This window comes from Coregonus lavaretus (assembly GCF_964263955.1).
Source record: "Coregonus lavaretus genome assembly, chromosome: 33".
Lineage (NCBI taxonomy): Eukaryota > Metazoa > Chordata > Actinopteri > Salmoniformes > Salmonidae > Coregonus > Coregonus lavaretus.
In genome coordinates, this window is record NC_140020.1 from 31,318,162 (window position 1) to 31,379,109 (window position 60,948).

Below are 60,948 nucleotides of genomic sequence, written 5' to 3' on the forward strand. Positions count from 1 at the left end.
TGGAAATTTAGCGTTTCTATTGGTCGAGAGGAACTATGAATCTGTTACCAGGTAAGATGACACGAGGATGGTGTAGTATGAATACCAAGACTCTCTCTAACTGTTAGACCTTTCTTTACAACTATGACAAATGAAATGTAAAACATAAGGTAAATATGACATTTATGAGTTTTAAAACTTGGACATACTCTACAATGTAAGAATATTGCTGAATTCTGATCCTGGATCAAAACCTCGTCCCCAGGCTCGAATTGCTGGCGCGTAGAGGCTGGTAACGCCATGCCTCAAAGTGGGACTTGAAAGGGGTGTGGTTAAAATCGAGGCGGGAGAGGGAGCAAGCCTGCTATACAGCTGAATTAGATGGGACTTTGAAAAATTGCGAAAATCGCTAATTAAAATAAATGTTCTATCACAGCGATCATATTGTTTTTGGAAAGCCCAATTGATTTTGAATTCGGGCATATCAAGTTTATTTGTGAAAACTATTTCTTAGATGCATACCTTCCAATTTCCCAAACTCACTTCCTTATTTAGTCCATTACTTGCGATGCTCGCTCGTTGAAATCCACATAGAGAGGGAGGTGCTAGATAGTGATGGACTGAGAGATCAGCCAATTAAAACCGCTGGCTGTTTTCGCCGCGCCTGCCATAGACTGCAATTCAAGTCCCATTCTGAGGCGCTCTGAAACTAAACATCTCGACAGAGAGAGAGAGCCCGCTGGTGGGTGAGATTACTACAGTGAACAAAAATATAAACGCAACATGTAAAGTGTTGGTCCTATATTTCATGAGCTGAAATAAAAGATCCCAGAAATGTTTCATACGCACAAAAAGCTTATTTCTCTCAAATCTTTGCACAATTTTGTTTATATCCCTGTTAGTGAGCATTTCTCCTTTGCCAAGATAATCCATCCACCTGACTGGTGTGGCATATCAAGAAGCTGACTAAACAGCATGATCATTACACAGGTGCACCTTGTGATGGGGACAGTAAAAGGCCACTCTAAAATGTACAGTTTTGACACACATGCTGACTACATGAATGTCCACCAGAGCTGTTGCCAGAGAATTGAATGTTAATTTCTCTACCATAAGCCGCCTCCAACGTTGTTTTAGAGAATTTGGCAGTACGTCCAACCGTCCTCACAACCGCAGACCACGTGTATGGCGTCGTGTGGGCGAGCGGTTTGCTGATGTCAACATGCCCCATGATGGTGGTGGGGTTATGGTATGGACAGGCATAAGCTACGGACAACGAACACAATTGTATTTTATCAATGTCAATTTGAATGCACAAAAATACCTTGATGAGATCCTGAGGCCCATTATGAGGCCCATTTTTTTCAAAGTATCTGTGACCAACAGATGCTTATCTGTATTCCCAGTCATGTGGAATCCATATATTAGGGCCTAATGAATTTATTTCAATTGATTGATTTCCTCATATGAACTGTAACTCAGTCAAATCAATGAAATTGTTGCATGTTGCGTTTATATTTTGGTTCAGTATACATTTGTAATGCCTTCGTTGTGCCTAAATAGAGACTGCGGCTCTGTTTTTTGTTCGATTTGAATTTCTGTAAAAATCACACAAATGACGTAAATGTAAATGTAAATACATGTGCATATTTGTGCTATATATGTGCATTGTGTATAGCTAAGTTAATTCTCTGTGCCCTAGATCCCAAATGATTACATTTACATTTTAGTCATTTAGCAGACGCTCTTATCCAGAGCGACTTACAGTTAGTGAGTGCATACATTTTTCATACAATAAATTCTAATGCAAATTTCAATGAATTCATCTTATCTAAACCAAGATAACTTAGGATGCATATCAAACACATACAACTTGAATAGAAAGGACAGTTCACGACATGAACACACACATTGTGAGAATATAACATGCAGTGAGTTTTCCAATGTGTTTTCCAATGTGTTTTCCAATCTTATAAAACATTTTTGAAAAAAGCTCAGTGTAGTTATCCTTGCAAGGGGAGGGTGTTGGATACAGGGCATCCAATAATTTTGACTCCCATCTTTTTGAGATTTTTTATTAAGTGTTAAACAAAAGCCTTTTCCTCATTGGCTGAGTGCCAGTACCACCTCTACTGATTGGCCGAAAGGTGTCTGACATTTTGTGTTTTCTGGTCGGTGCCAGTATTCCTTTTTCTCTTACAATCAGGCCTGGGAAGCCTTAGGACCTGCAAAATCTGTTTCTCTGAGCAACTGTATAAGTATATATTTTGCATACGATATACACTACTGGTCAAAAGTTTTAGAACACCTACTCATTCAAAGGTTTTTCTTTATTTTTACTATTTTCTACATTGTAACTACATCAAAACTATGAAATAACACATATGGAATCATGTAGTAATCAAAGAAGTGTTAAACAAATCAAAATATATTTGAGATTTGAGATTCTTCAAATAGCCACCCATTGCCTTGATGACAGCTTTGCACACTTTTGGAATTCTCTCAACCAGCTTCATGAGGTAGTCACATGGAATGCATTTCAATTAACAGGTGTGCCTTCTTAAAAGTTAATTTGTGGAATTTATTTCCTTCTTAATGCGTTTGAGACAATCAGTTGTGTTGTGACAAGGTAGGGGGGTTATACAGAATATAGCCCTATTTGGTAAAAGACCAAGTCCATATTATGGCAAGAACAGCTAAAATAAGCAAAGCGAAACGACAGTCCATCATTACTTTAAGACATGAAGGTCAGTCAATACGGAAAATGTCAAGAATTGTGAAAGTTTCTTCAAGTGCTGTCGCAAAAACAATCAAGCGCTATGATGAAACTGGCTCTCATGAGGACCGCCACAGGAATGGAAGACCCAGAATTACCTCTGCTGCAGAGGATAAGTTCATTAGAGTTACCAGCCTCAGAAATTGCAGGCCAAATAAATGCTTCACAGAGTTCAAGTCACAGATACATCTCAACATCAACTGTTCAGAGGAGACTGTGTGAATCAGGCCTTCATGGTCGAATTGCTGCAAAGAAAACACTAATAAAGGACACCAATAAGAAGAAGAGACTTGCTTGGGCCTGGTTCCAACCACCGTGGCTTTGTGATACGCGGTGTGGGTGAACGGATGATCTCTGCATGTGTATTTCCCACCATAAAGCATGGAGAAGGAGGTGTTATGGTGTGGGGGTGCTTTGCTGGTGACACTGTCAGTGATTTATTTAGAATTCAAGGCACACTTAACCAGCATGGCTACCACAGCATTCTGCAGCGATACGCCATCCCATCTGGTTTGGACTTAGTGGGACTATCATTTGTTTTTCAACAGGACAATGACCCAACACACCTCCAGGCTGTGTAAGGGCTATTTTACGAAGAAGGAGAGTGATGGAGTGCTGCATCAGATGACCTGGCCTCCACAATCCCCCAACCTCAATCAAATTGAGATGGTTTGGGATGAGTCGGACCGCAGAGTGAAGGAAAAGCAGCCAACAAGTGCTCAGCATATGTGGGAACTGTTTCAAGACTGTTGGAAAAGCATTCCAGGTGAAGCTGGTTGAGAGAATGCCAAGAGTGTGCAAAGCTGTCATCAAGGCAAAGGGTGGCTATTTGAAGAATCTCAAATATATTTTGATTTGTTTAACACTTTTTTGGTTACTACGTGATTCCATATGTGTTATTTCATCGTTTTGATGTCTTCACTATTATTCTACAATGTAGAAAATAGTAAAAATAAAGAAAAACCCTTGAATGAGTAGGTATTCTAAAACGTTTGACCGGTAGTGTACGTAGATCAGTATTTGTATAATTTATTTTCAACAGCCTTTTTTACTCATCTTTATCAAGGGATCCAATCATTCCAGACCCCACTGTACATGCTTGCTCCTACACGCAGAGACACACACACACACATGCAAAAGTGTGTGTGTGTGTTGTGGCTGGGTTTTGGGTGCAGGGAAAACGCCTGCCGTGGTTCAGATGGCGACAGATGGCTAGAGACAAATCCGCCTGGGAGTCAGGAACCCTGCCCCTCTTACTCTGTGTGGAGGGCTCTCTGCCATGTTGGGGAATGTGTGTGTGTGTGTGTGTTGGTGTGTGTGCATGTGCGTGGGGGTAACATTTGAACATTGGTGTTGTATATGTTTGTGTGGGGTGGCACTTACGTTGAACTGGGTTATGCAAGACCCTCATAACGCCTTTTTACCAGTTCTGGTGAGAAACATGACTAAGATACGACCACGACTTAACTGTGGAGCAGAGCTCACTTTTACAGGGAGTCCTGCACTCTCAACGACTCCTGCAATTCAGGTTTATGAGGGTGAGTACACACATACACACACACATACACACTTGTGTTTGCAGTACCTATGCATTGTTTAGGAACAATTACATGTACTCTATCCCCCACAGTTACCATGATAACATTTAATTGTCTTGGCATTAACCAGGCTCCTGTTTCTCATCCAGTGACATTGGACCTCTTTGCTGCAATAACCTTATTCTCCATGAAGTGCTTTATAATCTGCTCATAAATTATAGCTCAGTAGTTGCTGGTCTGGCTGCCAAGACAACCTGTGCATTACGTAGTTCCATTAGGTTTTCCCATACAGGGAAATTCCTCAGAGGGCTCCTCGCTTAAATACAGTTCACTCCAAATGATGCACTGCACAGCTACTTCATCTACTGTTAGTATGCAAGCTAGCCATGCACAGTGAATGCCATTCCCTTTTTAAAAGCCTGCGAAATGAGTGTGCGTGTGTGTGCGCGTGCTTGTGTGTGTGTGGCCTAGACGAGCAGTCCAGCGGTCTGTGCCAGTATTCCTTTTTCTCTTACAATCAGGCCTGGGAAGCCTTAGGCCCTGCTATCCTCTGTAATCCCATTCCCAAATCACACACACACACACACACACACAAACAAACAAACACTGCCCCTTGGCTCGCGTCTCTCTCTGCCTGCTCCTAATCCTGATGCAATCCCCCTAAATGTGCTGCTGGGGTTGAGGTTCTCTGTCTGTGTGTAGCATCAGTCTTCTCCAGCCCTGGTCCTGAATGGAAACTCAAAGAGTGTGCAGGCTTTTGTTCTAGTTTAGCACCAACATGTGATTCAATTAATCATCAAACCCTTGATTAGATAAATAAGGTGTGTCAGTGCTGGGCTGGAGCAAACGCCTGCACACCCTTCTGGACCCACCCCCCCAGTATAGTTAGGGCAGCTAGCCAGTGTTTGTCCCTGATATCCAGAGATAGTGTTTCTCTTTCAGTGTGTTTTATTTTTCCGCTTGTTGAGGTAATTCACTCGGCTCTATTTTTAGTAGATGTAATGTTTTCTATCAGTAGAGTGGATGAATGCTGCCGTTTCACTTTCCAAAGGACACACTGGTGGTTATGGATAAGAATAGCAAAATGTCAGACACCTTCGGCCAATCAGTAGAGGTGGTACTGGCACTCAGCCAATGAGGAAAAGGCTTGTTGACAGGTCCGCAGTGCGTAAGGAGATGATTGGCAGGTCAAATATGGATAAGGGGAAGAGGGAGATGGAGTCAGAGAATGCAGGAATGTGCATGTTAGCTGGTTATTTTGGGGAAGACGTGAAAGGCATGCTAGTTATGCGTGTGTGTGTGTCACTGCCACTCCATCGCCTCCCTTCCTCCCTCCATCTCCCTCCCTTCCTCCCTCGCTCCTCTGGTGTTGGGGAAGCTACTCTGGTTTACCAAGCTACCAATTACTTCCCACTGGAAGAAGTTAAGCTAGTGTAACAACTCCGTAGGTGGAGGAGAGTGTCACATGCGTGGTGGTGCAAAACCAAGAGCAGACAATTCTGTTCTCAAATAGGGATTTATTTAACTCTAAATGTTTGACAAGTAGGGGAATCTTCAGGTCCCTAAAGAATGTTCTCACTCAAAAATGTCAAACCTTCAAAATCAACTACTGGCCCTTTTACAGCAATAACTAAACTTAAATAACTAGCTCTCTCTCCCCCCTTCTTCGGTATTATGGCAGTCCCCAAACAAAATAGGTGCATGCCGCCACCTACTGTATTGGCTGTGTATCAGCCTACTATTCTGTAGTATGAATTCATTACACTTTGTGAAACAATTGCCCTACCAACTAACCCTGCACCCATTAAAACCTATTCCACTACTTTGGCCCTATCAGATCCTACTCCAGACCAGCAGCCTGGGAGGACGGGACACTATCGTTCAAAACATCTTGTAACTCTTCTGCAGTAAAATCCTGTACACCCAAGTACACTATATATACAAAAGTATGTGGACACCCCTTCAAATTAGTGGATTCGGCTATTTCAACCACACCCGTTGCTGACAGGTGTATAAAATTGAGCACACTGCCATGCACTCTCCATAGACAGACATTGGCAGGAGAATGGCCTTACTGAAGAGCTCAGTGACTTTCAACGTGGCTCCGTCATAGGATGCCACCTTTCCAACAAGTCAGTTCGTCAAATTTCTGCCCTGCTAGAGCTGACCCGGTCAACTGTAAGTGCTGTTACTGTGAAGTGGAAACGGCTAGGAGCAACAATGGCTCAGCTGCAAAGTGGTAGGCCACACAAGCTCACAAGCGCGTAAAAATGTATCTTTCCTCGGTTGCAACACCCAATACCAAGTTCCAAACTGCCTCTGGAAGCAACGTCAGAACAATAACTGTTTGTCGGGAGCTTCATGAAATGGGTTTCTATGGCCGAGCAGCCGCACACAAGCCTAAGATCACCATGCACAATGCCAAGCGTCGGCTGGAACGATGTAAAGCTCACCGCCATTGGACTCTGGAGCATTGTAAACGCATTCTCTGGAGTGATGAATCACGCTTCACCATCTGGCAGTCCGATGGACGAATCTGGGTTTGGCGGATGCCAGGAGAACGCTACCTGCCCCAATGCATAGTGCCAATTGTAAAGTTTGGTGGAGGAGGAATAATGGGTCGGGCTAGGCCCCATAGTTCCATTGAAGGGAAATCTTAACACTACAGCATACAATTACATTCTAGACGATTCTATGCTTCCAACTTTGTGGCAACAGTTTGGGGAAGGCCCTTTCCTTTTTCAGCATGACAATGCCCCCGTGCACAATGCGAGGTCCATACAGAAATGGTTTGTCGAGATCGCTTCACTGCACCTGCCACCACAGTTAATTCATCCTCACTCTCGTCACTTTATAATAATAATATGATATACCATTTAGCAGACGCTTTTATCCAAAGCGACATACAGTCATATGTGCATACATTTTTACGTATGGGTGGTCCCGGGGATCGAACCCACTACCCTGGCATTACAAGCGCCATGCTCTACCAATTGAGCTACAGAGGACCACTTTCAATTTCCTTCTGTAGCTCTTCTAAAACGTTCTGTGTGATCCACAACTCCATATTTACTTATAATATGCTCCACTTTTTCCCCTTTTCTTCCTGTCCGCCTTCTTACCCCCACCTCATGGCCACCCACAATCAGCCACGCACTGGCCTCATTGACCTCTCTCCCCCTTGTGCATGCCACTGCATGGTCTATGAGCTGCTGCTGCAGCCCTAATTGCAGCCAGGTGTCTAAGGTGTGCAGCTGCAGTCAATTAAGTCTCTGTGGATATTTGCCACAACTTGTACCGAGTCATTTAGCCACCAGTTGGGGCCAAAAGCTGGCCTTTCCCAGCGTTACGCCCCTCGGGTGCTCACTAAAGCAAAAAATATTGTTTACTTAACATTTTAGTCATTTAGCAGACACTCTTATCCAGAGCGACTTACAGTTAGTGAGTGCATACTGGCCCCCTGTGGGAAACGAACCCACAACCCTGGTGTTGCAAGCGCCATGCTCTACCAACTGAACTACAGGGGTAACAAAAGTTACTTTAAAAATGTAGTTCACTACATCCAATCTACTTTGTGAAATTCTTTTTAATTTTTTAAGTCATCTTTCATTGACAAGCTATAAGTTAATTATTGATGACTTGAGATGGAAATACATCAGATGGCTTCCACAACATGTGAACAATATCAGAAAGAAATATGGGATTGATTGACCTAACAACTAGAAATGGGCAGATGTTTTAGTAAGGGGTGTCAGGTGTGGTCATGGGACGTTTCCAAGACTCTGAGCCAGGTAGCAATAGTTCGCATTACGCATAAAAGGTTCTAGGCCTTGCTTTGTCCCACCCAGGTCAACTGCATATCCCTGGAAAGCTTATCTCATTGGCTACAAAACTGACAAGGTGCCATAATAGCCAATCCCCTGTGTAATGGATGCCTACAGTGCGTAAGCAGGCAACGTCATATTTTTGATGTGGCGGCAGGTAGCTTAGTGGTTAAGAGCGTTGTGCCAGTACCCGAAAGGTCACTGGTTCTAATCCCCGAGCCGACTAGGTGAAAAATCTGTCGATGTGCCCTTGAGCAAGGCACTTAACCCTAATTGCTCCTGTAAGTCGCTCTGGATAAGAGTGTCTGCTAAATGACTAAAATGTAAATGATGTGCAAAGATATAGTCACTCGGTGGACATTCAATGTTGCCATTAAGTCATACATCATCAGATAACATTGGCAATAGGCTAGATTTGTCCATCCAAACTAAGGATTAATTTGATACCCCCCATGTAGCTATAGCTCAAACACAGACCAAATCGAAGCTTACCATGTAAGATGTTTGCTGTTTAGTGAAAACGTTGTGTAAAATAAACATTTTGACTCTCTGGGCTGGTGATCAATAACGGTAGGTATTTCGGTGTGTATCAACGTATTCCGTGTTTATTTCGTTTATGCTTCACAACGCTAACCGGAATGTAGGTAGCAGCCATCTTGAAATGAGGTAATCGGCTCGGCCTCGCCTTATAAATTCATATGCCCATATATGGTAGTAAGTCACACCAAAGATTTGAAGGCACCGATCAATAGCCAACATACTCATCTTTCCGCAGACAACCTGCTTTTGCAGATAGGGGCTACCGTTCTCATACCAGACTGAATTGAATAAAAAAAATCTAATAGGGTCCCCAAATATGGGGACTTTACATTTAGGAGGTTTAAACAGAATGTGTAATTTAGCCTATTCTCATGTGAGAATTAGGCTGAAAAAAGAAAGCAAATTATTGCCTACTTCACCCATATTTTATTTTATTTTTGCAAAAAAGTAGTGTTTAGTTCCAGTAGTTAGCTGCACCACAACATGACAAAAAAGTAATTAACTGACAACACTTCCTACATTTGAATTTAGTTGAACTACCACCAAGCCACTGAAAAATGTAGTTAAATAAATAGTTAAACTACATGTAGTTCACTACTCCCCAACACTGCCCTCCTCTCATCACTCCATCTCTTTCCCCTCCTGACCACACCACCCTCCTCCCTCCCTTTCTTCTCATCTCCTCCCTCCTTTCCTTTCCTCTTCCCTCCCTCCCTAAATCAGTCTGATGTCTTTCCTGAGGGAGTGTAAGCAAATTGAATGAGAAAGACTCATTCTATCAGCTCTAGTCTGGCACTATCACTGGCCAGAGCTACTTTATTGGGGTCTTTGCATGGGCTCATGGGGCTGCTCCTCAGGTGCTCAGAGTCATATAGATCCTTCTATTTACTTAGACAGGGCTTCTTTGAATGCACGAACACAAACTCACTAGCCTATTCCTCTCCTTAGCTTGTCTCTCTAACCATCTGTCCCTCTGTCCACTCACCGTGGCTACTACAGCTGGCCTGGCAGGGCTGGTGTGTGTGTGTGTTGCTGGATCTGGCTGGCACGGCGGAGGTCCGGACTGGTGATACAGACAGACAGAGAAAACATTTGTTTCCACTAGAAGACAATGTTCATACAGGGGAGAGAGACGGGAAGGCAGGGATACAATAAGGTCCTTTCAGACCAAACCAACAGAGTGATGACAACATGATGGATGACAACATGGTGGATCTATCTATCTGTGTGTGTGTGTGTGTGCGTGGAGACCTATCCTCTTACACAACCTGTTACCAAAGATTACGTTGATTTGGAGAAATAAATGATTGCGTGATTCAAATAGTTTGCCCATCAAAGTGCCAGTGAATCATAAGTAGTGTTAAACTATTAAAGTCTCTTGCTCCATTTCTGCTCAAACCACGAAGCCCATCAACATTAATAGTATTATGAAACAGGCTTTGGGACAGCAAATCTTCATCTCGCAGCTGAATCAAGTTGACAAGTTTTCAACACCGTAGTAGTTTGTATAAACAGCAGAGCATCAAAAAATGACATGCCAACTAATCTTCTCTTAATTGGTATGTGAAGTGTGTGTGTGCATGAGTGCTCTCATACAGTGTGTGTGTGGATAATTGAGGACATTTTATTGTACTGCATAAACTAGACTATAGCACTGATTCTCTCTCCCACATGCACTTAACCTGTTTCTCCAGCTAGTTACCTCACTGCATACTGCATAAAGGAACATGAAGTAAAGGTCAATGATGCTATAAGTGTTGAAGTGGGAGATATCTTGACTAGCCTTTGTCCCAATAACATACGTGTAACTGGCAAAATAAAGGAGTAACACTTGAGTAAATGAGGGATACAAAGCATATTGAAAGGAGGTGCTTCCACACAGGTGTGGATCCTGAGTTAATTAAGCAATTAACATCCCATCATGCTTAGGGTCATGTATAAAAATGCCCAGTTGCCCATTATTTTGGCCACCATGGCTAGAAGAAGAGATCTCAATGACTTTGAAAGAGGGGTCTCAAAGGAGCATAGGGTGTGTGTGTGTGTGTGTGTGTGTGTGTGTGTGTGTGTGTGTGTGTGTGTGTGTGTGTGTGTGTGTGTGTGTGTGTGTGTGTGTGTGTGTGTGTGTGTGTGTGTGTGTGTGTGTGTGTGTGTGTGTGTGTGTGTGTGTGTGTGTGTGTGTGTGTGTGTGTGTGTGTGTGTGTGTGTGTGTGTGTGTGTGTGTGTGTGTGTGAGAGAGAGAGAGAGAGTCAGTCACCAAATCTCAACCCAATTTAACCCTAATGGGAGATGCTGGAGCAGCGCCTGAGACAGCGTTTTCCACCACAGTCAACCAAATGATGGAATTTCTCGTGGAATAATGGTGTCGAATCCCTCCAATAGAGTTCCAGACAAGGCGTATTGAAGCTGTTCTGGTTGCTCGTGGTGGCCCAATGCCCTATTAAGACACTTTACTGTATGCTGGTGTTTCCTTTATTTTGGCAGTTACCTGTATATTGACTTCATAATGTATGTATTCATCGAATACAGTTCTCTCAAATAGTGTGTTTGGACCGCTATGTCTGTCTATTGTGACTTCCTAGTTTTTTCTAAAATCTCTTGCTGTTTTTTCCAGGTTTGTCCGGGTTTTCCAGCATGTTTGGGAAAAAGAAGAAGAGGCTAGAGATTTCGGCTCCGTCTAACTTTGAGCACCGGGTCCACACGGGTTTCGATGAGCGGGAGCAGAAGTTCACGGGTCTGCCCCAGCAATGGCAGAGTCTCCTGGCAGACACAGCCAACAGACCCAAGCCCATGGTAGACCCCTCCTATATCACACCCATACAGCTGGCTCCTATGAAGGTAAAGTACCGGAAGGACAAACGGTGCTACTCAGTCTGCCTGTATTCTCAGATTCATGCCTTTCTTTCTTTCTTTCTTTCTTTCTTTCTTTCTTTCTTTCTTTCTTTCTTTCTTTCTTTCTTTCTTTCTTTCTTTCTCTGGGATTCTCTCTCTACCTCTCCATTTGATTCTCTGTCTGTCTGTCTGTCTGTCTGTCTGTCTGTCTGTCTGTCTGTGTGTCTACTGTACCTATCTATACACACTCAGTGTCATTGAGCACCAGTCTGGCTCCATTCACCTCTTATGAGCTGTTATGTTGTCTTTATATGGAGGGAAGATGGGCAATTCTTCCACGACATGAGTACACACTTCCTCAAGGCTCTAAGAAGCCATAGACCTTGTAAGAAGAGATAGACATTGAACTTCTGATAGTACCTGAGCTATCCAGGAATACTAATATATTAACCGATTGACTGTTATATCCTTCAGCTTTCCATTATTGATCCTGGGAGTGTCTATTACTTCCAGTCACTTACATACACTTACAACACTGAAAGACAAAGTTATCTTTGGCCAAGCTTGTTGCCAAACGTGAAGATAACAAAAGTGCTGCCATCCAAGCTAACAACAAACGTTCCCACAACTTTAGAGAACGTTCCCTTAAGAGTCTCATTAGGTCATTAACTAACTTTTTCATAGGAATGTTCCTGTGATTTGCAAGGAATGTTTTCAAGAGACCAATCCCTTTCAGTCAAATAAAACATACCCAGAACGTCGTTACTATGTTCTCAGAACTTAAGATATTAATGTTCTAGACACGTTAAATGAGAGCGTTGCAAGAACATTTATGTGTCCTGTTTTCTGTGGGTTAGGAGAATATTCCATCAACATCCCACCAAACATACACAGAACATGGTTGTCAAGTTCTCAGAACATAAGATATTCATGTTCTAGACACGTCAAATTTGAACATTCATGTGTCCAGTTTTCTGTGGATTAGGAGAATATTCCATCAACGTCCCACCAATCATGGTTGCCATGTTCCCGGAATATAAATTATTAGGAGGATATTTCATCAATGTCCCACCAAACATCACGTCTTGTTACTGAGCCAATCAAGCCCTGATTGGTGAACCACTGATCCATTCATAGCGCTTTGTCTGTTGTCAAGGATACTCACACACAGTGCCTTTAACATACAGTGTTTTCAACATACAGTACATGTTCATTTATACAGTCATTATTATTCAACATGTCCTCACCTGGGATTTTAACTCACAACCTCTTGGTCCACGGTACTCCAATCTTCCTGCTACGCCACCATGTCCGTGTCATGTATCAGTTAATCTGATTATTCTCATCATTGACTTTTTTAACTTACTGAAGGGCTTTCTGTATAGTTGTCTAATGTTGGAGGGACATATTAACCTGCGTTAATGATACACTTGAATCACTACGATCAATCAAATATTTTCTTGAATGTACTTTTAACAGAGCTGCGATTTACTTCAAAGTGCATTCACCCTTTTGCTTACACCTATCAAGTTGTTTCAGATCTACACATGTGCCTAGGGAGGAGGGGTTAGGGTTTCATCTGGACAGGGCCTAACTATACTGACCCAATAAGCACATGGTGTAGCGATATCCCTTATTGGGACAGTGGTTAGGGTGTTTGTCATTGGTGCTGGTGGCCTGGGTTCGAGACCCACTAGGGGAGTCATCGTACTCTCATGTTCATGTCATCATTTCCGTTTTGAAATTGAAATGCATTTATCAAACATTCCGATTGTTTATATGGATATTTCGTTAGAGCACTTGGAAATATAATTTTTGCATATTTGTTTATTATCATAATGTTTATAGATTTCTCCTCTTTCACGCATCTCTGGAACTGGCTACCAGCTTTGTGCCTTTGTGCACAACCTCCAGATGTTTTTTTAGGTTTGATGTGGTGTTTCTGGATAAAGAGATCAACGCTGCCTTTGCAGAGTTTGCATTTGACTAAAATGTTGTTCTCTTTCTCCTCGAATAACTCAAAATAATGGGAGCATTTCCACAAGGAAAAGGTTAAGCAGGGTAACAACACAGCTGCCATCTTTCTTCGAGTTTCGGCTTTACGATAGCCTATTGGAAACGGGTAAACCTATAGAATGAATTCCGTTAGCATGAGACAAGGCATTAAAAAATATATATAACATGCCGGTAGAGATATGCTTCTGAAAGTAATATACAGGTTACTAGAAAAAGTAACTAATAATATTACAATATTTGAAGACAGTAACTTGTTATATTACTCTGCTACTCATAAAAGTAACTAAGTAATTATTACACCAACACTGGTCCAAAGTGATTCTGTTGCAATTTGTCTATTTTTCCACATTAAAACTTGGAGATGGAACTCTGCGTTGTGTATTGTTTTGGTATAACTGGCATCATCATTGCTTAAATGGCAAACATGAGAAAGTATGTAAGAAAGTACAGACATGCTACTGTAAATATACACATTTCTGATATTCTGAGAATATGGCGACCATGTTCTGGGTATGTTTCTATCAGAAGCAACACTACCACCTGGGCCATGTTCAGGCTGATGTGATTCCTAATCAGAAACACATGTTTGTTCTACATGGTATATGTGGTGTGGATTTAAAAAAGATAGAGTTCTGTTTGAGAGGCTCAGCTATCTAGAATGCTACCAATTCCCATCTTTCAATGAGAAACTAATTTGAATTAGATCAGATAGGTGTGTTGTAACTGTTGCCAAATAATGACATTAACATATAATGCCAAGAAAGTGAGAGTAGGGGGACTCCCCAAGCAGGTCTCGAACCCAGGCCATCAGCACCAATGACAAACACCCTAACCACTGTCCCAATAAGGGATATCTCTACACCATGTGCTTATTGGGTCAGTATAGTTAGGCCCTGTCCAGATGAAACCCTAACCCCTCCTCCCTAGGCACTTGTGTAGATCTGAAACAACTTGATAGGTGTAAGCAATAGGGTGAATGCACTTTGAAGTAAACCTCAGCTGTTAAAAGTACACAATACACTTTTATTGATCATAGTGATTCAGGAGTATCATTAAAACAGGTTAATATTCCCCACCAACATTAGACAACTATACAGAAAGCCCTTAAATTGTCTAAATAAGTAAATCAAATCAATGATGAGAGAATAGTCAAATAAACTGATAACTGATAGAGACATGGTGGTGTAGCAGGAAAATGTGAATGCTGTGAACCAAGAGGTTGCGAGAACATGGCAACTATGTTCTGTGTATGTTTGATGTGACGTTGTAATATTCTTCTAACCCTCAGAAAACTGGACACAGGAATGTTCTTGCAATGTCCCATGAAACGTTTCTAGAACATTAATGTTGAATATTCTGAGAACATTGTAACCACGTTCTAGATAAGTTCTACTTGACATTAAGGGGAATGTTTTAATAACTTTAACACCAAACATGCAAAAAAGGTTATCCGAATGTTTTTGCTAACATAGCTAGAATGTTCCCCTAACTAACGGAAAGCTGGACACAAACATTAGGGGAACATTATGGTTAACATTACAAAAACGTTCTCTCTCCCTAGAATTGTTAGCTGGGGTAACTAGTAATGGTTCAGAGAAATTCGATATCCTATCATTCTGCTTGACAAAACAATACAATCTCTTTGCAGATGACATTGTGAAGTGAATTGCCCATGTTTCCTCCACCTCTGTGACTGTGTTCCTCCTTGTCCCTGCCTCTTCTGAGTGTCTCCCATGCTGTGTTGTTGTTCAATGATTATTTATATGTTCGTTTTTTCGATAGGGGCAGATACAATTAATAACATGGACACATTGAATCTTCAACAGTCAGACGCATCGCACCATCATGCTATAGCCTGTGCTTGTTTATGGAGAAGCAGTCTTTGAAGCTGTAGTGCTTGCTTAAACCACTCTACTCCTTTAGGAAGCATCAGAGTGGCTTCTGAAGGGATTCTATCCATTAGGTCCAGGCTGTTAGCTGTTGTTGTACCTAGGGGTCCCAAACAGTGGGAGTGTCAGTCCTACTCCCTGTCTGTGGTGTCCCCTTATACTGCACGTGAGGCTCTCGGCCCTCTGCCCTCACACCCTGTGCCCTGTGTGTCACTACACCTGCTTGCACTTTTATTTACTGTTATTATACGCTGTACAATAAACTGACACAAGCCAACGACACACGACACGGACATACACTTTATCGTTTCAGCAACTGTTTTGATATTTAACAGTCAAACTGAATAGCTGCTACTGATAAAATGACAAAACAAATGAATCGTCATTGATTGTCAACAACAGTGCAAATAATCCTTAAAGAGAAGCACTTAGTTAGAAGAGCCATGTCACATCAGGCTTAACGATGAGCTGGCACGTCACAAACAGAGATATTCAAGAAAGTTTCATCTAAATATTCTTATAGCAGTAGACCATCATCTTAGATAAAGAAATAAGCAGCAGCTTGCTTAGTTAGCTGTACTAGTTCTCAACTGACCAGTCTTGAAATAGTCCCTATTTAGCAGTGGTAGCTTGTTTAAAGCAATGGGACATTATCTTTAACATTAGCCGCTAAGCTAGGCTAGTCTATGAGGAGCCACGGGCATTCGGGAGAATAGGAGCGAGAGGACATGACATCACAGGATATGACATCAGATATATATTTAAATACTTCCTGTCTAACCTCTAACCTCAATTTACCTTCTACCACTAACTTAATAAAGGTTTTACACAGTGGTAGCAAGTACACAAAAACGTTTCTTGTGAAACTTGATCTTTCTAGAACAGCACTGTTGCCATTGGAGATATCTCTGAAGAGGGGAAAACAAGACTTTAATTCTCTTACTCTCTTCACAGATATCTCCCAAGAAAATCCGGTCGGCCGAATCACCCTTGCGAAAAGTATGACTTCTACTACCCTTCAATTCCCTTTTCTTTTCTGTTCTTTTCTCTTCCTTTTTCGGTCACACACTGTCACAACCACAAACCGCAGTTTTTATTTTACTACATCTTTCCGACACTACCTGGCCACATGCACTCAGTCGGAGGTAGTGTGTTGAGGTGGTGGGAGGGGAGGGGCATAGTACATATTACATATTTTTGCTAGTTCTTATTTTCAATCATACGCATGACCCCGAAAAGTCACTATTCTGTAACCATAGCAGAATGTTGTTTTCTTTTTCTTTTTATATAGTATTTATTTCCGAGATGTGCTAGCGTTGATGTGCTGATATGGATGTGAAGTGTGTGCTCCCATGGCCTGCTATACAGAGCTGACATGGGTTCAAATACTATTTGAAATAATTTTTAAATACTGCAGCTGCGCTTGATTGAGCTTGACTGTTGCCATGGAACCAATAGAAAAGCCTTGAAAGTGTAAACCCCACCCACCTGGCCTTCCAAACAGGCTAAAGCAAGTGGTAAAAGTATTTGAAAGATTTCAAATAGTATTTGAACCCAGGTTTGATACAGAGCCAGAAGGGAAACAGTTCATAAGGGTTTTGCATGTTTTTCAGAACCCTCCCTGCTCAGCCAACAACTAACTAACCGACTGGCCTGAGCCAGTCCCATTACTCAGTTCCAGCTCGCATACACACAAACACGCACATGCACACACACACGCACATGCACACACACACTGCAGGTCCTCTCATCCGGTAACTCATCAATGTTTCTCTCCACATAAATGAATGACATATGATGTGCAGTCTCTGGGTCGTGAAGGGACAATACGGCATAATTATGTTTTCCAATTTCAAGATGAACAGTAGGTTCTCTTAATGTTTTATAAATGGCTTATAAATAGCTAATAAGTGGTATATAAATGATGGATTCCATGAGTTGAATCTTGTTTATCTGTTTTTGAGAGCAAAGGTGAAGGTGTCAGCGATTGTAGCGTCAACTCAATACCACAATATTGTTGTTTTTACCTTTGCTGTACTTTCCTCTTCCTCCTCTCCTTCCTCCTCTTTCTCATCTCTCCTGTCTTTGTTGGTCTCATTAGAGGCATGTGCATGCATATGTGTGTGTGTGTGCGCGTGTGTGTATGGCTGAGTCACAGGGTGGACTGTGCTATATTTATCCTCTCTGTGTTGGTCTGATGTCCCTCTCCCCTTGTTGTAATGACACATGAGTGATGCTAGTCTACCTCTGGCTGGCAGCCCCCCCCCAGCACTGTGTCTAGCTGTGTGTGTGTGTGTGTGTGTGTGTGTGTGTGTGTGTGTGTGTGTGTGTGTGTGTGTGTGTGTGTTCCTCTGCCTGGCAGTCTCCTAGCGTTCTCATTGGTACAGTAAAGGGGGACAGAGGAAAAGGTCAATGTGAAGTGTGTGTGTTTTGGTAGGGTTAGGGAGGTTGGTGCGTGTGTGTTTTGGTAGGGTTAGGGAGGTTGGTGCGTGTGTGTTTTGGTAGGGTTAGGGAGGTTGGTGCGTGTGTGTTTTGGTAGGGTTAGGGAGGTTGGTGCGTGTGTGTTTTGGTAGGGTTAGGGAGGTTGGTGCGTGTGTGTTTTGGTAGGGTTAGGGAGGTTGGTGCGTGTGTGTTTTGGTAGGGTTAGGGAGGTTGGTGCGTGTGTGTTTTGGTAGGGTTAGGGAGGTTGGTGCGTGTGTGTTTTGGTAGGGTTAGGGAGGTTGGTGCGTGTGTGTTTTGGTAGGGTTAGGGAGGTTGGTGCGTGTGTGTTTTGGTAGGGTTAGGGAGGTTGGTGTGTGTGTGTTTTGGTAGGGTTAGGGAGGTTGGTGCGTGTGTGTTTTGGTAGGGTTAGGGAGGTTGGTGTGTGTGTGTTTTGGTAGGGTTAGGGAGGTCGGTGCGGTCATTGTTGCTCAAATAACTCCCATCATCGCCCTCTGGCTGGCACTCATAGTTTATTCATCCTCTTCTCTTCCCTCTCCTCCTTCCCTTTCCCCCCTTCATTCTCTCCTCTCCTTTCTACCCTACTTCCCTTCTTCCCCTCTGCTCTCCCCTACCCCCTCCACACTCCTCCCCTCTGCTCTCCCCTACCTCCTCCACTCTCCTCCGCTCTGTTCTCCTCCGCTCCCTCCCCCCATACTTACTCTAGAAGGTTTGGGTCTGTATGCACTCTCTCCTCTCTCCTCTCTCCCAGATGGAAGTGCTCCATATCACTACCTTTATTCTTTATTCTTACCCCCCTCCTCATCCAACCCCCATTCCCCAGAAGTAGGCTAACGCTAAGCGCTAACAGCATTTCCATGTCTAAAACATCTCTGTGGCCTTGAGGGAGAGAGTGAGCTAGCTGGCTTTGGGTTAGAGAGAGCGAGCTAGTCATTGGGTTATCGGTGGTGGTGAGATGTTTTTTAGTCTTGAGCCCACCACCAACCCCCTTCTTCAGAGGACCGCTTTATTACCATGCTTCGTAATATTAAGGTCAGTAGGTTTTTTTGTATTATAAATATGATTAGATATGTTATTTAATGTTTGCCTATCGTCAATTTCTCCCATTTGACAACATAGTATACTCTGGCAGTGAGTGGGTTAATATTGGTGTGAGGTTCATGTAGCTCGTTAGCTTTACACCCTCATGGTGCCAGATCCTGTGAAGTACTGGGGATAATTGACCCTGAAGGGTAGTAACACAGGGACAGTGGTGTGTGTGTCTGTTTGCGTGTGTGTGTGTGCGTGCTTCCGTGCGTGTTTGTATGTTTATGGAGATGGGAGGGGAGGTTCTATTTCCTCAGCTGTGTCCCTGGATTACAGTAAGGCAGTGAGAAACTGTAGATATTACTGGGGCAGATAGACTGGGACAGGACAAGGTCTGTGTGACTATATGTGGCTGATGGTAGCATTCTGAGATTTACAACTGGGCTGGGATAGAGAGACTAGCATGGTATAGACTTAAAGTAGATCAGTCAAAAGGACTATGCTATAGACTTAGCAAGAGTAGAGCAGTAGGTCAGTGTGTGTGAGAGACTGGTACACTGAAAACAATAGGGTCCAGTGAAGGCGTTGTGCCAGTAACCGAAAGGTCGCTGGTTCTAATCCCCGAGCCGACTAGGTGAAAAATCTGTCGATGTGCCCTTGAGCAAGGCACTTAACCCTAATTGCTCCTGTAAGTCGCTCTGGATAAGAGCGTCTGCTAAATGAATAAAAATAAATAAATGAAATAAGGCATATAGCCCATTGAGAAGTGTGTGTACAGTAATAGTACTGTGAGAGATTGTGGTGAGTGTGTTGGGTTGGCTACTGGAAATGGCAGTGGCTCAGTGACAACAGGACGTCACTGCACCTTGCCAATCCCCTGGCATGTGACGGGGGGAAACAGATCTGGATAGGGGCTGTGTGTGTGTGTGTGTGTTTGTGTGTGCTGGCATGTGAGAGTGTAGGGCGTGCTGGGTTCCTGGAGTTGCAGCTGGGCAGAGTGAGTTATGGTGGGGGTGGATTGGGGTGAATATAAGGAGGGTCTAGAGGCCCGGGCACAGACCACAGACGAGAGGGGAAAGCGTTGGCTGGGCCAGAGGAGAGGACAGGAAGAGAGACAGGGACTACCAGTGTCAGTGTGTGAGAGAGAGAGCTACAACACTGGAGTCCCACAGAGAAACGATTCATACACTCTCACAGGTGGAGTATTATGGCTGTTCAAGTTGTGTCAACAAGGCTGGGCCATTGATATGCTGGTAAAGGTTTTAGTATGTCATTTATTATAAGTCAGAGTTTAGGGTCTTCAAACGTGTTGTTTCATTTGCTGTGAGATGTGTGTGTATTTGTGTGCACACTATGCATTGTGTTGATGTGCTCTCTATTGAGGTCAGCTATTTGGAGGGTCGAGTATTCACGTGAATCCATGGTGTTTTATAGTGGTTAACTGTCACCTTACAGTGTCTGACTGAAATTGATGAATTAGAAGTGCTGTTTGGGAGAAGTGTGAAGTTTGGTACAAGTATGACAGAGTTATTTTGGTTCAGGAGCAGCGTTCAGGTGCTAGGATTTCTGCCTTAAACCGGATGGGACCGGGAGGGAGGGAGGGAGGGAGGGAGGGAGGGAGGGAGGGAGGAGAGAGAGAGAGAGAGAGAGAGAGAGAGAGAGAGAGAGAGAGAGAGAGAGAGAGAGAGAGAGAGAGAGAGAGAGAGAGAGAGAGAGAGAGAGAGAGAGAGAGAGAGAGAGAGAGAGAGAGAGAGAGAGAGAGAGAGAGAGAGAGAGAGAGAGAGAGTGTGTCAGGTGCTGAAATGACTATTTGAACAGGGTTAAAGAGTACCAAGACACAATTAATCTTAGCACTGGAGGTGTTAATGGGACTGGATTCTCTCCAAATCAACTTCTTCCACTGAGAATGAATAGTGCTCAGAGTGTTCAGTTGAAAGTACCCCAGACATCTTATGATCTATCTGTCAATGAACTGCATGACTGTATTATTTAGCTTCAATAATGAATGACTAATGAATAATAGTTTGCCCAGTGTTGGTTGTTGAAAGCTCACTTATTTCATTATATATGCTTTCCAGTATGTATTATCTGCATGTCAATTTGATTGTACTCCGAATTCGGTTTATCTTTGTATTTGCACACACACACACACACACACACACACACACAAACTCCTAGACAGAGAGAGCATCTGTATTTCTTGGCAGTCAGAGAGGCTGAAGTGGATGGCATTGATTTAAGCCTCTCTTTATCTTTCTCTACCATCATTCTCTCCTCCACCTCCTCGTTCTCTCGCTCTGTGTTCATCTCTCGTTCCTGTCTTTCACAGACACACTCTCTAAATCTCAGAGCCGTCGGAGTCACGGTCAGAGAGAGATTTGACACACTCACACATGCACGCACACATGCACACACACACACACACACACACATACACTTTCTGTCTACATCAGAGGTGGATCATTCTTTGGTCTCATTTTGACTGTGCACTCAGTTGACCTAATCAGCGGTGGGGGATTCATTGTACGGGTCTACTGCACCCCCTGGTGGTTCGTTTTAACCTGTCCCTGTAACTCCCCTGTAACGCCGTAGAAAATAAATTGAGGACCTACTGCATCTACAGTATGCTCACTGGCCCTAGTTAGGAGGACACCATGTGGAAAGTCAAAGTGATATGGTATCCATGGCGTTCTACTGTCAGTAGTCTGAACACCAATGAGACAAGGAGAGAAAGATAGGCAAGACACTGAGACAGAGCTGAAGCTTTCTGATATCACAAATTGACTATGTGGGTCTATTGTACTGTACTGTACTCACCTTCCATTCCTCCCTCCCATAACTTATCTTGACATATAGACATATAGATTTCAATATGCAGCAATATTAGACTAATCCCTACCCAGGTATAATTCATGTTTGTTCAATTGGTTTTGATATATTCTCCTATATCGTCTACAGTGACTGACTTTGAGAGACTGAAAGTCTCTGTGTGTGTGGGTGTGTGTGTGTGTGTGTGTGTGTGTGTGTGTGTGTGTGTGTGTGTGTGTGTGTGTGTGTGTGTGTGTGTGTGTGTGTGTGAAAGACAGAGAGAGAGACAGAGAGAGAGAGAGTTAAAGGAAGAATAAGTGAAGTTAACTTTCTGACAGGACTTGGACTTAGATTAATGACTGTCCGTGTGTAATTAAGGCATGGTGAGCGGCTATCTATCTGGCTGTGTGAGTGTACACGCGTGCATGTGTGTGTGTGTTTGTGTGTGTGTGTGAAATTAAACCAGAGTGAGCTCCTGTCTCTCTCAAAGCAGTGAGAAGAAGATAACACTGGGATGCTACCAGAGAGCCCTAATTGATCTCCTCGTCTCGGTGTGGAGGCCAGTGGATCAGGAAGTTTCAGTGACAGTGATTAACTCATTGAAAAACTCCAGGAGAACCTCCTCGAGACAGAGAGATTTTGGTTTTATTTACAACATCACTATTGATTCATTGTGGGGGGCCTCTTCCATCCATGGCTGTTCATAGCCAAACATCAGTGTTTGCCAGGTTACAAGGTCTGCATTTTGCACTTAAGGGATTCAGCCGTATGTTTGTCTTTGATGTGATCTGTAATGCAGTTTGAACACCCACTAGCATCTATGTGGTGAGTATCTAATGTAGGCCTAGCATGACTCATGGGTCCTGGGGCTGGTAGTAGAGCATTTCCCCAGAGAGGTCAGGGGTAACGGGTCAGAGTGGTCTCAGCTGTGGCCTGGATCACATCACATCAGAGGAACACAGGAAACACACACACAGCACCGCTAGGCCTGGGGTCTTCTCTGGGCTGCCCTAGTCTCCCGGGGGGAGATGACACATCCTACATCTAACAAACAGAAAACATTTCACAACAGGCAGCCATTTTGAAAAAGATAAATGGTATGTGTTTGTTTGTTGTTGTGACGTTGCAATAGTTACAAGAGTTGGCTAAAGCACAGATGAGTCCAGGCTAATATCTTGCTCTAGGGCCAGGGGCCTCATTTATAACCGTTGCGTAAATTTCACACTAAATATCTGCGTGCGCCATTTCTGTAAAGAATACGTAAGTAGAAAAATATTGTGATTTATTAACTTGGCGCACGCCATACATATGCATGTTTCTAGCAACGTGCATGCCCTGCCCACCTGAGATGTGTATTTTTCAGCCATCTATTTCTTGTGTTTGAGGGGTGCAAAATCCAGTTGTCACTTAAATCTCGCTGTATTGATTGCTTTCCTTTTACTTCTGCGACTCTTGCTTGTGCCTGACGTTTTTTCCCGTTAACGTTACGACCGTTTAAATGTTTGTAATGACCTGTCAAATACACCCCAGTAATGGCTGAAATGGGCTCAATGGAATACATTGTCCTCCCGTTGAATCTATAACAACGCTAAAGCTTCGTGAGGGATTTAACGTCTCAACACTTATATTACAAGAAAGAGAAGAAAGGTAACTTTATTTTGATTGGTGTTTAAAAAAGGTATAATTTAATAATATGTGATAAACAGAGTTGTAACAGCATATATGAAGATTGTATATGAGTGGGTATGTGTGTATGTAGAGTCAGTATAAATGTATGTGCATATTATGTGTGTGTGTGAGTTAATGATGGAGTGAGTGTTTGTCTGTGTGTTGGAGTGTCAGTGTGTGTGAGTGGGGCCCTGTGAGTGTGCATAGAGAAAGTGCAAAAATAAAATACATGGGTCAACTCAGTTTAATTTAGTTTCCCGCCAAACTCAGTGTTAATCCAGGGCTTTTGATTAGGGAAGCAGCGAACCTTCACTGTGGGGACAACATCGCCGATGCATTTCGTAATGAAGCCGGTGACAGAGGTGGTTAGCTCGTTGATGTTATCGGCAGGGTCTTCAAAACATATTCCAATCAGCGCTAGCAAAGCAGTCCTGTAGCATCATCTCTGATTCTGATGACCATTTCTCAATGGAGCGAGTCACGGGTACTTCCTGTTTGAGCTTCTGCTTGTAAACAGGAGACAGGACTATGGAGTAATGATCTGATTTGCCGAATGGAAGATGAGGGAGGGCCTTCTATGTTTGCTTGTGGGGAGAATAACAGCGGTCTAGCACTTTATCGCCCCTAGTGGCGAGGGAGACGTTTTGATCGAAGTTGGGCATCACGTGTCTTAATGACGCAGATTTAAAATCACAGCCTCCTTCTTGTTTATAGCCTCAGACAGTTTGTTAAGTGCCAGCTTGTTATTTTTCTTGTCCTGAGGTGGAATGTATACAACAGTCACGATAACAGCTGAAAACTCCCTTGGGAGGTAGAAGGGTCAGCATTTGACCATCAGATATTCCAAGACAGGTGTACAATGGGTCGACACTTCCACCGCGCTCGAGTCAGCACACCAGTTGTTGTTTATGAAGAGGCAAACCCCTCCCCCTTTCAATTTCCCTGACTCCACTGTCCTGTCCGCACGGTGAATGGAGAATCCATCAAGTTCGATAGCCATGGGGGATATCTTGTCCGAGATATCCCCCATACTTTAACCACTATAAATAGTACGTATGCATGGTTTGCGGAGAAGTAAAGTAAGCACATTCTCACGTCAACTTACGTTTTTATAAATGCCAACTTCCACACTCATGTTTTGGGGTATACTTTGTACGTACGCATATTTTGTATGTTCCTGACCACATGACCTGACCAGGGAAAACTCCTGTCCCTAGTCATCTCATACAGTAGTTCACAGTGGTATACCATTGATCTAATTTATGGTTGTAGGTAGGAGTCTGGAGGATCCTGGGTAGTTGTATTTGTGGTGGTAAAATCACACAGAGCCATTGAAGATATTGAATGACAAGATGGTGCCGTCAGACACGGTCGCCCTGTTTCTAGCTCCTAGCCAGCTTTGCAGTATTTTTAATTTATTTTGTTATTTCTTACATTATTTGCTCAGAACGTTTCTAGTATTATTACCTACAACCAAAAATAACTTTTGGACATTAGATCGGCGGTCACTCACCATTATTTTGCCGGTCAACCATCACATCCTTTGTTTGGACTTACCGAGGCAGCCCCATTCATCCCGGGTGCTACACCAAAACTTTGACGTCGGAGAAGAGGGAGGAGAAGTGTGGTTCTAGTCAGGCTCAGGCGGCGAGCAAACCATCCGAGTATATTACTCGCTAACGTTCTGTCCCTCCCTGGACAATAAAGTAGTTGAGTAGGCAGTAACGTACAGGAACACAAGTACTTTTGTTCTCCCGATCTGGAATACCTCACAATCAAATGCCGAATGCATTACCTCCCGAGACACTTTGTGCTAACTGGAAACCGCATATAAAGGAAATCTGAAGAAAATGCTCCCAAAATTCTATCAAAGCATCTCCTGTGCTACACGCTGAGAGAACATGCTTGAACGTTGTTACTCTCCCTTCCGGGACAGCTACAAAGCCCTCCTCTGCTCTCCCTTTGGTAAATCAGATCACGCCTCCATCCTGCTCCTCTCGCCTATAAGCAGAAACTTAAGCAGGAAGCACCCGTGGTAAGGACAGTTCAACGTTGGTCTGACCAATCGGAATCTATGCTTCAAGACTGTTTTGATCACACGGATTGGCAAATGTTCCGGAATGCTTCTGGGAATAGTATCGATGTATGCACTGACTCTGTGACTGGGTTATTCAGGAAGGGCATAGAGGATGTTGTTCCACTGTGACGATTTGAACTTATCCAAACCAAAAACCATGGATAGATGGCAACATTCATGCAAAACTGAAAGCGCGAACCACCACATTTAACCACAGCAAGGTGACTGGGAACATGGACGTGTATAAACAGACCAGCTATGACCTCCATAAGGCAATCAAAAAGGCAAAACAACAGTACAGGGACAAAGTTGAGTCGCAATCGAACGACTCAGACACGAGACGCATGTGGCAGGGACATGACCCCTTGCTTCCGGACAAGCTAAACACCTTCTTCGCTTACTTCGAGGAAAACAACACCAAGCCGCCAACGTGGGCCGCTGCCGCTTATGGGGACTGTGTGCTCCCAATATCCGTGGCTGACGTGAGTAAGACATTCAACCGAGTTAACCCTCGCAAGGCTGCCGGCCCAGATGGCATCAGAACATGTGCAGACAAGCTGGCTCTAATTTTACGGACATATTCAATCTCTCCCTATCCCAGTCTGTTGTCATCACTTGCTTCAAGATGTCCACCATTGTTCCCATACCCAAGAAAGAAGGTAACTGAACTAAATGACTATCACCGTGTAGCACTCACTTCTGTCATCATGAAGTGCTTTGAGAGTCTTGTTAAGGATCATATCACCTCCACCTTACCCGACACCCTAGCCCCACTACAATTTGCATACCGCCCCAACAGATCCACGGACGACGCAATTGCCATTGCACTGCACTCCGATTTATGAACATTATGTTTGGTGTTTGGGATTCTTTGTTTATATATTGATGGCTATTTTTCAATGTTACTTTTGATTTTGATATCACATGGATGAGCTTTTCTGCATAATCTTTAAAAAAAAATGTTTTACAATGTTACGAAGATGGAAAAAGACTGCTCTTGAAATATTTGGGATATGTTAGTCAAAACAGAGATCAGGGTCCAGAGTAACTCAGAGGCCCTTCACAGTTTTATTTGAGATAACTGTACAACCATCGAGATTCATTGTCAGATCCATCAGCAGATCTCTTTGTTTCTTGGGACCTAGAACTAGCATCTCCGTTTTGTCCGAGGTTAAAGGTAAAACATTTGCCGTCATCCACTTCATTATGTCTGAAACACAGGCTGCCAGGGTAGGCAATTCTGGGGCTTCAGAATTTCATCTAAATGTACAGCTGTGTGTCGTCTACATAGCAGTGAAAGTTTACATTGTGTTTCCGAATGACATCACAAAGAGGTAGCATATACAGTATAGTGAAAACAATAGTGGTCCTAGAACAGAACCTTTAGGAACACCGAAACATACCATTGATTTGTCAGAGGACAAACCATCCACAGAGATGAACTGATAAGATAAGATCTAAACCAGGCAAGAACTTGTCCGTGTAGACCAATTAGGGTTTCCAATCTCTCCAAAAGAATGTGGTGATCGATGGTGTCAAAAGCGGTACTAAGGCCTAGGAGCACGAGGACAGACGCAAAGACTTGGTCTTACGCCATTAAACGGTCATTTACCACCGTCACAAATGTGGTCTCAGTACTACGATGGAGTCGAAAAAACAAGACTGGAGCGTTTTGTATGCATTATATGTCTTCAGGAAGGCAGTGAGACAAAATTCACAAATTCTACAGCACAATGGCAGAGTCATGTCTTCAGTGTAAAACTAACAATGACTCAATAATCCATGCTTTCTGGGAATGCTATTAAGTCCAAAAGTTATGGACGGAGCAAGAAAGTTGGCTGTCAGAAGTATTACAATGTAAACTTACTTTTAATCCGTCTGTCTGCATATTTCAAGACATGGCATATGGGGGTGTAGTCTTGAAAAAAAATGTAACTAAAAATGTGGAAATCCATCAATCCACCATCATTAACATTTTGAGAGGAATGGGAGATTCAATATAGGCCGATTAGTTTGTAAAAAAATTTCAAGGTCAAGGTTTGGCTTTTTAAGGAGAGGCTTTATTACTGCCACTTTTAGTGAGTTTGGTACACATCCGAAGGATAGGGAGACGTTTGTTATGGAGGGCCAAGCACAGGAAGTAGCTCTTTCAGTAGTTTAGTTGGAATAGGGTCCAGTAGACAGCTGGAAGGTTTAGAGGCCATTACTATTTTCGTGAATATGTCGAGAGATACAGGATTAAAAAACTTGAGTGTCTCCATTGATCCAAGGTCCAGGCAGTTCTGTGCATACTCGGGACAAAAGATTTTTGAAGAAATATACAGATTCAAAGAGGAGTCCGTAATTTGTTTTATAATGATCATGATCTTTTCGGCTCCAAAAGCCTTTTGAAGTGGGTCTGTGGACCTCCATGTGAATATTGAAGTCACCAAAAATTCAAATATTTTCTGCCATGACTACGAGGTCCAATAGGAATTAAGGGAACTCAGTGGGGAACGCTGTATATGGCCCAGGAAGCCTGTAACAGTAACTTTAAAAAAGCGATTGAGTAGGCTGCATAGATTTCATGACTCTCAAAAAATGAAAACACCGTCATTTTCTTTCATAAATTGACATTTGCGATCATAAATGTTAGCAACAAATTCACCTTTATGTGATGCGCGGGGGAAATGGTCACTAGTTTAACCAGAAGGAGAGGCCTCATTTAACGCAGTACATTCATCAGGCCTTAAGCCATGTTTCAGTCAGGCCAATCACATCAAGTTTATGATCAGTGATTAGTTCATTGAATATGACTTCTTTGGAAGTGAGGGATCTAACATTAAGTAGTCCTATTTTGAGATGTAAGGTATTATCACAATCTCTTTCAAAAATTACGAATGGAGGAGGTTTTTATTCCAGTGAGATTGCTAAAGCGAACAACGCAATGTTTAGTTTTGCCCGATCTAGATCGAGGGACAGACATGGTCTTAATAGGGAAAACGGAGCTGACTACACTGACTGTGCTAGGGGCAGACTCCACTATGCTGGCAGGCTGACTAACAGCCTGCTGCCTGGCCTGCACCATATCTCATTGTGGAGCTGGAGGAGTTAGAGCCCTGTCTATTTGATAGATAAGATCAGAGCACCCCTCCAGCTAGGATGGAGTCCATCACTCCTAAGCAGGCCAGGCTTGGTCCTGTTTATGTGCGAGTCCCAGAGAGAGGGCCAATTATCTACAAATGCAATATTTTGGGAGGGGCAGCAAACAGTTTTCAACCAGCGATTGAGTTGTGGGAGTCTACTGTAGATCTCATCACTCCCCCTCACTGGGAGGGGGCCAAGGAGAATTACTTGATGTCGACACATCATTCTGGCTAAGTTACACCTGAAACTATGTTGCGCTTGGTGACCACTGACTGTTTCATCCTAACATTGTTGGTGCCGACATGGATAACAATATCCCTATACTCTCTACACTTGCCAGTTTTAGCTTCAGAAAGCACCATCTTCGGATTAGCCTTTACATTGGTAGCCCTGCCCCCTGGTAAACAGTGTATGATCGCTGGATGATTATTTTTAATTCTAATATTGCGGGTAATGGAGTCGCCAATGAGTAGGGATTTCAATTTATCCGAGCGGGTGGAGGAGAAACCCGAGAATGCTCGGGCTCAGACTCCGATTCGTTGCTTAGTGGGAAAAACCAATTGAACGTTTCTATCCGCTGAATGAGCGACACTGGTTGAGCATGCGGACAGCGTTTCTTTCCAGAAGCCGTGAGAAAATTGTGTGGGGGGATTAACACTACTACCTGTATTTACTGGTGGTACAGATGCTGTTTCATCCTGTCCTACACTTAAATTGCCCTTGCTTAATGATTGCGTCTGAAGCCAGGCTTGCAACTCGGCTATCCTCACCTTAAAGCGATAGTTATCCTGCATATTATGAGCGACTGCGATTAGAAAGCATAATGTTACTTAGCTTTTTCGGCTGGTGGAGGTCCTGCAGATCCATGTCCAGATAAAGTGTCCGGGGAGAAAAAATTGAATGAGGACAAAACTAAGATGTTGGTAAATGTGTTAAATACAGAGTTTGATTAAACGATTATTAAAAGTAAAAAGCGAAAAGTTTGGCAGGTAGCCAAGTAGCAACAAACAGCGCAGCATAGTAATTGAACATTGGTAACTTTAATGATGTTTACATACTGTTTTACCCACTTTATATGTAAGCCTATATACTGTATTCTAGTCATGGCTCATCCTATATAACTACTGCCAAACACAACTTTTCTATTACATACTGTCTATCTTGTCAATACACACCATTCACATACATATATATTCACATTCCGGACTGACATTGCTCGTTCTGATATTGCTCATTCTGATATGTCTTAATTTCGTGTTCTTTTTTTACAACTTTTGGATTATGTGTGTATTGTCATTGTATTGCTAGATATTGATGCACTGTTGGAGCTAGAAACATAAGCATTTCGCTGCATCTGCGATAACATCTGCAATACGGTGTACGTGACCAGTAAAGTTAGATTTGATTTGATTTTGATTTGAACATCACCTCACATACCTCTCTTATTCTCTCCCCCCCCCCTTCAACGCAAGTGATTTTAGTAGAATTCTGAGAAGAGTATTCTTCCAATATTTTGAGTTCTAATGGTGTTGCGTCTCACCACTATTCCATAAGAGCATGATGATGATGATGGTGGTGATTAGTTATTAGCTGCTTTAACCAAAAGCTCTTTTAATGAGGGGATTGGGGAATGTAAGATGAAGGTTATTAACTAACAGGCAGCACGCCCTGAGGAAAGAGGTCAGCCTCTGCCAACATTAATCATGGAGCTTTTCCAAAACCATGTCTCTAATAAACACATCATGTTCTCAGAAACTCAATCTTAACCACAATTTAATACTGTTTCAAGAGCCGCACAATGTACTTGTTGTGTCATTTTGTAAAAATGGAGTAGGATAAAGTTAACCCAAGACACTCATCTAAGGTCAGTTTGAGTTGTTTCCGGCTATGGATGAGGTTAGGATTTAGGGAGAGTTAGCTGATCCTAGATCTGTGCCTACCTGGAGTGGTTTTGTGTGCTGTGCCCTTTCATTCATGCAAAGATTACATGTAACAGTGGCTCCTCCCATTTCCCACTGTGTATACCATGTGTTTCCTGTTATACGCCCAAAAAACTTTAAACATGAATTTGAGCTGCATTACTGTTACAAACCAGTAGGGGGCATAATAACCTAGGCTAGGATCATGTACTGTATGCTACATCAACACTGGGACGCTGTGTCTGAGCAGGGTTTGAATTATATAGGACTCTGGTCAAAAATAGTACACTATATAGGGAATATGGTGCCATTTGGGATGCATCCTTAGTCTTACTGCGTTATGTGGCCCCTGGAATTAGTCTTACCCTTATGTGGCCCCTGGAGTTAGTCTTACCCTTATATGTGTCCCCTGATTTAATCTTGATGGCCGAGTGGCTCCAGATCTCCTTCTCCACCGGAGAAATCCTCTCCCGGGTCATCTGGTAGGACTCATCCATAGCACACACCGTGATCTTGTCCTGGCCCTGTACCCTGTCCTGGACAGTCAGTCAGTCAGACAATTCTTGTTACCACCAATGACCTGTAGAGGGAGCTAGAGGAGTAAACGTCCTCAGGCTACTGTACAGAAGAGTAGAGGAAGATGTTGAGCAAGCATACAGAATGGTGTGACATACAGGGGTTGAATTACACTACTTACTAACATAGCATTACAATAACACAAAGGCCTGAAGCACCATTACGTATGCTTTATTATGTTTGAAAAATACTTTGGGAGAAAGATTTGTCAAACCTTATAAGCACATTTTTTACATTTACATTTTAGTCATTTAGCAGACGCTCTTATCCAGAGCGACTTACAGTTAGTGAGTGCATACATTTTCATACTTTTTCATACTGGCCCCCTGTGGGAAACGATCCCACAAACCTGGCATTGCAAGCGCCATGCTCTACCAACTGAGCTACACGATTCTAAATGAAGGGAACTTGTACATAATGTGATCAAAAGGTGTCCTGCTCCTATCAAATACTATTTTTGTGTCAACATCACTTGTTCTCTAGTTATGCAAAAGTTCCTTTAAAGCATAATTTGCAGCATAATTTGTCCCTCGTTAGATCAATGATACAGTAGGAAGCCATGAAGGAGAGTCGTAAGAGGGTTATTTGTCCCGGGTCTCAAGGGCCTTTTGACATTATCTCACAAACAATGCAACGAATACACTACAGTCCAGAGATTGTTTACTGATACGCTACTACACTGTGTGTGTGCCTGTGTGTGTGTCTGTGTGTGTGTATTCTCTGCTGTGTAAGTCGTGACAGAAAAAAGCCCTCAGTGAGAAAGAGAGAAAGACAAAGATGAGGGAGGAAGGAGGGAGGAGGGAGGGAGGGAGGAGGGAGGGAGGAGGGAGGGAGGAAGGAGGGAGGAGGGAAGAAGGAGGGAGGAAGTAGGGAGGGAGGAGGGAGGGAGGAGGGAAGGAGGGAGGAGGGCTTTGAGATATTGGAAGAGAGTTTTATATGAGTAATACGCCTCATATGAGTAATTTGCGTCATCATAATTAGGATCAAACCAACAAAACATGTCCAAATTGTGTTTTAGTGTTGTTTTCCAGTGGCCCCTGAGGTACAGTGTGTTGAGTGTGAGGGGGTGAGGGTGTGTGAGACGGTTGTGGAGGAGATGTTGGGGACAGTGTGTGTACTGTAGGTGCAGTGCATCAGTGTGTGACAAACGGAGACGAGGGGGCGGAGGATGAGACACACCTGTGTCAGTATGTACCCACTAGGAATATACAGTATGACAAGAATCCAGTATATGACAAGAATTACATGACCCCAATTTGTATGCAACCAGGAGCTCCCATTGAGATGAAGAATGAAATAAAGAATGGTTGAGAGGAACGGCTTGGAGAGGAGGTGGTGTGTGTGTGTGTGTGTGTGTGTGTGTGTGATGGTCGCAGGGCTGTGGCCAGTGAACCGTAGGCTCTCAAACAGGGTTATAGCCAAGAGTTACCCAGAGGGCAACCTCATTAACCCCCCCCCCCCCCCCCCCCCCCTCATCCCTCCATTTCTCCCTCCTTCTCCTCTCTTCCCTCTCTCCCCTCCTTCATTACATCCAAGGTTAATCCCCCTTATCTCCCAATGAGCCTCATTTTTCATACCCCCATCCCCTGTCCTCCCCTCACCACCACACCACTCTCGGGCTCCCCTGTCTCCCTGTCCTGCCCTCACCACCACACCGCTCTCGGGCTCTCCTGTCTCCCTGTCCTCCCCTCACCACCACACCACTCTCGGGCTCCCCTGTCTCCCTGTCCTCCCCTCACCACCACACCACTCTCGGGCTCCCCTGTCTCCCTGTCCTCCCCTCACCTCCACACCGCTCTCGGGCTCCCCTGTCTCCCTGTCCTCCCCTCACCACCACACCACTCTCGGGCTCCCCTGTCTCCCTGTCCTGCCCGCTCCTCTCCCCTCATTGTCTTGCCTCCACTTCTCTCCTCCCTTTTCCTCTTCCTCCTTCCCTTTCCCCCTGCCCTACCTTCTCCTCACTCCTCTCTCCCAGTGCGTACATTGAGCAAACAGAAATACACTGAGTGTACAAAACATTTCCAATGCTCTTTCCATAACACAGACTGACCAGGTGAATCCAGGTGATCTATTACAGCTTATCACCGGCGGATGGGACAGAGACTCAGCGCGCTGAAATATGGCTGCTGTCACCACCGCCACGAGACATTGCGAATAACCACCGCTCCGAAGGCAATAAGAAGGGAGAGAGAGAGGGAGAGAGAGAGCTAGGTACTCCAAACTATCAGCCCTTAATTCAAAATAATGGGAAGATTTCCAGCACCGACTTTACGTGATGTTGACAGTGATTTGGCACACAATTAACCTTGCGCGTGTCTCTCTCTCGCTTTCTCTCTCTCACTCTCTCTCGCCCTCTCTCTTTCCTCTCCCTCTCTCTGTCTCCTATACGCAGGTTATTGATTTTCAACCAAACAAGGTTAATGTTTTATTAAATAATTGACACTCTCCAGTGCTCCCTGCCAATTGAATTAGTGAGTGTTCATGTTTAACTTTAGCCTTCCCAGAAAAATGACACATTTGAATTCCTGAATTTGAATTACAATTCATCTCTTGAATTGAAAACAAATTGATTCTAAAGTTTCTGTCCAAAACATGATAGATTTCTAACAGTACTGTCCAGACACAACCACTACAGTCTGGGACGTAAAGTGCTATGCAAAAGTATTTGACCCCTTTCTAATTTTCTCTACTTTTGCATATTTTTGATACTGAATGTTATCAGATCCGCAACCAAAACCTAATATTAGATCAAGGGAACCTGAGTGAACAAATAACACAACAATTACATACTTATTTCATTTATTTTATAAGCAAAGTTATGTAACACCCAAGTTTGGTTGGCGTCATTGCAGCTAAAGGTGGCACAACCAGTTATTGAGTGTAAGAGGGCAATTTTTTTGTTATTTGTAAACTCAGGTTCCCTTTATCTAATATGAGGTTTTGGTTGAAGATGTGAAAACATTCAGTATAAAGAATATGCAAAAATAAAGAAAATCAGAAAGGGTGTAAATACTTTTTCACAGCACTGCATGTGACAGTTGATGACATACAGTGTGTACTATGTAGCAATTAGGTGACAGACAGGGGAGTGGGTTGTCCTGTGTGTCTGTTGATGTGCTGATGCTACACCGTTAGATGTATAAACCTCTGAAAACGGTTAAATGAACAAGGCACAATGCATTAACTATAGAATATAGAGCATCATGTTTGGACATCCTGAAGCATTGTCCTTTTACATCTCCTTCAAAAGCCAAGTAGGGAGGAGAGAGAGAGAGAGAGAGAGAGAGAGAGAGAGAGAGAGAGAGAGAGAGAGAGAGAGAGAGAGAGAGAGAGAAATAGCTGTGTCATCCTCTGTCGCCCTAACCCTCATGTTTTTACCTCACATTGTTTTGATCCTCTGAAGGCAGAGACACACAGGGCTTTGATTCCCCTCACAGAGATCTGTTTTGTGTACACACATACACACACTGCGACCGCACACACCCCACACACAGCCCTCTCTGACTCAGCCGTGTAAAGAGCTTACCGTGGGTAGGATGGGATGAGCAATGCTGCTGTTGTTTCAGCTGCATTAGGGGTTTTAAGCAGCAGTGTGTGGTGTGTGTGTGTGTGTGTGTGTGCGTGTGCGTGTGTGTACGTGTACCTTTTGCTTTCTCCTCTTCTCACATTTCAGGGTAGCTCTTTTCATCCTTTCTCCATCCATTCTGACTGTATTAAAAAACTCACACTGGGGGTTGTAGAGCAACTTGGACTCAAGGGGTAGACGTAACATAGTACATGTACATCCGGGACACTCCAATTAGTACAATATGTTACGAATTTGAAAAACATATGAAATGTTACAAATTCCAATTGGTTGTGGCTAACATTAGCTAGGTGGCTAGGTGGCTAACACTAACGTTAGCTAGGTGTCTAACGTTAGCTAGGCTAGGGATTAAGGTTAGGGTTTAAGGTTAGGGTTAAGGTTAGGGTTAAGGTTAAGGTTAGGGTTAGGAGTTAAGTTAAAGGGTTAAGGTTAGGGTTAGGGGAAGGGTTCGCTAACATGCTAAGTAGTTGCAAAGTAGCTAAAAAGTAGTAGGTAGTTGCAAAGTTGCTAATTAGTTAAAATGCTAAAGTTGTCCGCGATGCGAATCGAGCACCCAACCTTTGAATTTCTAGACGTTCGCATTATATGCTCATCCATCCACCCCAACTAACCACCCTAATTTCATTTTTGCCTTAAGTAACCTTCTGTCTTATGGAACCATACCAAATGTAACATATCATACTCCTTTGTGTGTCCTGGATTTATGTTTACTATGTTATGTCTAATCTATGAGACCAGGCAGTGTGGAGATGCCTATTGTTGCTATAAGAGAAGTAGGCATTCACTTCTCTCATTTTCATTTTATCACAGAAAATATACACAGCACCTCAGTGGAATGTTACTCAATGGAAAAATTACTATTCATATTTCCATTGATTGTACAGATATTTCATTTGAAGACAGGAGTGTATCATCATGGCTACTTGTTATCCATCTACTGTGCATGGGCAGGTAGTTCCTTTCATAGAAATATAATTACTAGAATGGACCTTCCTATTCCATTCTATTTCTATGGTTCCCTCACTGCGATGCGTAGCTACAGTAAGTTAACTGTTTCCATCTACTGTGCATGGGCAAGTAGTTACTTTCATATAAATATAATTACTAGAATGAATCTTCCTGTTCCATTCTATTTCTATGGTTCCCTCACTGCGATGCGTAGCGACAGTAAGTTAACTGTGTATTTACTGTCTGTTCCCCAGACCATCGTTCGAGGGAACCGGCCCCCGAAGGACACGTCCATCAATGGTCTCCTGGAGGAGTTCGACAGCATCTCTGTGACACGTTCCAACTCCCTGCGTAAAGAGAGCCTTACGGGCCCCCACCAGGCCGGGTCCGGGGCCCCCAAACCCCCCTCCCACCACCCTCCACACCCCCACCCCAACGCCCCTGAGGAGAACGGCTTCAGCCACTATTACTCCCGCTACTCCTGTGACCTGGACACCTCCAGCAGGGACTTCTCACTGGAGCCCTACGGGAAGGACGGTAAAGGCTTCGCTCTAGATGGGGACTGGGCCGTGGGGAGACACTACCGCTTCCCCAAACAGAATGGCCACCTCACCCACGCCACCCGCGTTCCCTTCTACCCCGATGCCATGCCTCAGAAGACCGATTACGCCAAGCTGCCTCCGGACTACCACACGTACTTGGAGAGCAAGGTGGCGGGGGCGCGCTTGGCCGACGAGGTGGGCTCTGGGTCCGGGGTGGGCAGCGGAGGGGGGTCTGCCGGGTCCACGACAGGGGGGTACTACCGGGCGTCCGTAGGCGGCTCGTCCAGTCAGGACTACCGGGACGCGTCAATGGTGGGGACGCCGTCTCGCACCTCGCTGCACAGCGAGCAAATCAACTACCCAGACAGCGAGTGGAGCCACAGCGGCGTTTCCAGAGGTGAGTACGAGAAGAGGCCCAAGTCGTCGTACGTGATGCAGACCAGCCCCACGCCGGCCGTCAGACAGCGCTCCAGGTCGGGGTCCGGCCTCCAGGAGCCCAACGTGCCCTACGGGGCCAGCGGGGCCTTTAAGAGTCCCCCTCAGGCACACCCCTACAGCTCCTACACCTACCCACGCCTTTCAGAGACTCTCAACAACTCACAGGCCATGGCCAAGGTACGTCTGGGCTGGTGTGTTGATTTACTCTGTAATCTGTGTCGGAAAATGTTATTGCCAAGGAAAGACACGTCTTGTATGTTAGCAGTGTGTTATTTTCTACTATTATCGAAATCCTTTTCCAAATAGTCTAGTTTTGGTAATAATTTGGATCAGGTGATATAAGAACTAGGCTGCATTTCTCTATGAAGTACCTACTAAACTGTAAGGTGCAAATGTTGAATGTGCATACACTGAGCTATCGTAGCCAACCAGGGAACACCTTTTTCCACAACACTGAAATGACAGCCCTCTCTGACAAACCCATTGAAAGCACTGCAGAGAACATTACACAGATTATTATCCTCCCATGTATCCCACCCCTTCCAGGTTTAAAGAGAGGATGCAGTGTTATCTCCCCAGTTGCATCTCTCCTTTCTCCTCTTCCCCTTGCTCCTCTCTTCTTCCCAGTCTACGTTCCTCCCCTCCTCTCCCCTCCCCTCCTCTCCCCCTCTATATTTCTCCCTTTCCTCTCCTCGCCCCCTCCTGTTCTCTTCTACCCCTCTCCTCTCCTTTCCTTCCTCTCCATTTCTCCTCCCTCTCTCCTCTCCTCCTCACCTCTGTGTGATGGATCTAGTGTCAGTAGTTAATCTACTGTTCCCCAGCGGAGGAAGGCTCTGCCACAGACACAGAATTGCAAGCCGCGCTAGAATCAATTAACGCTACAACACTGGCCATCAAGCCGATAACACAGTTCAAAAGGGGGTGGGAGAGGGAAGGGGAAATATTTGGAGGAGAGGGGGAGGAGGAAGAAGATATACTGGCCATCAGTCTAATACCACAGTTCAGCTGAGAGAGAGGGTAGGGGGAGGACAGAGGAAGCAAGGGAGTGAGGGGGACTGAGAGAGAAGGACATGAAGGAGACAGAGTGAAAGAGAGGGGTCAGGGGAGAGGGGAGAGAGAGAAGTCTTCTATTGAGCGAAATACTATGTTGTGCCATCACTTCTTACTCTTTGACCTATGACTACAGATATACTGCAGCCACATTCCTATAGATTAGAGAAGAGCTGCGTGGAGTGGAATTAGAATCAGGAGCGTCTCTTTCAAAGTAACTGGAAAACAAAAGGTTTCATTGATTTCTTTTGTGTTCTAGAAGAAAATACAAACTTCTGAGGACATCTAGAGAGCATATGTGTATATGTGAAGCGTGCGTGTCACGCTCTGGCTCCGGGACTCTGTATGTTGAGCCAGGGTGTGTTCATTCATTGGGTGTATTTCTATGTTGGTATTTCTGTTGGGTTCATTTCTATGTTTGAATGAATGACTCCCAATCAGAGGCAACGAGTGTCAGCTGTGTGCTGGTTGTCTCTGATTGGGAGCCATATTTAACTGTCTGTGTTTCACTTTGTGTTGGTGGGTTTTTGTTCCTTTACGGTCATTGTTACTGTGGACTTCACGAATCGTCTATTGTTTTGGTTTTTGCACTTTAATATAATAAAGTCAATCATGTTCGCTCAACACGCTGCGTATTGGTCTACTCCTTTTGAAGACGATCGTGACAGAAAAACCCACCATACAACGACCAAGCAGCGTGTCCAGGAACACACGCAGGAGGTGACTCTGGTGGATGGCCTCCTCGGTTGGGGGCAGATTACCGAGGAGGAGGCCGTCCGGTACCGGAGGGCTATGAAGGGGAAAGACCCAGGCAGGAGAGGAGCAGCGGCGTCAGCAGTGCCATCGTCGGACGGACGAGAGGCACCCCCAATAATTTTTTAGGGGGGGGCACACGGCATGGGCGACTGGGCAGCAGGAGGCTGCCACAGGGCGAAATAGGAGATGAAGGGAGAAGGCCACCGGGTTTTGGGGGCCAGAAGGCAGGTTGGCGGAGCCTGGATGGAGAGCAGAGCCAACTCCCCGTACTCAGGCATGGCAGCATGAGACTGGGCAGGTTCCGCGGTATGCGGAGCTGCGCACTGTGCCACGAGTGGTCCGGCATAGTCCGGTACGTCCTGTGCGAGCACCCCGCACGTGTTGTGCGAAGGTGGGCATGCAGCCAGGATGGAGTGTGCCGGCTCAGCGCTCGGGGCCTCCAGTGCCTCTCCTCGGTCCCGGATATCCTGCGCCAGTATCACGTGCTGTTATGCCAGTACGGGTACACAGCCCTGTACGTCCTGTGCTGATGCCTCACACAGAGTGTGTGAAGGTAGGCATTCAGCCAGGACGGGTTGTGGCAGCTCTTCACTCCAGGTCTCCTATCCGTCTCCATAGCCCAGTCCGGCCTGTCCCTGCTCCACGCACCAAGCCTACGGTGTGCGTCGCCAGCCCAGCCCGGCCTGTCCCTGCTCCACGCACCAAGTCTACGGTGTGCGTCGACAGCCCTGCCCGGCCTGTTCCTGCTCCACGCACCAAACCTACGGTGTGCGTCGACAGCCCTGCCCGGCCTGTTCCTGCTCCACGCACCAAGTCTACGGTGTGCGTCGACAGCCCTGCCCGGCCTGTTCCTGCTCCACGCACCAAACCTACGGTGTGCGTCGACAGCCCTGCCCGGCCTGTTCCTGTTCCACGCACCAAGTCTACGGTGTGCGTCGACAGCCCTGCCCGGCCTGTTCCTGCTCCACGCACCAAGCCTACGGTGTGCGTCGACAGCCCAGCCCGGCCTGTCCCTGCTCCACGCACCAAGCCTACGGGGTGCGTCGCCAGCCCTGTCCGGCCTGTTCCTGCTCCACGCACCAAGCCTACGGTATGCGTCGTCAGCCCAGCCCGGCCTGTCCCTGCTCCACGCACCAAGCCTACGGTGTGCGTCGACAGCCCTGCCTGGCCTGTCCCTGCTCCACGCACCAAGCCTACGGTGTGCGTCGACTGCCCTGCCCGGCCTGTTCCTGCTCCACGCACCAAGCCTACGGTGTGCGTCGCCAGCCCTGTCCGGCCTGTCCCTGCTCCACGCACCAAGCCAGGGGTGCGAGTCGTCAGCCTGGTCCAGCCCGTTCCTGCCACTCGCACCAAGCCAGGGGTGCGAGTCGTCAGCCTGGTTCAGCCCGTTCCTGCTACTCGCACCAAGCCCGGGGTGCGAGTCGTCAGCCTGGTAAGACCGGTCAGCTGCTCCACAACGGAGCGTAAGCAATCCGCTCCGTCAATGTCCAGTCCAGATCCAGCCAGCGGGGTCAGACCGGACCAGGGGCGCTATGGGGGGTTGTTTGGAGGGTGGTGGGCAAGGCCGGGGCCAGAACCGCCGCCGAGGAGGTATGCCCGCCCAGCCCTCCCTTGTTTAGCCCTTATTGAGGCGCGGTCGCAGTCCGCACCTTTAGGGGGGGGTACTGTCACGCTCTGGCTCCGGGACTCTGTATGTTGAGCCAGGGTGTGTTCATTCATTGGGTGTATTTCTATGTTGGTATTTCTGTTGGGTTCATTTCTATGTTTGAATGAATGACTCCCAATCAGAGGCAACGAGTGTCAGCTGTGTGCTGGTTGTCTCTGATTGGGAGCCATATTTAACTGTCTGTGTTTCACTTTGTGTTGGTGGGTTTTTGTTCCTTTACGGTCATTGTTACTGTGGACTTCACGAATCGTCTATTGTTTTGGTTTTTGCACTTTAATATAATAAAGTAAATCATGTTCGCTCAACACGCTGCGTATTGGTCTACTCCTTTTGAAGACGATCGTGACAGTGCGAGGCCCAAGCAAATAAATACCACTCTGCAATTGCAGTCCCATATATCAGCTTCAGTTATGCGCCAGTGGAGCGGCACATGGAGATCTGGAAAGGTGACTTGCAGGCCTAGACCCCATGGAGATGCCATAGTAATCAACATTCTACTGCAGTGTTCTTCACTCCTGCTAGTCCTGGACCTAGAGAGCTGCAGTAGCGTATGTATGCAGGGTTTTGATCAAACCAGGACTAACACCACTCTTTCAGCAAAAAAAAAAAGGCTTGATGATTTGTTAAATCAGGTGTGTTAGTGCTGGGCTAAAACAAAAGTGTGCACACGATCACTCTCCAGGAGCAGGGTTGAAGAACACTGTTAGAGTTGTGCATGTGCAGTTCATGTATCATTTGTTGCCTCTGCTTGACAAACGCCTGTGTGATAATCTGAAGGTGAATAGCGCGCTGACATCCCAGCGCTGAAACAATGACCTTTCATTGAACTGTGCAGAGCAGAATGATCAGTCAGATGTATCGTCCCTATCTCCCTGTCACGACTCTCCCCCTCCTCATTCTGTGTAGGAGTTCCTATATGCTGCGCCTACTACACTAGCCTATTATGCACAAACATGATAGCTATTTATCTATCTATTACCTTTGTCGAACCATGTACGATATTCAGAACACAAATTACAACAAACCGAGGGTAACACTGAGTGTACAAAACATTAGGAACACCTTCCTATTGAGTTGCACCCACTTTTGCCCTCAGAACAGCCTAAATTCGTCGGGTCATGGACTCTACAAAGTGTCGAAAGCGTTCCACAGGGATGCTGGGCCATGTTGACTCCAATGCTTCCCACAGTTGGGTCAAGTTGGCTGGGTGTCCTTTGGGTGATGGACCATTCTTGATACACACGGGAAACTGTTGAGCGTGAAAAACTCAGCAGCGTTGCGGTTCTTGGCATAAATCGGTGCGCCTGGCACCTACTACCACACAACATTCAAAGGCACTTAAATATTTTGTCTTGCCCATTCACCCTCTGAATGGCACACATACACAATCCATGTCTCAATTATCTTAAGGCTTGAAAATCTTTCTTTAACCTGTCTCTTCCCCTTCATCTACACTGATTGAAGTGGCTTTAACAGTGACATCAATAAGGGATCATAGTTTTCACCTGGATTCACCTGGTCAGCCTGTGCCATGGAAGTAGCAGTTCCTAATGTTAAGGGTGGCCTTATGAAAACCACTTAACCTCCAATGCCTCAGTAAACATACACTCTGGGAAAATAAATGCACACGGAGGTAGAAACAGAAATAGTGTTTTTGTGGTGAGAGTTTTTTTTTGTTACAATGAACTTGCTTGTGATTGAGCAAGATAGGAAACTACTGTACCTGACTATACTTTATACACGTTAAGAAAGGCCTATAATGCCTATAATTGAAACAGAATTCACTACATGACACGCTGTTTAGTTCCATCTGAAGAAGATGTAGGAGATCTTAGAGAGGTATTGGAAAAAACAGTCACAAAATATGTGTCGTGACGCGTGTAGGAGATTACTAACATCGGTATAATAACAGTTAAAAAAACTAAAGCGTGTTGTAAGTGATCTGGCAGCTTATGAAGCACCATTCTTCCTGCCTCATGGACCTTGTAATAAACCCACCTCTCCTCTCTCTCTCTCTCCTCTCTCTCCTCTCTCTCCCTCTCCTCTCTCTCTCCCCCCCTCTCTCTTCTCTCCTCTTTCTCCCTCTCCTCTCTCTCTCTGTCCTATATCTTCCTCTCTTCTCTCTCCCTCTCCTCTCGCTCCCTCTTTCACTCCTCTCTCTCTCTCTCTCTCTCTCTCTCCTCTTTCTCCTCTCTCTTCTCTCTCTCTCCTCTGTCTCTCTGTCTCTCTGTCTGTCTCTCTCTCTCTCTCTCTCTCTCTCTCTCTCTCTCTCTCTCTCTCTCTCTCTCTCTCTCTCTTTCCTCTCTCTCTCATCTCTCCTCTCCTCTCTCTCTCTTTCTCTTTCAATTCAGTCATTGAACAAAATCCCCCTTTTTGTTGTGAGCCGGCGGGGGTATAACAGTAGACAGCACGGGGACTTAGCCACACACACAGACACACACACACACACACACACACACACACACACAGCTTCTCCTCCACTGCCGCAGCAGCAGCTCTCGGTGACAAATTGGTGTTGCTGCACTTTCTCCTTTCTGCAGCCTTCGCATAAAAACGGCCCAACGATGTTCCAGCGCGGAATTCAATTTCACAGTTCAGTTGGGTTGTTGATTACCCTGCCAAATTCAGATTAATGCACGTTTAACCAACATGGATCAGGAGACCCTTGGCTGACAACCAGCCGCCGGTGCCCACCAATGATAGGGGGTCTGGAGAGTAGCCCCGTCCCTCCTGAGGGCCGCGAGGAGCACCGCCGCCTCACAGTGATTGATTAAACGAGTCCACGTCACATAATTATACCACCATCCCCACACATCGACCCAACCTTCCTCTTACTCGTGTGTGCGTGTTTGTGTGTGAGAGAGAGAGAGATTTTAATGTTGAGGTTTCCCCCTTCCTCCTCCTACCCTGCCTCTTTCTTGTCGTCAAGTTTTTATTAGGAGACTATTCATGTCCGGTTAGAGTGTGTGTTCGGAGTGTGTTCTTAGGGGAGTGTGTGTTTGAGGGGTGTTTGTGTGTCCTTTCAGAGTGTATGTTTGGGGGGAGTGTGTGTTCGGGGAGGTAATTTCATTAACTCTGGGAGTCAGAGCATCATCTCCTCAGTACTGGAGGCAGCTCGTCTTCACCAGATTGATTATTAGTCTAGATATTATATATCACAGCCTCAGCCCTGTATTATGCAGTATGACCAGGGGCAGTTCACAGCTATAATTCAGTGTACTTTTAAAAATCCATTTAGGCAAAGACAGTATTTGGAGTTCTTCTCTGATAACGTACCTAATAAAATAACATCATTATTATTAAATGAGGCTTCAAAATAAGTCTAAAGATAAATATGTTTTAAAAAATACAAAATAAAATAAAAGGGTATTTGTGCAACATAATATTAAGAGTCAACCTATATTATAATCAGAATCATACAATGTTACCTTCCGAAATCCTTTTTTAATTCAAGTCATATATGTTTGGCTCTGCTGTATTCTTAGTTAATAACACTGTAAATACCCTGTATAACCAGTTCACAGCACCTTAATCACATTTATACAGGGTCACTGGTGAGTTGTGATGCCATAAAACACCTCTAGATGTACTACCTGGTAGAGTAGTAAGGGCTGGACCAAGGAGAAGGGGACTCGGTGACTGACACACACACATACACACACACACACCATACTCTTGCTTTCTGTTTGGGATTCCTCTCATGCAGAAGGCATAATGCAAGGTCCCACTCACAATGCATAAAGTTTAGTGTCAGGGAGAGAAGTGTCCCTTTGTCACCTCTCTCTGAGCTAGACTTATGACTCATCGCCACCCACCTAGGACATGGAGAAACAGCTTTAAACCACCCCAGCACAGAGAGAGAGAGCGAGAGAGAGAGAGAGAGAGGGAGAGGGAGAGGGAGAGACAGGGATACACGTTTTCCTCTACTGTGAGAAATACTCCCAAATAAGATAATAATTTTTGTATTTTTTTTATATATATATCTAAATCAATTCCCAACTTCTGTGCATTTACTAATGACATAAAGCTGGAATTATTCTGGGTGAGGGAGAAACCGCAAATATTACTGCCAGATATGTATATGATTGCCATAGCCTGAGGGACATCCCATGACCATTAATTCCCTGAAGTACAGTATTTACATTGTATATAACTTACAAGTAATGCATAGTGTAACCATCGTCCATGTACATGTTGTTGTTTTTTATTTATTAGCCATTCTTTATTTGTATAATCTTATTTGTATTTAATTAAATGTATCGACCGAAGATTACGCAATACAACAGCAGTATGGCACGATTATATGTACTATTATTATTATTATTCCTACTGAAATTAACTGTATTTCATTATCCCCATTGCATTGTACTGTATTTACTGAAATGATGTACCACTATACTGCTTTGGTAATATCTACAAATTGTATTTCATGCCACTAAAGCAATCTGAATTTGAATTTGAGAGAGAGGGAAAGAGAGGGAAAGAGAGAGCGAGAGAGAGAGAGAGAGAGAGAGAGAGAGAGAGAGAGAGAGAGAGAGAGAGAAAGAGAGAGAGAGAGAGAGAGAGAGAGAGAATAGAGCAAGGATGGACAATCAGGTTTTGCTGCAGCTGATTCTTCTACTCAAAGTCTTGATTGTTACTGCGTGGTTGGAGCAAAACCCTGCAACCACACTTGGTAACACAGCCCACCCTCCAATATAGTCTACTGTAGGAATATAATCTAACAGGTACTGTAAACGAGACTAAGGAGAGAAACGATGTGGAGCATTGCCCCAGATATGGAGGTTCCCTGGTCTAACAGCAGTTGTATGATGGATGGGGTATTGGAGGAACAGTGTTTGGGTCTGTGTGGGAGGGATATTAATGATAAAGTATAGCCCCTGTCCCTTCGACTAAACACCTTCTGTTACACCTGTCCAGGGTTAATGTACCTACTCAGGTCACAGGGACAGGAGCTGATATTTCACAATTAATACAGAAACTGATGAGGGAGAGAAATATCTCTGATAGTTTTATATTCATAATGCAAGTAAGGAGACTCTCTGTTGTTTGGTGAGGTTTTCTTTCCTATGTGTTTGTATGGCGACCAAGCTTAAACAGGGTTTGCACTTATACAAATCACACTTTTGGCTATCATCTTATAAGCGTATTATTTTAATATTAGTTAATCTAGCTTAAATAGCTTATGTTTTCAGGGTATTAGCTATCTTTCTAACACTGTCTCTGTCTGTCTTCCATCTCTTGCAGGGTGATTACGACCAGTCATCTCGAGACGGGAGTCCCCAGGTCCCAGGGTCTGACACATACCCCCGCGGGCCCCTCAAACTACCTCAAAGCCACAGTAAGCCCTCTGGCTACCCCCCTGGACTCCAGTACCCCCCTGTGTTCCACCACTACAAACCCTCCCCCTACCATCACCCACCATCACAGCCCAGCCCGCCATACACTCCACAGGTGGGTCTACCGTGTGTATTTGTGCGTACATGCGTGTGTGCGTGTGTGCAAGCGTGCGTGCGTGTTTACATGACTGCATGCGTATGTGCATGCGTATCTTTTTTTAAGATCTAAAGAGATCATGATCTACAATTACATATGACTCTCAGAGATGCAGGTGTGTCACTGCAAAGATCATCACCGACAGTGCAGTAGAGGTATTAACCGGTTCTCTCCTCCCTCCTCCAGGGGGCATACTCCCAGCCATCGTCCCCCTACATCCCACCGGGGGCCTACCCCCCTCCTTCCTGGGGCTCCAGTTCAGACACCCAGCCCTCCAGGGTCTCCCACGAACAGTTCAGGGCTGCCCTGCAGCTCGTCGTCAACCCAGGTAAATACAGAGAAGTCCTAAGAAAGAAATACAAGTACATCCCAAATCACAGGAGTTAAAATATACAGGTAGAAAAGTTATTCTGCTAGTTTGTAGATAATGAACAGAAGCTTCGTAGATAAAGTATCTTGCTGGGAGCAGCAAACATTGATCAGCCTCTGTCTGTGTCTGACCCCAGGTGACCCCAGAGAGTACCTGGAGAGTTTCATAAAGATTGGCGAGGGCTCGACGGGCATCGTGTGCATCGCCAGCGAGAAACATAGTGGCAAGCAGGTAGCCGTCAAGAAAATGGACTTGAGGAAACAGCAGAGGAGAGAACTGCTCTTCAACGAGGTGAGAGGTCAGGTGTTAGGGGTCAAGGGTTGTTTGTCCCAATGGAGACCAAGCGATTTTGGTACTGTATTATTTTTCTTTAACAGCCTCAAAGTTTCAGGTAAGGAAGTGTAGGCCTCTAATTTCAACAGTCAACAATTTCATACAGAGTGAAATTATAAAGCACGTTTTTAGTCTCTGAGATTAGGCTACCTCACATACGAGTATTTTCTGTACTTCAGATGTTTTGATCAGAGCAGTATGTTAGTGAATCTGATTTAGATGTTGCCAAGGCAACAAGCTAATGTTATTTTGGTTCTGGAAAGAGGTGAGCCAAGTTTTTTATCTCTACCCTACTGTACCATTCCTGCCTTCTATGTAGCAAGACCATAGAGCTATTACTCAGTAGTCAGCCACAGTATTTCTGTCATGAAGAGATTTCTGTTTGAATGAAGTGGGTGGCATGACTTACAATATGTTAACAAGAGACATCAAGTATCTTGTCCTTACATATTTTCGCACCCACATCGATGATTAATAATAATAATAATAGTGTGTGTGTGTCTGTGTGTGTGTGTGTGTCTATGTGTGTGTGCGTGCTCGTGTGGGCGTGCTATTTTGAAGCTTCATGTTATCCTATTTAGGCCCCAATCTAATCCCTTTTCATTAAGCTTCCATAGCAACATCCAAATTAGAAAAGAAGATTGCTAATACATTTATTTATTTAATTTGTGATATAGGCTACTTGCTATTTTTCTCTTTAATGAATTCCATCATACAATGTAGACATTGACATTTAGATTCGACCTAAATCTGAGGTTAGGACTAGAATGTAAAAAAATATGGTTACAAGTACCCCAAAATAATAATAATGTACTATCCTCATTCATTGAAATTGAATCTCAAATCCACGTTTTTGGAATAGCCTATTGCAAAAATAACAACTGATCTGTGTTCAATACTTGGAGGGCACTGTAGCCTACATCAGGAGGAGAAGTTTGCTTTCAAGCTTCATCAGTAGCCAGTTACCAATTCATCAATAGACGGGAATATATCTAGGTAAAGCTGAACATGAAGCAGGCTAGGCAAACTGTGGTTGAGTTAGCTAGCTAGTTTAGCAGCGTTAGTTTTCTTCTAGGACATTAGGCAGGCAATCAACACCATTGTGAAACGAGCAAGTTTGAGCTAGCTTATCAGAGCTGGTCCTAGGTCAAATGGTTTGCGAAACAATTCGAACTCGAATTCCTGTCTTCTTGAGGATGACATCTTCACTGGACACTTATAATCCTCCAAACTGTTTTAGTATTTCAATGTTGTATGTTTCACTGTTCTACCCGGGCCCAGTTTCATTGCATGATTCATAATCATATCCACTCAGTAAAGACATTTGCCAATCACACCTTATTCTGCAGGGTTGGTGGCAGACATTTTGAATTGATTGGCCACACCTGTTCTTGATTGTTTGGTACTCAGGTAGGTACTGTATAGGCTGTGTAGAGCAGACTGGTGTGTGGGAATGCCACAAGTAAGGTAGCCATGCTGTCCGTTTCGTAGAAAGGTTTTTTATTGCATTTTAAAACGTTTTTAGCATTGTCTACTTTTAGCATCCCCGTTTAACCTCTGTTCTTAAATACATATCATACATTTTTGGAAATAACCAGTCCTTTTGGTTTTAATGCTCTGATGCACAGTACGGTCAGCTTTGTCACACTACTGGTATATTGTCTATCTGTGATGTAACCTGTGTTTGTTGTTTTGTTTGTTTCTAGGTGGTGATCATGAGGGACTATCACCATGAGAACGTGGTTGACATGTACAACAGCTACCTTGTTGGAGACGAGCTCTGGGTCGTTATGGAGTTCCTGGAGGGCGGGGCCCTGACAGACATTGTCACTCACACGAGGTAACCAATCATCTGCCACTAGTCCGTTCACCTCTCTCCTAATGGCTACCTAAGCATTAGCTTGTGGCGCTAACATGAGTCTTCAATTCACTGTGTCTGAACAAAGAGTATTTGGATCGTTGTCTCACTAATTAATCTCAGGAAGTGAATAAGCTAAGCAGATGCGCAACAAACTTCCTCAATAACCCCCATCGGATCTGGTTTCAGGAGTTCTCAAACTTATATCTCTTTCTTTCCTTGTTGTTTCGGTGTCTTCTCCTAAACCTCTCAACGCCTCGTAGTTTAGATTAACATCCATTGTGTCCTTGGTCTTTTAATTACAGTCATTTGCCTGGCGTGTGTCAGTGTTGTGTGCTGCCGTCTCGGGTGCTAATAACACGGTTGCGTGAGGACGCAGTGGCGTCCCTGTCAGCGTGAAGTCGTGAGATGGAGAGAAGAGTCTTCATTAGTTGTGTGAGGAGATGTGAATCCCTCTTTCACCTCCCTGTCTCATCCTTCTCTCCGACACAGCTGTTTTGATAATTTTTGTTGGGTGTGTCCCATTTACTAAGGAATTGTGTCGATAATAGGAAGATGTGGGCAATTGGAATATATTCAATCTACTTACTAACACAAACAAATCCTGATATATTTTTTAACCAGAGGGGGATTAGAAATTAGATATTGTAGTTCATGTGTAGGAACAACCATATCTCTTACAGTTTATTGCACTTAGTTCAAAGAGGCACGTGTATTTGTGTCATTAACACAATTAATAGCCATCAAAGGACTATCAGCAACACGTTTCAGTCATAGAATTCACATCTGTTAGGTCAGGTGAATTATACAAATCTATTTCAGTCTACTCTTTTGTTGCATAAATGACTGCTCACTGTGTAGAGCTGAATAGGAGAACACGCACACAAACAGTCCCACTGCAGGTGAGTACTCCCCTCACCTCTATTATCTCTCTCTCTCCATCATTATCTCTCTCTTTCTCTTATTCTCTATCTATTCTCTATCACTACCATTCTCTCTCTTGCTCACTCACTCTCTCTCTCTCTCTCTCTCTCTCTCTCTCTCTCTCTCTCTCTCTCTCTCTCTCTCTCTCTCTCTCTCTCTCTCTCTCTCTCTCTCTCTCTCTCTCTCTCTCTCTCTCTCCCCCCCCCCCCACTTCTTTCCCTGGGTGTCTGCCAACACACACAGTGTTACAATGCCAGAATGGCCTGTCTCTGTGTCGTGTTCATGTTCCTCAGCCATTTCAATTAGCAACAAAGTTCAATTAACCTCACGAGGATGTGTCGTGGATGTACTGTACTTTACACAGAATCAGCTGATGGCGCTACAGTGTGTGTGTGTGTGTGTGTGTGTGTGGTGTGTGTGTGTGTGTGATGCCCTTGGCAACTTTGACAGCCTCATTAAACAATACACTTTCTTTTTCATTCCCTGTTTAAAATAATGTACTATCTCGGCAATCATTTGTGCAGGTGTCTTTGTTTGTGGACGTGTTTTTGTGTATGTATGTGTGTGGGTATATGTGTGTGAAGCATTGAATCTCCTTTGTCTACACATCAACCTCCCATTTTCTAGATTGTTTTGCAATTCTCAATACAAACATGTGTTACCAAAATACCTGGTACATTCTACGATGGGAGGGGTGTCTATGTGTGTGTGTGTTGCGAGTTGTTCCTTGCTAAGACAATGGATTCCTATGGAGTGAGACGGTACAGGGAGGAGAGTGCTGGAGGGGCTGCAGATGAGAGCTGTGTGTGTGAATTATTATTTTAATTTTTTTAATGATTTGTCACGAGCCAAATACAACGGGTGTAGACTTTACCGTGGCTTACGAGCCCTTCCCAACGATGCAGAGTTTTAAAGAAATTATACGAATAAAAATAGTAACACAAGAGGAATAAAATACACAAGAATGAAGCTATATACAGGGAGTACCAGTACCAGATCAATGTGCAGCTATATACAGGGAGTACCAGTACCAGATCAATGTGGAGCTATATACAGGGAGTACCAGTACCAGATCAATGTGGAGCTATATACAGGGAGTACCAGTACCAGATCAATGTGGAGCTATATACAGGGAGTACCAGTACCAGATCAATGTGGAGCTATATACAGGGAGTACCAGTACCAGATCAATGTGCAGCTATATACAGGGAGTACCAGTACCAGATCAATGTGGAGCTATATACAGGGAGTACCAGTACCAGATCAATGTGCAGGGGTACGAGGTATTTGAGGTAGATATGTACATGAAGGCAGGGTAAAGTGACGGCATCAGGATAGATAATAATTCAAGTAAAATAAAAAACAGAGTAGGAGCAGCATATGATGAGTGTAAAAGTGTGTGTGTATTAGTGTGTGTGTATGTGTGTATGTGTGTTTGTGTTGTGTTGGTATGCGTGTGTCTGTGTTTTGTGTGAGAATGTCAGTGTGTATGTGTGTGTGTATGTGTGTGAATGTGTGTGTGTGTCGTCTGTGTCTGTGTCTGTGTGTGCGTGCGTGCATATGTGTGTGTGATGATGGGGGAGGTTCTCGCCAGCTGGGGCCTCATGTTAATGTTCAGTGGAGTTATGTGGAATCAGCCAGACGTACTGTTTACCCCCATCCCATATGGGACCACACACACGACTGTTAAGCTTAGTTACCATGGTTACCATGAATTTCATGTTCCTACGATGTTCTAATCTTCCTAGTATATATATATATATATTTTTTAAAAGTTCATAGGGACCTTGTGAAAGAACACATTTGCTATAGTGTGTGTGTTTGTCGGTGTCCTACCTCCATCTTAACCCACGTGTTTGTTTCAGGATGAATGAGGAGCAGATAGCCACAGTGTGTGTGTCGGTGTTGAGGGCTCTGTCCTACCTCCACACACAGGGAGTCATCCACAGAGACATCAAGAGTGATTCTATCCTCCTCACCAGCGATGGACGGGTAAGACCACGTGGATTCTGGACTCATAAAGAATGTACAGAAGTAACTTGTAACACTGTAGGACTCTAGAGTGTTTTCCAGATGTTGGCTTGACTGGTGGGTTGTGCCCAGTACCTGTTGGGTCACAGCTAAAGCACGTACTGTGGTTAGAAACATGGGTTTATCCATAGTAGAGTAACCCTGACCAGCAGCGGTGCATGGGTAAAATCACTGGGGCAGCCAAGCCAGAAGTAAAAGCCATATTACAACCTATGTGTTGTGATAATTGTGTTGTTTGCTTTATAACCATATGCCTTGTGATCGTGGAATATAGGCCTAAGGCCAAGACAGTAAGAAGACACAGTGACAGAATACATTCATCCACACCTTTGTTTCCTCACAAAACCGGAGAGTAACCTCTGTCCGGTGAAGGCCACAAAGCATATTGCATGTAACAAACGGTTACATGACCTACAGTCGTGGTCAAAAGTTTTGAGAATGACACAAGTATTGGTCTTCACAAAGTTCGCTGCTTCAGTGTTGAGATATTTTTGTCAGATGTTACTATGGTATACTGAAGTATAATTACAAGCATTCCATAAGTGTCAAATGCTTTTATTGAAAATTACATTAAGTTTATGCAAAGAGTCAATATTTGCAGTGTTGACCCTTCTTTTTCAAGACCTCTGCAATCTGCTCTGGCATGCTGTCAATTAACTTCTGGGCCACATCCTAACTGATGGCAGCCCATTCTTGCATAATCAATGCTTGGAGTTTGTCAGAATTTGTGGGGTTTTGTTTTTCCACCCGCCTCTTGAGGATCGACCACAAGTTCTCAATGGGATTAAGGTCTGGGGAGATTCCTGGCCATGGACCCAACATTTCGATGTTTTGTTCCCCGAGCCACTGAGTTATCACTTTTGCCTTATGGCAAGGTGCTCCATCATGCTGGAAAAGGCATTGGTCATCACCAGACTGTTCTTGGATGGTTGGGAGAAGTTGCTCTCGGAGGATGTGTTGGTACCATTCTTTATTCATGGCTGTGTTCTTAGGCAAAAATGTGAGTGAGCCCACTCCCTTGGCTGAGAAGCAACCCCACACATGAATGGTCTCAGGATGCTTTACTGTTGGCATGACACAGGACTGATGGTAGCGCTCACCTTGTCTTCTCCGGACAACGTGTTTTCTGGATGCCCCAAACAATCAGAAAGGGGATTCATCAGAGAAAATGACTTTACCCCAGTCCTCAGCAGTCCAATCCCTGTACCTTTTGCAGAATATCAGTCTGTCCCTGATGTTTTTCCTGGAGAGAAGTGGCTTCTTTGCTGCCCTTCTTGACACCAGGCCATCCTCCAAAAGTATTTGCCTCACTGTGCGTGCAGATGTACTCACACCTGCCTGCTGCCATTCCTGAGCAAGCTCTGCACTGGTGGTGCCCCGATCCCGCAGCTGAATCAACTTTAGGAGACGGTCCTGGTGCTTGCTGGACTTTCTTGGGCACACTGACGCCTTCTTCACAACAATTGAACCTCTCTCCTTGAAGTTCTTGATGATCCGATAAATGGTTGATTTAGGGGCAATCTTACTAGCAGCAATATCCTTGCCTGTGAAGCCCTTTTTGTACAAAGCAATGATGACGGCATGTGTTTCCTTGCAGGTAACCATGGTTAACAGAGGAAGAACAATGATTTCAAGCACCACCCTCCTTTTAAAGCTTCCAGTCTGTTATTCTAACTCAATCAGCATGACAGAGTCATCTCCAGCCTTGTCCTCGTCAACACTCTCACCTGTGTTAACGAGAGAATCACTGACATGATGGCAGCTGGTCCTTTTGTGGCAGGGCTGAAATGCAGTGGAAATGTTTTTGGGGGATTAAGTTCATTTTCATGGCAAAGAGGGACTTTGCAATTAATTGCAATTCATCTGATCACTCTTCATGGCAAATTGCCATCATCAAAACTGAGGCAGCAGACTTTGTGAAAATTACTATTTGTGTCATTCTCAAAACTTTTGACCACGACTGTACAGCATGGTCAAGCAAGTTAATGTTTCCGACATCATCAAATCACCTATACTTACTAAAAACGATTTAGTCCAATCATTGTATGCTAAATATGATGTGGCTGATTTCTGTGTGTGTGTGCGTGTGCATGTGCGTTCATGCAAGTAGAAAAAGCATGTTGACTCACCCTACTTGTAGAGAAACGCCAATGCCATCCTCCTCTTTCATGTTGAAGAAACGGTCTATCACTCTGTCATACAGTACACGCTTTCATTTTTTGTTGTTCTAGGCTACCTGGCTAAAAAACTTGCTCACTAGCCTAACTTCCTTAATGTGCAACATTATCAAGTTAACATTAGCCTTCTACATCTAGCTACATTTTGAACTTCCATCCTCTCAGGCCAGGGGCACAATGAATTAATTTATGGTTGGATCAGAATTGCTGTTATAATCATTGGCCAGTACGGAGAATTAAGTGAAACCACAAGTCCAAATCCCTATCTCCATCCATGGATAATTTAGGAAAGGGCCAATTTTAGGTAGTTAGCTAGCCACCGGAGGACAACAACACAACAAGATGCACAACGAGTTTCTGTCAATGACGTATGCTCTCGATGCGATGTGATTGGAGTGAAGCCAAATCCAAACTGGCTTCCCTTTACACTTTTTTTGGGTGCGCCAGAACCATTCACAGTTGAGCTCACTTAGTTTAGCTCAACACTGATTGGCTATTCTTTTATTTCTTTTTTATCAAGGGAGGCCAAATGCTCACTGGCTTCCCTTGCATTCAATGCTACAGGCAGCAACAATGTCATACTCTTTTGGCCTACACATACAGAGACAGAGGAGCGCTGTTTTGCTTGCTCGGATGTCTTCTCTGGTGAGATACATTCCAGCCTCTTGCGAATTGAAGGAAAATTATGAAACACAGAGAGACAAAATATATATATATCTTTTGTAAAAAAAACTAATTTTAAAAAAAACTTTGGGGAAGCCTGGCTGTCTTTGGCATCCATGAATACACACAACTGACCCTGACACCCAGTTTCTCACATAATGTCAAATGATACAATGTTACTTGAAACTCTGCCCTACACACACAGTAACCTACCTCTGTGCTAGTGCCAGTGATGCAGTACAAGAGGAGAGGAGATCATAATCAATTAGCACCCAGTCCTTATTAATTAAAGCTTGCCTAATGCCTCTTAACGAGCTGCTGGAATGTGATGGATGGCTAATTAAGGGATAATAGAACCAGGATTAGAGTGGCTTATATGAAAACCTCTTCATCCCAAGAGGTCAATGTTCCTTATAATGGTAAAACCATTATAGAGGGTTTTTGATTGAAAAAAAGTTAATATTCATACCTAAATATATTTTCTGAAAAAGGCAGCACACTTCCATAATGTATACTAGTAAAATAAATTAGGAAAAAAATAACTCAAATTTTATATGGGATTTTTGTGTCCCCATGTACGAAAGTGCTCAGAAAATTCCTATAGATAACACATTGAGATTATCAACCAAATATGTTTTGTTCCTACAGATCAAGCTGTCAGACTTTGGCTTCTGCGCCCAAGTGTCCAAAGAGGTACCCAAGAGGAAGTCTCTGGTGGGCACACCCTACTGGATGGCACCGGAGGTCATCTCACGGTTACCCTACGGCACGGAGGTAAGAACACACGTTGCCAAATAACACATTCAAATGTCTGAATAAGTGTGTGTTTGGAAGATATGTTGGTAAGGGTGTTGTTAGGCCCAAGACTAAAAGTATTCAGACCCCTTTACGTTTTCCACATTTTACAGCCTTATTCTAAAATTGATTAAATTGGGGGGTAGATCTACACGCAATACCCCATAATGACAAAGCAAAAACCGTTTTTTTTTGGTGCAAATGTATAAAAGATTGATAAAAGTGAAATACTACATTTACATATAGTACCAGTCAAAAGTTTGGACACACCTACTCATTCAAGGGTTTTTCTTTATTTTTACTATTTTCTACATTGTAGAATAATAGTGAAGACATCAAAACTATGAAATAACACATATGGAATCATGTAGTAGCCAAAAAAGTGTTAAACAAATCAAAATATATTTTATATTTGAGATTCTTCAAATAGCCACCCTTTGCCTTGATGACAGCTTTGCACACTCTTGGCATTCTCTCAACCAGCTTCACCTGGAATGATTTTCTAACAGTCTTGAAGGAGTTCCCACATATGCTGAGCACTTGTTGGCTGCTTTTCCTTCACTCTGCCGTCCGACTCATCCCAAACCATCTCAATTGGGTTGAGGTCGGGGGATTGTGGAGGCCAGGTCATCTGATGCAGCACTCCATCACTCTCCTTCTTGGTAAAATAGCTCTTACACAGCCTGGAGGTGTGTTGGGTCATTGTCTTGTTGAAAAACAAATGATAGTCCCACTAAGCCCAAACCATGCTGGTTAAGTGTACATTGAATTCTAAATAAATCACTGACAGTGTCACCAACAAAGCACCCCCACACCATAACACCTCCTCCTCCATGCTTTACGGTGGAACTACACATGTGGTGATCATCCGTTCACCCACACCGTGTCTCACAAAGACACAGCGGTTTTAACCAAAAATCTCAAATTTGGACTCCAGACCAAAGAACACATTTCCACCGGTCTAATGTTCATTGCTCGTGTTTCTTGGCCCAAGCAGGTCTCTTCTTCTTATTGGTGTCCTTTACATTTACATTTACGTCATTTAGCAGACGCTCTTATCCAGAGTGACTTACAAATTGGTGCATTCACCTTATAGCCAGTGGGATAACCACTTTACAATATGTTTTTATTTAATTTATTATTATTATTATTTTTTTTATTTTTTTTTGGGGTGGGGGTAAGGGGGGGTAGAAGGATTACTTTATCCTATCCCAGGTATTCCTTAAAGAGGTGGGGTTTCAAGTGTCTCCGGAAGGTGGTGCTGTGACTCCGCTGTCCTAGTGTCGTGAGGGAGCTTGTTCCACCATTGGGGTGCCAGAGCAGCAAACAGTTTTGACTGGGCTGAGCGGGAACTGTGCTTCCGCAGAGGTAGGGGGGCCAGCAGGCCAGATGTGGATGAACGCAATGCTCTCGTTTGGGTGTAGGAACTGATCAGAGCCTGAAGGTACGGAGGTGCCGTTCCCCTCACAGCTCCGTAGGCAAGCACCATGGTCTTGTAGCAGATGCGAGGTTCAACTGGAAGCCAGTGGAGTGTGCGGAGGAGCGGGGTGATGTGAGAGAACTTGGGAAGGTTGAACACCAGACGGGCTGCGGCATTCTGGATGAGTTGTAGGGGTTTAATGGCACAGGCAGGGAGCCCAGCCAACAGCGAGTTGCAGTAATCCAGACGGGAGATGACAAGTGCCTGGATTAGGACCTGTGCCACTTCCTGTGTAAGGCAGGGTCGTACTCTCCGAATGTTGTAGAGCATGAACCTACAGGATCGGGTCAGAACGACAGGGTGTTGTCCAGGGTCACGCCAAGGCTCTTCGCACTCTGGGAGGAGGACACAACAGAGTTGTCAACCATGATGGCGAGATCATGGAACGGGCAGTCCTTCCCCTGGAGGAAGAGCAGCTCCGTCTTGCCGAGGTTCAGCTTGAGGTGGTGATCCGTCATCCACACTGATATGTCTGCCAGACATGCAGAGATGCGATTCGCCACCTGGTTATCAGAAGGGGGAAAGGAGAAGATTAGTTGTGTGTCGTCTGCGTAGCAATGATAGGAGAGGCCATGTGAGGATATGACAGAGCCAAGTGACTTGGTGTATAGCGAGAATAGGAGAGGGCCTAGAACTGAGCCCTGAGGGACACCAGTGGTGAGAGCACGTGGTGCGGAGACAGATTCTCGCCACGCCACTTGGTAGGAGCGACCGGTCAGGTAGGACGCAATTCAAGAGTGAGCCGCGCCAGAGATACCCAACTCGGAGAGGGTGGAGAGGAGGATCTGATGGTTCACAGTATCAAAGGCAGCAGACAGGTCTAGAAGGACAAGAGCAGAGGAGAGAGAGTTAGCTTTAGCAGTGCGGAGAGCCTCCGTGACACAGAGAAGAGCAGTCTCAGTTGAATGACCAGTCTTGAAACCTGACTGGTTTGGATCAAGAAGGTAATTCTGAGAGAGATAGCAAGAGAGTTGGCTAGAGACGGCACGCTCAAGAGTTTTGGAGAGAAAAGAAAGAAGGGATACTGGTCTGTAGTTGTTGACATCAGAGGGATCGAGTGTTGGTTTTTTGAGAAAGGGTGCAACTCTCGCTCTCTTGAAATGTTGCATATTGACTGACGTTCATGTCTTAAAGTAATGATGGACTGTTGTTTCTCTTTGCTTATTTGAGCTGTTCTTGCCATAATATGGACTTGGTCTTTTACCAAATAGGTCTATCTTCTGTATACCCCCCTACCTTGTCTTAGCTCAACTGATTGGCATTAAGAAGGAAATAAATTCCACAAATTAACTTTTAAGAAGGCACACCTTTTAATGAAAATGCATTCCAGGTTACTACCTCATGAAGCTGGTTGAGAGAATGCCAAGAGTGTGCAAAGCTGTTATCAAGGCAAAGGGTGGCTATTTGAAGAATCTCAAATATAAAATTTGTTTAACACATTTTTGGTTACTACATGATTCCATATGTGTTATTTCATAACTTTGATGTCTTCACTATTATTCTACAATGTAAAAAATAGTAAAGATAAAGAAAAACCCTTGAATGAGTAGGTTTGTCAAAACTTTTGACTGGTAGTGTAAGTATTCAGACCCTTTACTCAGTACTTTGTTGAAGCACCTTCACCAGCGATTACAGCCTCGAGTCTTCTTGGGTATGACACTACAAGCTTGGCACACCTGTATTTGGGGAGTTTCTTCCATTCTTCTCTGCAGATCCTCTCAAGCTCAGGTCTCTCCAGAGATGTTCGATCAGGTTAAAGTCCGGGCTCTGGCTGGGCCACTCAAGGATATTCATAGACTTGTCCTTAAGCCACTCCTGCGTTGTCTTGGATGTGTGCTTAGGGTCATTGTCCTGTTGGAACGTGAACATTCGCACTAGTCTGAGGTCCTGAGCGCTCTGGAGCAGGTTTTCATCAAGGATCTCTCTGTACTTTGCTCCGTTCATCTTTCCCTCGATCCTGACTAGACTCCCAGTCCCTGCCGCTGAAAAACATCCCCACAGTATGATGCTGCCTCCACCATGCTTCACTGTAAGGATGGTGGCAGGTTTCCTACAGACGTGACGCTTGGCAATCATGCCAAAGAGTTCGATCATGGTTTCATTAGACCAGAGAATCTTGTTTCTCATGGTCTGATAGTCCTTTAGGTGCCTTTTGGAAAACTTCAAGCGGGCTGTCATGTGCCTTTTACTGAGGAGTGGCTTCCGTCTACTGTAAAGGCCTGATTGGTGTAGTGCTGCAGAGATGGTTGTCCTTCTGGAATATTCTCCCATCTCCATAGTAGAACTCTGGAGCACTGTCAGTGACCATCAGGTTCTTGGTCACCTCCCTGACCAAGGCCCTTCTCCCCCGATTGCTCAGTTTGGCCGGGCGGCCAGCTCTAGGAAGAGCCTTGGTGGATCAAAACTTCTTCCATTTAAGAATGCTGGAGGCCACTGTGTTTTTGGGGACCTTCAATGCTGCAGACATTTTTTGGTATCATTCCCCAGATCTGTGCCTCGACACAATCCTGTCTCGGAGCTCTACAGACAATTCCTTCGACCTCATGGCTTGGTTTTCACTTTGACATGCACTGTCAACTGTGTGACATTATATAGACAGGTGTGTGCCTTTCCAAATCATGTCCAATCAATTGCATTTACCACAGGTGGACTCCAATCAAGTTGTAGAAACATCTCAAGAAGATCAATGGAAACAGGATGTACCTTGAGCTCAATTTCGAGTCTCATAGCAAAGTGAGACATATATACAAATTTATTAAAAACAGTTTTCGCTTTGTTATTATGGGGTATTGTGTGTAGATTGATGAGGAAAGATTTGGAATAAGGCTGTAATGTAACAAAATGTGGAAAAAGGGAAGGGGTCTGAATACTTTCCGAATGCACCGTATCGTCCAAACACCTGCTTCGAGGGTATTATCACTTTTATACAATGGGTTACCAACATATTCAATTAATGGTTTACATATTTTCATAAAAACGTTATTTTAATGAATTTATTCATACTATTTCATCCTTCTGTAAGATATAGTCCCAACACAAATCTAGGAGTTGCTACCCAAGCCTGCTGGTCATTCGTTCTATTGGTTTGGTTGCCAGAAGTGCGACCGTCGTTCCCTCTTTTTGTTCTGCACCCAGTAGTTTGTTCTAAATGTTCCATTGCCATACTGGCTGGCAACGTTCTTATCCCTTGCTTGCTAGCTAGCCAACTACGGCTAACTTACAGTCACATCAAACGTCAAAAAGAATAACAACAGTAGCATTTGCATTTGTTTAAACTGTTTTCTAGTGACATTTATTAGGATACATCCACAACAATGAGCTAATGAGGCGCAATTACGCCTGGCATAGAAAATGTGCTCTCTCATCAGGACACTGTTGTTTAGAGGGGCTAGCCAACAGCACAGCTAACACAATCACTTCAAACTGAAGTTGTAAAGACTGTAAACTAGCTGCACTTCGTTTCGTTTTACCTTTTTTCAATTGACATTTCTTTGTATATATCCATAAAAATGATGCCAGTTGATTCATGATTTCTGCCTGTCTGTCTCGTCCCGACTCCTACACGTTCATAACTATGGGACAGCTGGAGATCAAATGTTTATATTGAAACAATGTTGCAAATGTCGGAGAGACAGACAGCAAGGTTTATACAAATCTCTGTGATTGAAAACTAAATGTTAGTCTAAAAGAAATGTGAGATAATGTCTGGATGCTTTTATAGTGGAGATCAAGTTTAAAACTTGCCTGGCTTGGCTGATGAGACAGTGGATTGCTCAGTCAGATGGAACAGAGTAAATAGGAATTTTTACGTCATAGATTTAGCCGGGGGTAACTTGTGGAATAAACACCGGCTGGAATGCGGTTTTAATCAATCACCATTCAGGATTAGACACACCCGTTGTATAATGTTGTATATAGTGATCTGTGAAAAAAGACAATAACACCATTCACACTGCCTGCTAGGTGGATATCTGGTCGTTGGGCATCATGGTGATAGAGATGATAGATGGGGAACCCCCATACTTTAACGAACCCCCTCTACAGGCCATGAGGAGGATACGAGACAACCTGCCCCCACGGCTAAAGGAGTCACACAAGGTCAGCAGGGTTCATTTATTTCATTATAATCTAAATTGGCACATTTACAGAAATGTTTATTAATGTCAGTTATTCTCCTAAGTCAAATAAATAGTAATATGTTCCTTTTCTCTCCGTCAGGTATCATCGGTTCTGAGGGCCTTCCTGGACCTGATGTTGGTTAGAGAGCCGTCTCAGCGAGCCACAGCCCAGGAGCTGCTCCAGCACTCCTTCCTCAAGCTCTCGGGCCCCCCCTCTTGCATCGTCCCCCTAATGAGGCACTACCGCCACCGCTGACCTGACCTCCCGCAAACAGGGCGGCACCACACACCCTGCCAAACAAACACCCACCTAACCTGAGAGACTACGCCACTAAAACAAACACTCACACCTGTAACCAAGAAGTAGTTTAGCTAGAGGAATTATTTACAAAGAAAAGATTAAAGAAAAACGTGATATCTTCTATTTTGAAAAATACTATATAAAGTTCAACACTGGAGTATAGGGGACTGTACTGTAGGAGTATCTTCTTCAGTCTTCTGTAGCAGGCTTGTTGCTTATCCAGGTGCCAAATGCTAACAAATGATAGCCTCTTGGTTCGTACTCTTTGGCTTCACTAGGCTGTTAGACCAGCAGAGATCTATAGGGTGGGTCATCCCAGTGCAGTTTCCTCTCTTACTAGGCTGTCCGTGAGTCCTGTAGAGTTATACTGTAGTAGCCATCGACTA

General features: G+C 44.3%; 1 protein-coding gene across 1 annotated transcript; it reads left to right on the forward strand.

The window, feature by feature from the left end:
- Positions 1–11,288: 11,288 nt before the first annotated feature.
- Positions 11,289–60,517, forward strand: LOC311108375 (serine/threonine-protein kinase PAK 5-like; the record flags this gene model as incomplete). Its single annotated transcript, XM_084151011.1, has 11 exons — positions 11,289–11,492; positions 16,346–16,390; positions 35,819–36,721; positions 45,264–45,470; positions 45,699–45,840; positions 46,019–46,173; positions 47,922–48,055; positions 50,863–50,989; positions 54,517–54,642; positions 60,107–60,241; positions 60,362–60,517. The coding sequence occupies 11 exons, from the start codon at positions 11,289–11,291 to the stop codon at positions 60,515–60,517; spliced, it is 2,334 nt and encodes a 777-aa protein (XP_084007137.1).
- Positions 60,518–60,948: the final 431 nt, after the last annotated feature.